Here is a 72,089-nt window from a genome sequence, read left to right as displayed (position 1 = left end):
CTTCCTCATATAAGAAAATAATATTTAATTCATGGAAAGTTGAAAGTCATCATTTAAATGAATGCAATTTAATTACAGTCAAACATTTAAATAATGGACTGAAACAAAAGGTGTATCTACCTCTCACAGCTAATAAAGCACAAAAATATCCTCTCTGTGGAACAGGTGGGGGAAAAAATTACTTACTTTTTTCTTGCATTTCTAAAATATTTCTTGTCTCCCTTGAGTCCTACAGCAAACCAGTGAATCACCATTTTACATACCTATTTTATATACATTAAAAAAGAGAGAGAGAGATTTAATTTACTGTATCTCCAAATCACTTTACAGTAGTTATACAGTAGTTATGGGGCTGTTTAGTCTGGAGAAGAGAGGACTGAGAGGGGATCTGATCAATGTCTATCAATATCTGAGGGGTGGGTGTCAAGTGGAGGGGGCCAGGCTCTTTTCGGTGGTTCACAGTGATAAGACAAGGAACAATGGATTCAACCTTGAACATAGAAGATTTCACCTCAATATGAGGAGAAACTTCTTTACAGTGAGGGTGACAGAGCACTGGAACAGGCTGTCCAGGGGGATTGTGGAGTCTCCTTCTCCGGAGACGTTCCAAACCCACCTGGATGCATTCCTGTGTGGACCACCCTAAGTGCTCCTGCTCTGGCAGGGGGGTTGGACCTGATGATCTCTTGAGGTCCCTTCTAACCTCTGATATACTGTGATACTGTGATGTAGTACAGAAAGTATAATTAATGAAGCACATGCTGAGGTGAGGTCAGCAAAATCAGCAGAACTGCCTCTGCACTATGCTAAGGATTTGACAAATATCAGCAGATGAAAACATGCTAATTAATCTGAAATTTGAATACCATTATCTCACCTTTTTCCACACTATCAGGAGAAATGAGGAGAAATGAAACACAGTTATTAAAAGGAAATCATAAAAACTACACCTTTTATTCAACAAACTCACATTTTGAAGCTCTTATTTTCAAATTTATAGCTGTAGTTACCAATGAGACTAAAATACTAGCAGCCCTATTGCAGTTTTTATACAATAAAAGATATATATGTCATTTTTTCCATGTCCAAAGCTACCTAGTCAACATGCAAGAATATCTCTAGCATCCATTACAATTTCAATGAAGTACTTAACATCAGTTACTACTGAAATGACAACAGTGTCCAACTATATGCACTGTGTGCAGTATATATAAGACAGTCTATATGCAATACATATAATAACTATAACACTTTCTTCTCCTGCTCTACTTATCCATGAGATAGTTTCTCTACACAAAGTTATGAAGTTTGTCCATTTTTCTCCTACCCCCAAACAAAAACAGATCTGTATGAGATAAGAAATGCCAAATTAAGTGCTTCTATAAACTGATTTAGGGGAAGAGAGAATGTAACCCATCAGAATCTGTGTTCCCTGCTCCACATGAAGTAGATAATAAGCTACCCTAATGAGGCAAGTAAGTCTTGGTGGACATATCCTACCAAAAACAATACGTTTTTAATTAGATTTCTAGAGCCCTATCAGAACTTCATTATGAAGGCAGAAGTGCCTCATTGTCAAAAATATGCATTCCACTAGGAATAAGTTAATATGGGGTTCATAATGCTTGGAGGATTGTGGGGGTTTTTTAACAGAATTAGCAAGAAATCTGTCTCTTGTACCTTACTATATGTCCAGGTTGTGCTCTTGTGCTCTGCCACACCACCCTGTGATTGTAGAACAGGCATCTGCCCCACAAGCACTGATGATCATCACCAAAACCTATGCAAGAATCACATAACTGGCCAGATGTTGAAACTTGCACAGGTTTATACAGCTGAACCAATCTGGCTGTTGGCTTTCCTTCTCCAACAAAAACAAAAAAAAAGAAAAAGAAAAAAAACCTCCACATTTTTTTGTCTCTCTTGATAAGCACCAGCATGAAATACATCATTAAATATTTGCTTTGCTGCTTGTAGTTTGGCCACAACAATATGTCATCATATGTGTCCCTTCTGTATGATGAGTTATTTGTATGCTCCACAGGTCACTATTAGAGACCTGTGGAACAGGTGGCAGCATTTTGAATAAATGTACACAGCTCTTGAAAATTTGGTTTCAAATACATTCAATCCCATTCAGATGGGAAGCTTAGAGGTTCCTTTACAAAAATTCAGCATAAAAAGCCCATGATTTTAAATTACAGTACTACATAAAATGTGTCTAATACCCTGTAACCAGCAGAAAAAACAGTACCATGTGGTATTTAAGCTGAGAATGTAAATAAAAGAATTTGTTCCATACACTTCCTATTGGGGAAGCTCCATTAAAACATCCTTCTATGAATCAAAGCAGCTTATTTGAAACATTTGTTTAAGTAGTATAAATGTATTAGCAAACTACATTAGCCTAATAACAAAGTATAATAAGCAGTTTGACCCCTCTTAAGAGGAATTCTTTTCACAAAGTAGGTTTCCATCTTCAGCATGTTGGCACAATGTCAGCATATAAACAAAAACATTCTCGTTTATCTCATATTTTGAAACATTTCATTACAATGAATGCAGAGACACTCAGAGGGATCAAATTACTATTTGGAGTGTTGAGAGCCAGTTAAACATTGACAAATTCCCTAAACAAGGCAAGAAGAACAAAATGTTCTTGAAACTGCAGAGATATATTTCAAGAATCATCTGCTGGCTACTGAATAGCTGTGTCACTGAAAGCAATGGCTCAACATTTTGGATGCATGCTTTACCTTGCAGAGAAGGGATATAATCCAAAAGCTGGAGATTCATCAAATCCTGTGCCAAGAAAAGAACACATACTGTGCCACTGGGGGGGGGGGGGGGAGGGGGGAAGGGGAAGGGAAGAAAAAAAAAAGAAAGAAAAGAAAAAGATGGCCAGGCTTTTGTATAATGGTCAATTAACCTTTTCTACAGTCAGAGCAGGAAGGGAAAAACTATGGATCTTGTCATAATTAGTAACTTCTGTGTGACACAGGCAGCATGAATTTCAGACTCACTTTTGTTATTCTCCTATTGAGTCAAAATGTTAAAGTGTTTTCACACAACTAAGTGGTCATTTCACAGTTTAGCAAGAGTGGAAATATTTTGATAGCATGTGAGTGTTTCAGTGGTTCATAAACAGTCACTCACTCTTAAAAGGTAAAATGTTTGAAAACCAGAAAGTGTGACTGACTGAATTCACAAGGTCATTGAGGAAGATGATGGGGTAGAGATTGTCAGTATTTTTATTTATACATGAGCTGTATGTTAAAACCAGGGCTCTAGTTTCCTGATGATATGTTAAGAATTCCGATGTATTGCTGGCCATTTCGTTGGGTTTTTTGTTTTTGGTTTTGGTTTTTTTTTGTTTGTTTGTTTTTTTCGCTTATGGCTCTCATTTTCAGGGTTTAGCTCTAAATGAGAGCACTACCAACAAGTGTTACAAAATGTTTATGAAGATTTGAAGAGATCTTTATGAGCAGCTAAATACCCTGTGTGCGTGAGACTACTAACAGCCCCCACTCTTTCTACAGACATAATAAAATTTCCAACCAGAGCAAGAAGCAGTTGAAAAAAAATTTTGTTGAATATATTATCTAATAAAAAAAGAAAAAAAGAAAATAGTTTTCTGTTCTTGAAGTGTTTTCAAGCTGATTCTGATTTAAAATGTTCACTGCTTTCTGTACAGATGCCTGGAATACATTGCCTAAAATGATTTCAATTAGGTATTGATTGCTTACTTCCGTCAGTAAGGATTAAATATTTAATGTTCTGTTAAGTCTTTGACATGTCAGATATTGTTTCCTTTTCCTCCCTGGGTCATTGTAGCTATTAAGTATAATCATTGTCTTCATTTAGTTTTCCTGTCTTCATAGAGATAGTGTGATTTCTGATGCACATAAGTATAAAATCAGCTATATCAAACAGCTATTAACAATGCAATTAAGGTTTGTGACAACTAATTGTCATTTCACTAATCATTTCAAAAAGCAAGTACAGTTTTTTGATTGTATGAAGAAGAATGTGTGGGCGTGGGTTGTTTTTTAGGAGTTCAATCCTTTTGGTTAAAGAGAATAGAAAAAAGTAAAGTAGATCTGGTCTTAATCTTTTTTTTTTTTTTTTTGTATGTTCAAAATGTTTTGTGTGAAGACAGAACTGAAACTGAGAATGACAAAAATCTATGTGTTCCAGCTATGAGGAAAGCCAGTCTGGGAGAACAAAGTATAATCTCTTGTCTTTTTGTTAACATGCAGCTAAAATCACGCTGTCCAGCCAGGACTCAGAGCATTGCATGTCCACAGAGCACAGTGAAATGTCAAGATGAAATAGTGAGTTAAGTGCCCAGAAGGAAGATAAGGCTATCAGTGCAATAATGGTGCAGCTGCACAGGGCTGGCTGCATTGCCTCCAGCCCTCCAACTATCTCATTTGAAGCTTTATCTGGATGTGATATGTCAGTATGTTAAACTGTCCACCTGGCTTCTGGTGACAGATCAAAAATAGCGTGCCTAAAGGATGCAAAGTGCCAGTCAAGACTGATTCTATTCTGCCATTTTAAATATGTTCAAGCACTCTAACGACTTAAGCTTTTGTTTGCAGCTTCATAACAGATCAAGCTTTGTCTGTTCACCTACATGGAGCATAGAACCCACAAAAGCTGGCATAAATTTGATGTTATATATATTGACCCAATAAAAATATTTGCCCGAACCCATCTAGATGAAATTGATTCTTCATTTCTTCCAGGTCTGATGGAGGACATGTGACCTAAGGATGTCTGAACAGATGTTTAATATGTAATATAGACGTAGAAAAAACACAACAGAAAAACACAACAATACCACAGAGACTTGCAGAACATTTCCTTTTTCATTCAGAATCCAGTCGATTTCTTACAACTGCCCTCTATTTTTTCACATGTATTTGGAAAGAGAAACTGTGAGTGCACTAAGCTGATCGATGACTAATATGAATGATAAGTGAATAATAAACATAAGTGTTTATGACAGCCTCTAAATTGCCAACATCTGGATTTTTTCCCCCAATATCTAGTATTTAACATTTTAAGGTCCCTGCCTTGAAAACAAGACTAAACAGTCTCATGTTTCATGACATCTTTTACCCTAATATATTTACATATATTTATATAAAATAACATATATCTCATATCTATACTTATATAAGTGGAAGCATATCAAAAACAATAAATCTTTTTAAATCTAATCTTTACAGTTTTGGAGAAAGTTTACAAAAATCATTTTGATTACCCCTGAAAAATCCAAACCAGAAGGAAATACAGAGCAAAACCATTTTGTTCTTCCGTCTCATCACTTTCAAATCTCATGATTTAACCATTTAGCCTTGGTGGCTGTTATAATCCACAGTTTTTCATTTATTCTTAAAAAAAGCTCCATCAGTTATGGAAAATTAATAAACCATTAAAAAATACGTAGTTTTCCCAGAAATGATACACAAGAGCTGGATTTGTCAGATAAACTCTTCCTAAAACATTTAGCTTGGCTTTAAGCAAGCAACAGATATAATGAAAAGTACACAGTAGTTTTGCTTTTGTCTTTCTTGTCCTGAAAAATTATTGGAAATATAGTTAAAGATATTTAAAGAGGTATTTTGGGCAAGAATCCCTTGAGATGTTAAGGATTTTATTTAACATGTGTGGAGTTAGTAGGCTGGAAAGGAGAGATAAGTAGAAGTAGTCAGACCAAGACAGTTACAATCCTTAATGTGGAGTTTTGCCCTGTTTGCTGCCTGCATTAAACAAAAATAAATACATTAGTATATAAATAAATATCAGGGGTTTCTTGTTTATTGTCTCTCAGTGATCCCCATATTACATTTGCTCAGTTCTCTGTGCAAATGTGAAAAAGCTGTGGCATTTCCCTTTAACGGTTCCATTCTCAAACTCATCCTAGTCTCTGAAAGTGAAGCTGGATTTTCTCTGGCTCACACATCTCCTACAAAGACCCTGCAATCTGACTGTCGTTAGGAATTTGGTTGATGATGTGCCAGCTGGAGGCAAGCCAGTTTCATTCCCTAAAAGCTGCTCTGGTTCTTCAGTGCAACAAAAGACAAAAAAAGTAAGAGCAATTTGCTCTAGCAAAGAGTCTGAGCACATCAGCAGATAGAGTAGCACATGTCTTAGAAGACCTCTGTTACTATCCTGATTCTCCTTCTCTAGATTGTTTTGTCACCTTGGACAAATCACTCCACTTGCCCAGGATGTCATTCCTACATCCATAAAAAGAAAGAGTCTGTCAAACAGATGACATTAAATAGGGCAGAGACTGCACAATTTTTACTAGATCGAAAGGTCATGAGGAAAGGGCTAACTAATATGCAGCCTAGTCTTTTAAGTTAAAAAACACAACAACAAACATTTGAGGGTAGTTTAAAGCTGAATGTATTTTCTTATGAGTTGCACACTAGCAGTCACTGAAAGAAAAGGAATATCTAAACAGCTAATCATCCTGACATTAAATCAGTTAGCATAAATAACAAAGTTGAGCCCATGCAATGCATAAAAACATTAAAATGACGTCCTCTCTTTTACAGCCCTTCATTTTTCCCCTCAGCTCCTGGCTGCTCTGAAGTGCTAGTTTTCTGTTTAGATTTGTTTCCACCATTCTGCTGAGCTTCTGTAAATTTCTCTCAGGGATTACACTTAAACCCTACTGGCCAATTTGTCATGCTGTTGAAAGCTTCTTTGAAGATCTTCTTTATGAAGATCTGTCTTCTTTAAAAGAAGAAGATACTGAAAATGACTGGATAGAGAATGAAGCCAAATCCTCTATTACTTTATGAGAAGAACTTAAAGTATACAAAACTTTAAAAACAGATAATTTTTGCCAGTAATAACTTAACTATTTCCTTCCTATCCTATTTATACTATTTCATTTACAATTTCTTACCAGCTCATCAGAAGTGTTTTCTTCGGAGACATTTGTAAATACATTGCAAGGATAAAAGTTTATTCACACTCTCTGCTAATAACTCAATTTTTTTTTTAAAGGTAAAAAAGGATATCTATCAATTCTTTAGTCACTCTTCTGTAACACTGTGCTTGTAAAGTCATTACATAATAGCAAATGCCCTATATTACTGGAAAAGCAACAGAAAAGTTGTTACAAGGATTACTTTATACCATTCTTGCTCTTCTCTCCCTGTCATGATGATGATGTCAGTACCTCTCATGTATGACACATGGAGAAAACTTAAATTAGGGTGATGAAGTAAGAAAAGAAGTGTCTGCTAGTGTTCAAAAATGAATCAACCATGTCTTTACTCTGAGTAGGAAGAAGTTGAAGTCTCTATGTGCACATCAGTACATTAAGAAGTTCAGCATTTCTAAAGAAACAAGTAAAAAGATCAGCAGTTCAATGAGCTAGAAGAGATGTGTCTGACAAGCCTATAGAGCACAGAGCAAATCCTTGTGGGACCAAACTCAGATCTGGAAATAATACACCTTGTTTTGAAGAAAATGCATCCAAGGTAAAACACCCTACCTTATCAGAGCAGCTGTACTACTCACCTAGCTAACTCATTCAGCCACAGCTGACTCATTCCAGCCACAGGAGAGCTACCCACACACTCATTTCTGCATTTCCTTGAGAAGTCCAAGCACAACCATTTCAGATAATCTGCTGGTGTAGGTGTAACCTTAGGTAAAAATTTTCAGGTCCTTTGAAGTCCATGGACGTGTGTGAAAATGTTGGAAGCTTGCACTGAAATGATTACACTCTCCAAGCCTTTTTTTTCTATTATATTACTGAGGCATACCATGGAGAAGGAACATCTCCACTGCAGTAGTGAAACAGGGTATAGCAGAATCCCAAATTGTCCTCTCAGGCCAAGAGCAGGAGCAACAACCGGAAACAGCTTCGGGCCTTTTACATCAATTCCACAGGACTCAGCTCTACAAGTGAAAATTAGCAAACACAAAAAATGCTTGTAATTGTGAAACATAAGGAAAATAATCTATTAAGAAACCTTTCTGAATACTTAGAATGAAATATTTCAATAGGCCCCAGCTATAAGTTTTAAAGAGTAATTAAATTGCATTTGTTCAGTCAGGCTGAATTCACTGGATGAGTAACAGCAAATACTCACTATTAGCATAAGATTTTAAATACCTGAAACTGTAATACATTTTCTATTGCCCCTTTTTAATTAAGCAGCATGGTTTACAAAAGATTTACACTGAGAATTTAGTTCTGTTATTGCAAAACTAAACATTGCAATATTACCTATTTTAAACAAAGTGGGTTCCTTATAACGGCTTTCAGCCTTTTATAATTATTTCCAGTGTGTCAAAGGCTCAGAAACAGACTTACTCTCTTGGGGCAATCAAGCACAAACACAGCATTTGTTCTTTAGCTAAATACAATCTCTGTTTGGCTGCTTCCTTGTAACCTTTGAGATATAAATCCTCATGAGGCCTCAGTCAGATGCAGTAATGTTCCAATAAGTTGATCCAGTGGGATGCCTGTTTTGATTATTCTGGTTCATCTTCAGTGCAAGCTGCTGGTATATGCATGTCATAATATACCAGTGGGGAGTACTGAAGAAAAAAAAATATAGCTTTTTCATAATTAGACATTTGCTGTAAAGAACTGCAGAGTTACATAATCATCCTAGTAGATACAGACCAAGCTTTCCTTTGTGTATTACCAAAGCACAGTTTGCTAACCATTGTGTCTGACTGATTTATTCCTTTGTTTTGCTTTGCTGATTATATATGAAGATATCAGTAATCGAAGTCATAGAATTCAAATGACTATGACAAGATTTGAGGATAATGGAGCACTCCTTTCTAATGTAAGTGTAATTTATACTGTGAGAAGATCAGATTTGCTGGTGTTACAGATTCTAGCTCCTTAGGTGAAGAAAGCTATAGTAGCAGAAGGCATTGATGTGATATAAATATTCTAATGAATATGCAGTTGCTTCCAGAAAAACAGTTTGTAAGATTTGAGTCCCTAACCAGTATTGCCACACTGCCAAGTGTTTCTAATTTAAACATGGTCACAGTCTTAGTCACTGCATTTATTCCAGACAGTTTACAGGGCAAAAACGAGTGCCCACCCTGTGGATTCCCAATAGGAAGAGTACCAAAACCCCTGAATAATTAAGGGAAATGACCGGAAAAAAACCCTGTATGGGTAGAAGAGGTCAGCTCCCCTGCTAAAAAAGTCTGAGAAACTGAAAACCTTCATTAAATAAAGGATAAAATATGCTTCCCTGTAAATGAGAGATGTTTTTTTCAAGAGATGTTCATCCCTGTAGATATTGAAGGGTAGGTGCCAAACATTATTGCTCTCTAAGATAAAATCTCTGTTTAAAGCTTGTATATCTTCAGAGAGATGCATTTGGACAGCTGCCAGTTTTGAATCATAAAAGAGATTTTATTTAATAGGACAAATTTTACATACCTACCTCCCATTGATTTCAATATCATGAAACACAGAAGACTGTGCTACCTGGAAAGGCTGGGGAGCTGGGCAAAGAGTAACTATGAAATTCAGTAAGGACAAGTGTACGGTACTGCAACTCAACAGGAATAACCCCTTGAATCAGTACAGGATAGGGGCTGACCTGCTGGAAAACAGGAAAATCTGCTGTGGAAAAATACCTGGTAGACCATGAACCAGCAATATGCCCTTGTGGTCAAGAAATCCACTGGCATCCTGGGGTGTGTCAAGAAGAGTAAGGCAAGCAGGTCAAGGGAGTTTCTCTTCTCCTTCTTCTCTGTCCTGGTGAGGTCTCATCTGGAGTATTGTGTCTAGGTCTGGGATCCCTGGTTCAAGAAGGACAGAAAACTACTTGAGAGGGTACAGCAAAGATGGTTAGGGGAAGAGAACATCTCTCTTATGAAGAAAGGCTGAGGGACTTAAGGCTTTTTAGCCTAGAGAATAGCAGACAGAGGAGGGATCTTATCAATGCTTATAAATACTTCAGGGTTGTGTGTCAGGAGGATGGGGTCAGTCTTTTTTTCAGTGATGACCAGTGACAGGACAAGAGATACCAGGACAAATTTGAACATAAGAAGGAACATGAGGAGGAATGTCTTTTTGTTGAGGGTGATGGAGCACTGCAACAGGCAGCCCAGAGAGGTTGTAGAGTCTCCATTTCTGGAGCCATTCAAAATTTGCCTGAATGCCATCCTATGCAACCTGCTCTAGAAAAACCTGATGAGGGGGTTGGACTAGATGATCCCTGGATATCCCTTCCAAATCTCATCATTCTGTGATTCTGTGATTGTATATCCAATAAATATTTTCATAGCTGTAAAGTTCAACACAACACTCTTATTCTGATTTATGCTACTTATCAGCTGGTTCTGCTGTATGCTGACACCTAATGGAGTGCAAATGTAAGCAGGATTTAAAGGTATAATAAATAACCAAAGCTAGGAGAGTAGTTCTCCCCAGAGCTTACCTGCAGTGTCCAGTCTAGACAGTGTGTCTCTTCTGCATTTACTAAGAGGGTAAGAGTCAATCACTATTAGTTCTTTACACACTGAATAAAAGAAAGCAATTGCCTTTTTCCATTTTTTATGGTCTATGTGGGTTTCATTGGCAGCAATCTGCCTTGATATGTTCTTTGGTACCATATTTCAGAACATTTTCCAACTGATGTGTTACCTTCTAACTAGAGGCTGCAAAGAGGTTACTAGTGATCATTTAGGGTAATAAGAAAATCCATATACAATCAGATCTGGCCACTGAGAATGTCTTGAGGTATAAAAATAGAACTATTTTTAAATATTGATTTTTTTTTTCCTACCAGACCCATTAGATTTGGTATTCCAGAGTTAAAATACTTCCACTGAAGTGCATCAAATGAGTTTTCCTTTGTACTTGGGTACCTGATCCTCTTTTGGCTCTTAAGCACCTACAATCTCATTTCATTCTTTTCCTCCACTTAATGAAAAGACAATAACCACTTAGATGTCTTGATGACAGAACACTGCAAAATGACAGCAGGTAATGAAAGAATATTTGATTTCACAGGGATGATTGATCAATACTGATTTTTAATTGGCTCTAGTAGCTATTTATCATCAGAGAAGATCTAAGATGAATGGAGATTTTTATGAAATGTACGGTTTTATCGTATGAATACAAGCATGCAGTATAATAACAGCTACGACAAGAATAATAAGTCTCTTGGAAAAGGTTGTGCAGCAAGTTCTCTTTTAATATCAGATACATCATGAGACCCGATAGAAGATCCACAGGGCAATAGTTTGTTTTGCTAATTCATTTTTAATTCTTTTTCTTTGTTGATACTGTGTCAATGTCCAATTGCCAGACATTTTAAATAGCAAAACGGGGGGGGGGGGGAGGGGGGGGGAGGGGGAGGGGAAATCTACCTTGCAGTATCCTTCAACTTTCAAGTAAGCAAAGATGAAGAGCTGGAGAGCAGTCTAGCTGAGAGCCACCTGGGAGTACTAGGTGACAACTGGCTGGACATGAGTCAGCAGTGTGCCCAGCTGGCACAGAAGGCCGAAGGCATCTTGGCTTGTATCAGGAATAGTGTGGCCAGCAGGACTAGGGATGTAAATCTGCCCCTGTGCTCAGCACTGGTGAGGCCTCACCTCAAGCCCAGGGAGGTGGTGGAGTCACCATTACTGAAGGTCTTTAAGAAAAGATTGAATATGGTACTTGGTGGCATGGTTTAGCTGATGTCGTGGTATTAGTCTAGACTTGATGATCTCAGAGGTCTTTTCAAGCTTCAATAATTCTGTGATTCTGTGAATATTTTTTTTCTTTATTCTTAATAAAAATAATTGCATTTAAAATTCTGGGCAGAGTTCTCAAAAATATATTCATCGGTTTTACAATGAAACATAAAATGGCAAGTAGAATTGGGATATTAATTTTCATATAGTATATTTGCTTTATGAAATAACTTTTTTATGCAAATAACGTCTTTTACATGCAATGAGTAGGGAAGGAGAGCCTCCAGAAGGGGAGAGGATCTGAGTAGGACAGCAAAGCCTCCCCAAAAAGGGACACAATCCCAGTATACCTTACAAATACCAGGGCTGGCCACAGCCCAACTGGCCAGGCAGGTCTGTACTGAAGATGTGGGTCCCAGGAGAAGACAGGAACTCGGTTCATCAAAGACAGGTCAGGGCCAGGAAGGTGCAAGGAGCAGGCACAGCTGAGACATAGCATAGATAGGGATCAAGGGAGTAAATTATTATGCAAGAAAAGGGAGGCTCATCTCACCTCCTCTCACAACATTTTTGTTTTCCCAGTAGTCTGATCCAAGGTTACATAGCTGCACCACATCAGAGCAAACTTTGAACAGGGTCAGCTAAATCCCTGACAGGGCTGTTATGAGGTTGCAGAGAATGAGTAGAAAGAAAAATAGTTCAGGGCAGTTAGATCTTGCTGCACTCAGGGCTCTGCAAAAAAGCATGGTGTAGAGAGAAAAGGCGAGAAAATTGTTTCAGGTTTCCTTGAGATATCCTAGCAACAGTCCAAACTGACAACTGTAAGCAATTGTTTGAATGAAGGACATTTATTAAAAACAGTGTGTGAACTTCTCTTTGAGACCAGAATATTTTAAATCATAACATTTGACTTCTGGGGAAAAAAGATTTCTGGCTGAATGTTCCCCATGGGCAGTTTCCATGATGTGCTACTGCTGTGTTTTATAAGAATTATGCCTCTGTCACCTTTTACCACTTCTCTCTATAGATTATGTTTCCTAACTGGACTATATCTCCCATCACACAGTCACTGTCTTTGCTGAACTGCTGCAGACTGCTACAGACATCTGTAGCCATCATGCTTTGGCAGAAATGTTAGTTATCTTTAAAAGCCAGCATGAAGAGGAGACTATATATATATATATGGTCAACTGTAGCTTTCATGAGAAACAGAAATAAAACTTCCTGATCAAGTTGCTTGAGAAGCAGTCTTTTGTTGTTATAGTTTTGAATAAATAAGAGGCATTTCTATCAAAAAAAATTTTGTTAAACTAATCTTAATTTCCCTCAAAAATCTTTCTTCCTCCTCGGCTACATGTACGTGACATTCACATGCCTCACCTAGTTAAAAGACCACTTTTAATTTTGTCCTGGTTTGAGCCACGAGGTGCCCAGGGTGAAAGGACAGAAAGTATTTTACCCTGAAGGAGTAAAATAAAAACACCTGAACAGAATCGGAGGTAAAATGGAAAATACTATTTACAAAAGTAAATCAAACACAAAAGGTGTGTTAAGGAATTGCACTTAACTGATAAATGATATGGCAAATGGGTATCGATATAAATACTAGTAACCCTTTATTAATCTGAAAAAAATTACCAAAACTCATTAAATAGGATCGTTGTACAGTAGGAATGTGCAGTCTTTGGGCAAAATACAACAATTCTATGCAAACTGGAAAGAAACAACATGGAAAGAGAAGATCCCCAGGAGCAGGTAGCGCTCAATCACAGCAGGAGGGGATACTCAATAAGAACCCTTAAACTCTAGAGGCAATGAATTAATTACTCACAGCTGATTCTACCCACATGGGGCAGGGGGGGATGCTGTGGATGCTATGTTAGCTGTGAGGTTTTGGGGCACTCTCGTATGGCATTGTGTGGCAGTTTAGTCTGGGTGCCTCCTGTTACTGCCACATAAGCTACACCTCCAGTGTCCCGAGCATCCAACCCCATAAGGTGGACACAGGAAACGGCGTATCTCTACTCATAAATTCTGCACCCTATAAATCCATCTGTAAAGCCATTCTCTTCCTCTTTCTTCCCTCTCTGCTCCTGTGGGAGAAGCTTCCCTGTCAGGTAATGGTGGGGGAGTATCTCAAGGTCTCTTAGGCCAGGAGGAGAAAGGAGGGGGAGGCATTCTCAAACCTGGCCAGCCTGAGACTAGCCTAGAAGTTGGGGGGGGGGGGGGGGGGGGGGAAGAAAGAGCCCTGGGGGTTTGGGTAGACCCTCAGGGGGGGAGAAGGGAAGGATTGGGAGGCTTTTGGGTGTTATGTAAGGGATTCTGTACGCTTTGGGATGTTCTTGGCACTATGCTTTGTAGTTTTCTGTAGCTTCACCAATTGCTTTTCCATTTAAACTTTCTATCACTCTTCAATCTGTTTGTGTGACTGTCATTCTTTTGTCCCTCTCAGGGCAAGAGAGGATCTGTCTGGCCTCAAACCAGCACACCCTGGCACGGCAGGCTGTTGTCAAGAAGGGTGCCACATTGTCCCAGGGCTGATCTGGCTTCCGTGGATGTCAAGCTGTTTATGACGCTTCTTGTGACGGGCACTTGCTTAGTTCCTGGGTAAACTGAGGCACGGCACCATTCTAGTGGCAGGGGGAAGCAGGGTAGTCTTGACTCCGGCTTCTAGCAGGCTCGTGGCTTCTAGCAGGCTTGTGGCTTCTAGCAGGCTCGTGGCTTCTAGCAGGCTTGTGGCTTCTAGCAGGCTCATGGCTTCTAGCAGGCTCGTGGCTTCTAGCAGGCTCGTGGCTTCCAGCAGTCTCGTGGCTTCTAGCAGGCTTGTGGCTTCTAGCAGGCTTGTGGCTTCTAGCAGGCTTGTGGCTTCCAGCAGTCTCGTGGCTTCTAGCAGGCTTGTGGCTTCTAGCAGGCTTGTGGCTTCTAGCAGGCTCGTGGCTTCTAGCAGGCTCATGGCTTCTAGCAGGCTCGTGGCTTATAGCAGGCTTGTAGCTTATAGCAGGCTCGTGGCTTCTAGCAGGCTTGTAGCTTCTAGCAGGCTTGTGGCTTCTCTGGCTTGCAGTGTATGGCTCATGGCTTTATCCCAGGCTCTGGACGAGGTGCTCGAGGCAGGGCAGGGCAACTTGAGGCAGCTTCTACAAGACAGGTCCAAGCAGGCTTCAAAGCAAGGCTTAAGAGCAAGACTTGAAAGCAAGGCAAGGTGACTAGAAGTCAGTCTGTGTATATATATAACTTGCCTGAGATCTATTGGGCCAGTGGGGCAATTGAAGCTAAGCCCAATGGAAAGGCGTTCTGCCAGGCTGCAACCATCAAAGGCCTTGTTTCTGGGGGAGCAGTGCTCAGCACACCTGCTCTCACCCCAGGTAAACCACTTGTTTACCAGACATGCAGGGGTCCTGTGCCCTTGGTTCCTCTTCTGGTGTTGCCCTCTCTGTCTGCAGGAAGGAGGGCAGAGAGGGGAACCATCTCTTGACATCTTAAAACCTGTCTGGGTTTGTGCTGGGCCTGTTTTGGCCTACCATGACAACGTATAAGGGCACAAAGGAAGTATATACACAGACTGACCCCTCCCCAACAAGACAGGACTATCAGGCCTCAAGGCCCCTTCCCAAAACTGGGCCAACTGGGCCCAGTGGTGTAGCTAGAAATTGGCTTGCCATGAAGGTCACAGAGGGCCTGCACTCCTCCACAAACCACAGAGATAACAGCAGCCACACATCAAGAGAGGAGGGAGAAAGAACTGGCCATGCACCCTCCTTAGATAGGGATCGCAGGATTATGGGATGGAATAACAAAAATTGTTTGGGATGGAATAAAAAACCTGGCTTTCCAGTATCTGAAGGAGGCCTACAAGAAAGCTGGGGAGGGACTTTTTAGGATCTCAGGTAGTGATAGGACTAGGGGGAATGGAATAAAGCTGAAAGTGGGGAGATTCAGACTGGACGTAAGGAAGAAGTTCTTCCCCATGAGAGTGGTGAGAGCCTGGAATGGGTTGTCCAGGGAGGTGGTTGAGGCCCCATCCCTGGAGGTGTTTAAGGCCAGGCTGGATGAGGCTCTGGCCAGCCTGATGTAGTGTCAGGTGTCCCTGCCCATGGCAGGGGGGTTGGAACTAGATGATCCTTGTGGTCCCTTCCAACCCTGACTGATTCTGTGATTCTATGAACTTATGATACCCTGTGCCTCCCCTGGGCTGTCTAGCCCCCAGAGCACTTTTTATCTCTATGCTAAGACACTTAGTCCTCAACCTATAACAAATCTGATGACATTTTATGAGCCAATTTATTGAGTGCCTCTTAAAACAATAAACTCATTGAATTTCTATGAATTATTGTAGCCAACATTTTTACTTCTGTCCACAACATGACAGAACAGGGTTGGCATCAGAATAGCACCATAGAATCATAGAATCAGTCAGGGTTGGAAGGGACCACAAGGATCATCTAGTTCCAACCCCCCTGCCATCGCCAGGAACACCTCACACTACATCAGGCTGGCCAGAGCCTCATCCAGCCTGGCCTTAAACACCTCCAGGGATGGGGCCTCAGCCACCTCCCTGCACAACCCATTCCAGGCTCTCACCACTCTCATGGGGAAGAACTTCTTCCTCACATCCAGCCTGAATCTCCCCGCTTCCAGCTTTATTCCATTCCCCCTAGTCCTATCACTACCTGAGATCCTAAAAAGTCCTTCCCCAGCTTTCTTATAGGCCCCCTTCAGATACTGGAAAGCCACCATAAGGTCATCTCAGAGCCTTCTCTTCTCCAGAATGAACAGCCCTAACTCTTTCAGTCTGTCCTCATAGGAGAGGTGCTCCAGCCCTCTGATCATCCTCGTGGCCCTACATGGGGCTGGGCAGTATTCTGGTGCTTCCTGTGCCAGGGTAGAATATTAGAGTAGATGAGCATAGTGTGAAGAGATACAGCTTCCACATCCAACCTTCTAAATATTTAAGGGAGGACATGTCAAACTTTGATCTTGCAACAGCATGACCTGCTCTTTAAACTTTTTAAGAATAGAAAGAAGAAGGTATCAAGCAGCAGTTTGCAAAGCATGGAAGACAGGAAAAGATCATAGCTGTGCTGCATCATTCAGTGTAGCCTGTGTGGGTATGTAAATGCAATCAGATCCACATCATATATGATGGGTGAAACCAAGCCTCTGACTTATTAAGTATTCCCATCTCTCTCCAGAATTATATTCTAAATACATTTTTCATTATAGAACACCCAAATCCTAGATTTAACTTTGATTGAGTATCATGTGGAGGTTAAATAGCTAGAAGTTAAAGCTCCTTGTGACATTGTTTCCATCCTTTTTGTTGCTTGAATTCTGTGTTGAAAGTCTTCAGAATTCAGATAATAAAGAAGAATAAATCAAGCTGTCACCTTGCTGAATGAGGCTGATAAGGCTCATCAAGATAATGACTGAGTATGGTAGGCAATATACAGCTTTCTGTTTTCTTTAGGTCTATGTGACGTTAATATTAATCAGTTAGCTATTGTGGAAATTCAGGGTTAAGTGTAAGAGGAAGAGAACTTTAACTTGGCAATGCATATACACAATTAGGTAAGTTGGATTCAGTTTGAAGAGAACTCTAAACTATTCCTTGGAAGAGCAGATACATATTGTAATTAAAATATTAATATTATGTACCTTTTGTTTTTCACATGGAGTCAGAGTCATGACTGGCATCATCTATGGTTAATATCAGCTAACCCTTTCCCTAAATCACTGTTTCATCTTGCTTTGCTGAACTTGAACTACTCTAGTTGATCATTCCAGGAGGACTGTGGCTCAGGCTGAAATATCTTTGAAAATGTCTCTTAAACCAGTTCAGATCTTTCTAACAGCAAGATAAGAGGGGGGGGAAAGAAAATTGTTTTGCCCTCACTGAAAGTCTATACAATTGCTTTGTGAAGATAGTGTACCATCTCTGTTTCAAAGAATGAACTACAACTCTAGTCATAATAAGCCTTTTCCAAGTGAAAATGAACTAAAATTTTGATTAATTGCATGTCTCTGAAAACTGCATTTTTTTTTCTCTCATTTTTCAGTGGTTAGACTTTGGTAGTTGAATTCCCAAAGAAAATATTTATATTTTCCAAAAGATCCAGATTCCAGGACAGAAGGTACCAAACAGGACTATATATAACCTTCTTCCCCTTAATGTCAAGAGGCCATTATGGCTTCAGAAACAGCTCTGAACATAAGTAAAAATTCACACTGATTTCTATTTCTATTTGCAAAGAAATATGACTTAACTAAGAGATTCAAGTTAAAGCTGCATAGGTAAATGTAACACTGGAGTTAATTTCCATAAGGATTAATGAAAATTGAATGACTCTTTTGCTTTTTTAGTGTCTTTGGTTACTTGGTTATGATCATTTTAATATGGGAATATATCACTAGCATGCTGTACATGCACACACATATGAATGGGGAAATTATTGGTGGGAAAATATGAAAGAAGAATACCTTAAATCTTTGTGTCAGTGAGAAAAACAACACTGCCTAATCTGTAGAAACAAAAGATTGAGATGAAAAAAAGTTGAAGAAAGAAAAATGGATTTGATTCTGCAATGTTTTCTCTTGGAAGTTTCTCTTGGAAATGAAAAGTAGTTTTCATTATTTGCATGCAAATTATATCAGTCATATAACTTTAACCATAGTTCTATTGTTCTGCCAGCAACAGTAAGAGAACATAGCACTGAATTGAATTTTGGTCCCTTATCTAGAAAGAGAGGTTCCAATAGCCTAAAAACTATAGCCATCAATAGAAAAAGTAGCAGATTCCTTTTAATTCTTACTGTTTCACTAAGTCTTTGTTTAGATTTAGAAGTACATCTTTTTTTTCATCTGGTTACTTTTACTAGCCTCTATTTTCTTCTATTTTCCCTCCATCCAACCTTTCAGACAGTGGTAATTTTATAAAATGTTTTGAGTAGTTTTTTTTTTTTTTCACCATATGAAGCCTTTAATTGGTTTGGCATTTTGCTAACTTGCTTTGTATCCAATTTCTTCTATTCTTTTTCACTTGGGATTTTTCTACGATCTATTAATCACTTTTTTCTTTTATTCTATAGTTACTGCACTGGATATAATAATCAATCCTTCTTTAAAATCTTTTCTTGTTACTTCATTTTTTAAAGGGCCACAACAGAATCAGTGTATGAGGGATATTTGAAGTTCCATTAAAAATAGCAATATTCCACAGCCCATTTACCATGAAAAATAGTGACAAATGCTGTATCATTTCTTTTGTATTTTCTTCTTTCTTTTGTTTGATGCACAATTAATAGGACATATGACTTTTGCTATTTAAGATTTGAACAGATATCTAAACAGTGAAATACTTAATTGGTAAAGCTTTTTTTGTGTGCTCTAATTTTCCATACGCAAGTTTGACATTAAAGTGTGTGATTACTGATCAAATGATCTTGCCTTCATTGGAAGGTTTTCTAAGAATAGGAAATTAAAGGAGCAATTATCCAGCACTATTTAGTATTTCTTCTGTCTTTTTTTCCCAGTAAATGTGAAAGAATGTGAGAACTGCGAGCAGAATGATTGGGCAATTTGAACCTAAGGTATACTGAAACTTTTTGTCTTGTATTTTCAGATATGCAACACACAGAAGTTATGACCAAAGTTATGTGGCAATGTGTTTTGAGGAATAAAACCACCTGCCAACACTACATCAATGATATCAATTATATATGGTATGGATTCAGTTACATCAGCAGGAAAGAAGTGTTGTGAGATTAATTGGTGCTGTTGAGGGTGACAATGAAAAGAAGATCGAAGAAAAATAAAATCGGTGCTGAAATTTTGGTTCTTGGTGGTAGACTCCATTTTAGAAGTCATTTTTGCAGTACAGATAATCCCCAGAGGTGCTAGGCCTAGTTAGGCAACTCAAAGTGCCTTTATCAGTTCATTGACCGTAGTGCAAGTCTTGGGTATTCAGCCTTGAAATCGATCATATACATCACAAACAAGCAGTAGGATTTATCTGACTTATTGTGGGTTTCTTACACAAATATTTCTACATCTGAAATTGTCCTCTTAGAAATTTTTTACAGTCTATGGTGATGTGGTCAGTGTACTCAACTGAATCTAACTCTGTCATGAATCTTATCCTGAAGTACATGCCTACATTTAATCCAATATCCTTATACTAAAAACTAGATTTCTAAAACCCATCAGGGCTCAAGTGCTTTTCAAACCACATGAAACATTACATCAGGACATAGGACAGGCAGTCTCCTTAAGATGGGCAAGAAATGTTTCATCATTTCAGCGACTAGCATTTGTTCTCTGGGAGTAAGCATGTCCAGTTAACAGAAAAATCTTTCAAAACTTTTCAGATTGTATCAGAATTTGATTTTGTATTTAACTGATAAACATTCAGAATCCTGACTTCGAATTCATTAAAATTCTCTGATGAGCTAATTTTACATGTGCTGCGAAGAAGAGTCAAAGACTAGAGAATAGGTATTTTTTCCTAATCTAGGAAAAAAAAAATCTTAGGATTGTAACAAAAAAAAATCAAAACCCACCAAAAAACTACAGTTAGAGGGCTGACATACCTGAGTTGTTGAAGTACTCAGCTGTAAATTAAAAAAAAAAGGAAAAAAACCAACAAAAATTCTCTGTATCACTTGCAGTTTCATTGATCAATTAAAGTCTGTTCTCATGTATAACTCGTGATTTTTTTTAAATTTCAGAAAGTTTTGTCGGGAAGGAAAACTACTTCCCAGCCCACTCTAGTCAAAACTTTAATGTTTTAATTTGTTGGAAAGAACACTAGACAAAACCACAGGAGAGTTAAGCAAGTAAGATCCCTAGGCTATATTCATTCTGTTTATGTGAATGCCTAGAAAATGAGGTGTTCTAATAACTTCACTGCTTTTTATTTCAGTTTCTGAACCTCACAGTGTTATCACTTGCAAATACAGTGACAATGCTCCCATGAGAAAGACCAGAAATATCTTGTCAGAATCCAGAACCCTTGGAGCAAAAATGATGCTTGCATTGAAATCAACTCATGGAAAATTGCATGGGTTTGCATGTTTTGAAGAGAGAATGTCTTACAGAAAGAGAAAATCCCAGTTACCCAAAGTAACTCTGGAATGTGTCCATTTACACCTCACTCCATTTATATATTTCAATAGAAAAGCTAACAAATAGCTTTTCTACAGCTAGCTCTTTCTACAAATAGCTCTCTACAGAGAGAACAGACCTGTTCTTATGGAAATACACCAACGAAACCACTAACCTTAAAAAGAAATACATTGAGTGAAGCTTTCATATTTTCAGACTTTGTTATTCAACCAGGCATTTCTTGCAGTTGCAACAATGGCCCAGTTCAGCCCTGTGGATGGGAATGCAAAATCCACTTAGATTTGGAAACTGGACAATAGAAAATAGGAAACTGGTACACACTGCTGAGCTTTAACAACCAGCCCTGAAGGAGGCAGGATCCTAGTGCCATCATAAACATCAGTGACTAATTTTGTCATTTCAGTGACCTTTCACCATATGCAGCAAGCACATAATGTTGGTCACTTCTCATTTTGGCATATTACCATCACTGAGCCCTTTATACCCCTTGGCAAGGCTTGTTAGTTACAACCTTTTGAAAATAGTTAGAGTGCAATGTGTGTGTCCCCATGGATTTAGGCAGAGCTGTCTGTCTTCTATTTATGCAACTTGCAGAGTGTACAGGGAAACTCATTATTTCTCTTCTTTTCCCTTTCTTCCCAAAGGGAAGAATTTAAATGGAGAAATAGAGAAACAGAGTTTAGCTTTTACCAGACAACACTTAAATATTTTGCCAGTGTAATTACACTGGGATTATATTCAACTATATTGATTGCAATGGTTTGGAAAGCACTAGAAGCTATACCGTCCAAAGCATAAAGCAATGTCATAATTATATGTTTCATGGCTTTCTCAGGAAAAGAAGGCCTATAAAGATACATTCCCTTTCTTATGCTGATGTATCAGAAAAATCTTCTAGCTTAGTTCTACATAAGAAACAGTGAGGAATATAAGCTTCTCTTTTAAGGAAAAAATGCAGTGTTTCAAAGCAGGCACTGTTCCTTTCAGTGAGTTAGATTTCAGAGTCTATCATGCAATACACTGTATCTCCATGAGGCAACTGTAGAATGAGTAGGACATCTGCTTAAAAACATCATTTTTCATTTTTCATATACATCAGAGAACCAAAGGTACCTTAAACTATTTTCCCCCTCTATCTTTCCCATGTTGTTTTTCAAGAGAAAAGTCCTACTATCCATCTTAACATTTAGAGATGGTTACACTCCCTCAGTGACCCCCTTTAACCAGCTTTTTAACTCATATCAGCTCTAAAAAAACCAAAAAAAAGCAGCTGTCAGGTTCATTTGCACAGTAGTAAATGCTGTCTCCAAGCCTGGAAGAGACATTGAAAGAAATCACCTTCCAACAGTGCTTGTTATCTATGATTGACCTATCAATATGATACATATATTTTCAACCCTGTCCACTCCCAATTCCATATAGAAAAGGATTTCAGAGGCACCAAAATTTGCTAATATAAATTGTTTATCTAAGCACTTCTATGAGTCTCTATCTCAGCATTACAATTTTCCTCTCATCTACCTTTCACCTTTTTTTTCTAGAAATCAGTGTATTATGAAGACATATGTCCTATTATTTCCCATCTTCCTTCATGTTTAAGGATATTTTACCTGCCCTTTGAAAGTGAACAAAGCTACATTTTGTTATGAGAATGAGCAAAGATAGGTTTACTTACCAGTTTTGTTTAAAATCCATCCAAATGTTGATCAGTCAATAAATGAAATATGTGAGACAAGATGGTTACATGATTTACTTTAGTATTGAGAGATTACACTGATAAATAAGTCAAACAGAACAAAGGTCCAGGTAACAGAATCACAGAACATTAGAGGTTGGAAGGGACCTCAAGAGATCACCGGTTCCAAACCTCCTGCCAAAGCAGGATCACCTTGGGTAGTCTGCACAGGAATGCATCCAGGTGGGTTTGGAAAGTCTCCAGAGAAGGAGACTCCACAACCTCTCTGGGCAGCCTGTGCCAGTGCTCTGTCACCCTCACTGTAAAGTTTCCCCTCATGTTGAGGCAAAATCTTCTATGTTCAAGCTTCTACCTTTTGTTCCTTGTCTTACCTCTGTGAACCACCCAAAAGAGCCTGGCCCCCACCACTTGACACCCACCCCTCAGATATTCATAGACATTGATCAGATCCCCTCTCAGTCTTCTCTTCTCAAGACCAAACAGCCCCAGGGCTCTCAGTCTTTCTTCATAGGGGAGATGCTCAATTCCCCTAATCATCCTCTTGGCTCTCTGCTGGACTCTCTCCAGCAGATCCCTGTTTCTCTTGAACTGGGGAGCCCAAAACTGTTCATTCCCAAGCATATGTATTATGATAATAATTTTTTATTCGATGACCATTTTTATTTGAGAAATTTATCTTACAATGAAAGGTAATCTTTGAGATTGCTCTTAAAACAGCACAGCTTGTTTACCAGCTGGCAAAGATGCATTTTATTTGGGAAGCAGGATTAGTGATCTTAATGACAAATCTGTATTACATAACATGCCATTCCCACAGGCAGCAGCCTGCACTTTCAGCTGAAATTTATATGCAATTTCATCTTAAAAGTTGAAGTTGAAAAGGTTGAAAAGGCTTCACTTCTGACATGTGCTTCTGCAAAGAGAACTCTTTGCCTATTACTTCTGATCCTGAAAACCCATTAACTCCTAGAGGTAGGGGGAAAGAAGAAAAAAAAAAAAAACAGAAAGAAAGTGCCTTGTAAAATATTACAGGTGTAGTTGCGTGAGTCAGAGTTAATATTTAAAACAGCAAGAGTTGGAGAATTCCCATTATGTTCCTCTTACACTTATGTACAAAGGGGAAGATCCAAATTTCTCATTCAGCTGCCACCCAACCATAAAGACACTCCAGGTACTTCATTTTTTTTTCCTTCTATATAATCTCTCTCAGCATCTGAAAGACAGGCTGCCCAAGATGATTGTCACTGTCAAAGCAATTAGTCCTTTCAATAAGACCTTTGAAGGAGAAACTACTAGTCCCACTGGTGCTTTGCTTTACCCAGTGATACAGAGCATACCAAATGCTTACCCCAGGTGAAAGGAGTGTCAGTTCACATCTCTTTTCCAGGAGGTTTTGCTCAGCTCTGTGATAGAGACTGTACAGGGCAGGAAACAGAGCAAAGTTTGAGTCCTGTACTAGAACTATTCCTTTCTGCTTAGAACAACTGAAGATCTGATAGATTTTTTCTTCAGGACAATCACCTCCTTTACTACAAGCCCTGATTCCAAGGGAATATTTATGTGTCTTTTTCCAATCACAGTTTAATGGATAATGCACAGTCCCTGACTAATGTCCTGGAAAGCTCTATCAGGAAGGCAAATCATTATAAGCTCTTACTTATTTTTGTCCTTTCTCTATGGTGTAGTGAAGTATTTTTGACACATAGTGGAAGAGATTCAACAAAAAGAGAAGTGGTCCACTTTTACCCACAGTCTAGTGGCTATGTGATTCTCCCAGGGGGTGGGAGTCTGAGTGCCCTCAGGCAAAAAAGGCACTGATAGTGAGAAAATATTCAATTCAGTATCCAAAATGCTGCATTAAAGAAAACAAGAGAACTTCTTTTCCTAGCTATACTTTGGGGGAATGAGGGAAAATTAAGGAATATTTTAAAAAATCATGTTAAAAGTGTGTTTTTTCTTTCTATTTGCTTTGGCTTAGGTGATAAGTTTCAGAATCTGATTTGTGGTTATAGAATGGAAGAAGGTGGGTAGATTATCCCAAGAGAGGACAGCCCCCTATCTTCCCCCCCCTCATATAAGTATATTCACCAATAATTTTCCTTAATTAATTTAAAACATAACCACAGAAACATATTTGCCAAGCAATTTCATAGCATAATAATCTTGCCCACGTGTAAACTCTGAAACTCTGCTTATACTAATGATGGCTGGGTTAGAAAAACGTACGCCACTAAGTACAAACACCCATGAATATTCCTTCAACACTTTAAACTACAGATGATGACTAAATATTTTCCTTTTCCAATATATAGATGTTATTTTAAACATATTTTAATTATAGTCTGAAGAGTCTGTCAATTCTTTCATGTTACACATCTAATAAAACATACTTGTTGACATGAGAATATGGTAAATCAATATTTCTTGTCCTTTTCAGAAAGAATGCTCCAAGCATTTAAAGTAATCATTAGTAGCTTTTTGAGAGTGAGAAAACCTACAATTATCCTCTGTACTCATACTCTACATAATGTAGAATTCCTCCCAAGAATAATTATTACTGCTTTTATTGCATATTATTTAATGCAGCCTAATAACATAAAATTGAGTTTAGTTGAAGTTAAAACAACTTAATAAATCTGTCTGAAAACACCAAGCATTTTAGAGACTATTTTGACTGTTTTTGTCACACCTGTTTCTGAAATGAGAAGAAGCTTATGCTTTCACCTGGCATGCTTCATCCAGGTCTGGAGTCCTCAATATAGGAAGGACATGGACCTGATGGATCAGGCCCAGAGGAGGGCCGCGAAAATAATCAGGAGGTTGGAGCACATCTGCTACAAAGACATGCCTTTGTTCAGCCTGGAGAAGAGGAGGTTCCAGGGAGACCTAATAGCAGCCTTCCAGTACCTGAAAGGGGCTTACAGGAAGGATGGAAAGAAACTGCTTACGAAGGCCTGTAGTGATAGGACAAGGGCCAATGGCTTCAAAGTAGAGAAGAGCAGATTTAGATTGGATGTTAAGAACAAGTTCTTCACCATGAGGGTGTAGAACACTGGAACAGTTTGCCCAGGTGCTCAGGGAGATGGTTGGGGTCCCATCCCTGGAGATATTCAAAGCAAGGCTTGGCAGGGCTCTGGGTGACCTGATCTAGTTGAGGATGTCCCTGCTTACTGCAGAGGGGGCTGGACTAGCTGACCTTTGGAGGTCCCTTCCAATCCAGACCATTCTATGATTCTACAATTCTATGATTCTGTGATTCTATGATGTGGTCTTCTAACAAAAGAGGGTATATGAAAAGACTTTTCTGGGAATACTAGCTGTAACCTAATAAACAGGGCAGCAAAATGAGCAGCAGAAACAGAGATTTGTACAAGCCATTGAAAAGGCCTAAAATGGGTTATGCTGCTGATCAACTGATCCCAGAATCACAGAATATTAGGGGGTTGGAAAGGACCTCCAGAGATCATTGGGTCCAACCCACCTGGCCAAAGCAGGATCATATAAGACAGGCTACACAGGAACACATACATGTTGACTTTGAAAGTCTCCAGTGAAGGAGACTCCACAATCTCTCTGGGCAGCCAGTTTCAGTGGTCCATCACCCTCACAGTAAAGAAGATGAGGAGGAACTTCCTGTGTTCTAGCTTACATCCATCATTCCTTGTCTTATTACTGGGTGCTACTGAAAAAAAAAAGCCTGTCCCCTTCCTCTTGACATCCACTCTTCAGATATTTGTAGACATTAACAAAATCTCCTCTCAGGCTTCTCCAACCTTAACAGTTCTCTATGTCTTTCTTCATAGGAGAGATGTTCAAGTTCCTTAATCATCCTTGCAGCTTTTCATTGGACTCTCTCCAGTGGATCCCTGTGTTTCTTGAATTGGGAAGCCCAAAATTTTATACAGGCAAGAAGAAAGCACATGGCAGATTAACAAATGTAAAATAACTAGTTTTCATTATGTTTTCTTTAGCTGAAAGAAGGGTTTATTCAACTAAGGGAATAAAATTTAACATTGTAACAAAAATCTATCAATTTTCTCTGTTTGTTTAGATCACTGAAATCTTTCAGATTTTTTTTCTAGTAATAGAATTATGGAGCCTCAGGTCTGCAATGGCTCTGCATGGCTGTCTGCTGTAGTTAGTCTTGCATGCTCAGGACTTCTCACATCAGAACCATGAAATGTATATGTATATATATGTATACATACAGAAGAGGCAAAAGAGATCAGAGTGAGGTAAATGCCACAGATCCTATATTCTTACATGAGGAAATGAAGAGAAGTCTGTTAATTCTGTGAGATCTGAATGTTTAAAAGCCAAATTGTTTTCATTTGATTATGGCAAAATTAAGTATTCTGTGTCAACTATTTCCTTATTGGTTTTCCCTTCCAATTTTCAACACACTTCCTTCTTAATCAATGAAAAACTTCAGTCCACCAAGGAAGAAATTGAAGGATTGTAGAAAACTATTCTTACAATTAATGTTTGATATATACGAAAGAGAAAAAAATAAAACACCGGTGTACTGTAACACATTTATAGTGCTTTACCTGATGAAAGTATAGAGTGGGAAGAAGGTTTTTATTAATTTTCTGTTTAAGATTTAAAATGCTTGCTATGAAGCATAAAAATATCTCACCTTCTCCTTTTCTTTCTCTTTTCTTTCTTTCTTTCTTTTTCTTTCTTTCTTTCTTTCTTTTTTCATTCCTTTCTTTCCTTTCTTTCTTTCTTTCTTTCTTTCTTGTTCTTTCCCTTTCTTTCCCTTTCTTTCTTTCCCTTTCTTTCCCTTTCTTCCTTTCCCTTTCTTCTTTTCATTTCTCTCTTTCACTTTCTTTCTTTCCCTTTCTTTCTTTATTCTTTCTTTCTCTCTCTCCTTCTCTCTTTTCAGCACACATCAAATTGAGAGAACCTATTCTATTGTCTCAAATTGAGCTACATTTGTCTAGAAACCTTATAACATCCATGAAAACTGGAAAAAGTCTGACTTGACTGACATTTGAATCTAGAATAGTAAATTCCACACCAATAAGTAGTGGACAATTTCTTTTCTTGATCCCCCTTGTGCAAATATCTGATATGCCTCACTTCAGCAAAATTGCATGAACTTGGATGTCTGCCTCTCCCAGTACATCCAATGCAAATGAAGTGAGAAGAGGAGCTGAGGGAATTCTCTGGTGTGATATATATATTTAACAGAAGTACTGAATCTTTTTCCTTGCATTTCAAAACTGCTTTGCTTAGCTTGAATATCTTCTTCTTGGGTGAAGAGAGAGAGAGAAAGGGATTGGGATACACTGTACACTAAAACACTGATCCTTTTAGATGAAGAAATCTTAGTACCATATAGACCATCATTTTATTATTTGCACTGTAGTAGAGCCCAGAGGTCCAGTCAGAGATCAGGGGCCCATTTTTGTAATGAATGAAATGACAGGCAAGATTGCTTCCAAAGGCAAGATTTTTTCCAGTTGTTACTGGCAAAAACCAACCTGTGTGTTTCCAGAATAATAAAATTAAAAGTTACATCAGTGCATGTTACCCAGATCTAAGAGGTCAATAAGATTCAGGTTACTAGGAAAAGCTTTCTTTTGGCTGACATCTAAATAGTTTTCTAGTATCTAAATTCCCATTAAAGCTGCCTTGAACTTAACTACCTTTTTATGATTTTTGCTGTTTGTATTTGTGACAACAGATAGCAAGACAAACTCTATTTAAGTTCAGCATTTGGGAGTGGAACCTTCTCTTGCCTGAATTGTTCCAGCAACTCATCATTATTAGAAAGTACCTCAGTGAAAATATTCCAAGCATTAAATGATCATATTGCAGTTTATATCCACTTGTCGCTGGAATTACTATGTATGCAGTGCCTCAATCCCATTGAAATTGATAGCAGGCTCTTTTCTGACAGAAATGGCAACATGCTATTTTAAAGAGCTAATTCTCAAAGCTGACCATAAATGACTTCATAGTGCATATTAAGAACTTGGATAACTTCATCCATGATTGATTATTCTATGCCTTCTTTGGTCTTATATTAAGGGGATTTTTTTTTTTTTTTTTGCATGCAAATCCCATCATAACTGAGAAAAGACATCATGGAATGCTTCTAGCCATGGTCTGGCTTTCCACTAATTCATTTTGCCTCAGGCAATGTCTGCCTGGATGAATTTCTTTTCTCAGTCCTGAATTTGACACTGACATCCTCTAATTTGAATTAGAGGTAGTTTCTGCTGAAAAAATCCAGCTCCTACTATTCTTAACTTGCAGAAAGCTGCTTCTGCAGAAAATAGTTTTGAGAGTACATTGCTCCCCAGGAGAAAGAAAAAAGAAATTCACATATACCATAGATATACCCTAAAGTTTACCTACTCTAAAGCATTTCTTCATAAAATACATTAATTTAGCAGTATTTTGCTTTGAAGTACTGTCTTTCAGATTGGACCTCATTGCTGACTTCTATTGTACTTGTACGCAGAAGAGGGAAATGCTTCAGAATAATCTCAAAGACCAAATAAATTTTTAAATATATAATCAAGCATCCTTATTTCTTTGGCAATTTAAACCATGTCTCTATACTGTACCTATGATTTAATTGCTTGGATGCTCATTGCATGCTAATAGAGTATCATTCTAATTACAGAATCCTCCAAACTATCATTGATGAACTGGTTGGAAGTCCTCATGGTTTTGCCTAGAAAATCTATTTAATTTCAATAATAAACCTACATTACAATACTTTGCAGATGACAGCCCATAAAAAAGGGCCACAAGGATGATCAGAGAGCTGGAGCACCTCTCATATAAGGAAAGACTGAGACAGTTGGGGCTGTTGATTCTGGAGAAGAGAAGGCTCTGAGATGACCTTATGATGGCCTTCCAGTATCTGAAGGGGGCCTATAAGAAAGCTGGGGAGGGACTTTTTAGGATATCAGGTAGTGAAGGACTAGGGGGAATGGAATAAAGCTGTAAGTGGGGAGATTCAGACTGGACGTAAGGAAGAAGTTCTTCACAATGAGAGCGGTGAGAGCCTGGAATGGGTTGTGCAGGGAGGTGGTTGAGGCCCCATCCCTGGAGGTGTTTAAGGCCAGGCTGGATGAGGCTCTGGCCAGCCTGATGTAGTGTGAGGTGTCCCTGGCCATGGCAGGGGAGTTGGAACTAGATGATCCTTGTGGTCCTTTCCAACCCTAACTGATTCTAGGAGTCTATGATTCTAAAAAATTTACTTTGAAAGCAATTCATGCATATTTGCTAGAATTTCATAAAAACCAGAGAAGACACATAACTTGCACTCTTGGTTTTAGAGGTTGCTGTATGCCAAATTGATTTCCACAGGGTTGAAAATAGAGGAACAAATAAGCTCCCATGGTCTTAAATTCTTAAACTAATATAATACAGTAGAGTTGACAATGAAATGAAAACTAAAATTGAGGAGCTAAAAACTATAATTCTGATGCGGTTCTTCATGGGGTTGTACATTATTCATGGCAGAGCAGGCAATAGTAAAGTATTTGTGAAATTGTTCATGAACTTTCAAATGTTCTCCAGGACTTACTCTGCCATAAATGTATGCCATCATCTTTCCATTTGTGCATTATTTTGAGTTACTGGTGATGTAATTCAGGCAGGCAGCAAAATTACTACCACATGACTTGGAAAACCAGTACTGTGCAATATATTCATCAACAACCTGCATGAGGGCACTGTCAGCAAGTTTACTGATGACACAAAACTGTGTGGAGTGGCTGACACACCAGAGGGTTGTGCTGCCAACCAGCAAGACTTAGACAGGCTGGAGAGTTGGGCAGGGAGAACTTGAATGAAATTCAACAAGGGCAAGGGTAGAGTCTTGCACCCAGGAAAGAACAATCCCATGGATCAGTATAGGTTGGGGACTGACCTGTTGAAGAGCAGTGAAGGGGAAAAGGCCCTGGGAGTCCTGGTGGATGGAAGGTTGACCATGAGCCAGCAATGTGCTCTTGTGGCCAAGAAGGTCAATGCCATTCTTGGGTGGATTAGAAAGGCTGTGGTTAGTAGGTGCAGAGAGGTTCTTCTGCCCCTCTACTCTGCCCTGGATATCAGGAATATTGTGTCCAGTTCTGGGCTCTTCAGTTCAAGAAGGACCTCAGGGAACTTCTTCAAAGAGTCTAGTGCAGAGCCACAAGAATGATTAGGGGAGTGGAACATCTTCCTTATGAGGAGAGACTGAGGGAGCTGAGGGCTCTTTAGTTTGGAGAAGAGGAGACTAAGGGATGACCTCATTCATGTTTATAAGTACGTAAAGGGTGAGTGCCAAGAGGATGGACTCAGACTCTGCTCAGTGATGCCCAATGACAGGACAAGGGGCAAAGGGTGGAAGTGGAGGCATAGGAAGTTCCATGGAAACGTGAAGAAAGATTTTTTCCCTGTGAGGATGACAGAACACTGGAACAGGCTGCCCAGGGGGGTTGTGAAGTATCTTTCTCTGGAAATATTTAAAACCCACCTGGCTGCATTCCTGTGTGATCTGGTATAGGTGATCCTGCTCTGGCAGTGGGGTGGGACTGGATGATGTTTTGAGGTCCCTTCCAACCCCTAACATTCTATGATTCTGTGAAAAACTGCCCTACCAGAAAGCCCAATAAAAACAAGTGAAGAAGAACTAAAATAAGAATTTAATAAGCAGTTTGCATCCATTTTGCACCTTGAAAATTATGAGTTTATATTATTCTATGAATAGAAAATACAAGAAACTGAACTTGAGTTTCAAGCATCTTACAAATATTTATATATATATATATATGGTGCATGTAATACTTCCAGTAAATGATTCAGAAAGATTTTTCCCTAATAATTTTCTATGTCTTTTCAACACAGCAGTCACCCAAGACTCTATTGGATACAGCATCTCTGTGAAATTGATATTAGCATGCATATAACAGAATTGAAACTGATACAAGGAAATCAATCCATTTCATTTTCACTAGAAAGATCACGCTAACTTTATGAAGCTCACATATAAGTCTTGGAAATCCACAAAACAATATTTGAAGCCTATTTTGATAGTTATTTGCATCTGCCAGTTTTGTTGTTTGTTTTTCTGCAGTGGTCAATGATCTAAGAAGTTACACTAGGATCCTGTGAAGAAAAAATTATAGAGTTCCAATCCTTTATATTTTAATAGAAAAACAGACATAAGGGACAATAGGTTAGAAAATAAAGTCAGAGTAACAATGGGTTTGGTGTTTTGAACAGGGTTGTTTACTTCTGCAATTTGGAAAAGACAGATGTGGATGTTTAAAAACTATTAGTCAAAGTGTGTCAGGGAAAAGTGCACTAAATGGAGAGATGAAGGAACAAGAGAAGAAAAGATGGAAGGAAATACAGAACATAAAGAATATGCTGAAATGAAGATTATTGAAAGCAAGCAGGTAAACGTGATGGAAGAGAGAGCACACAGAGCAAACCATGCAGAAACTACTCAGATATATACGACCCTTAGTTCCCCTTTGAAAGATTTTCTGCAGATTCAGTCTGTCAATGAGGTTTAGCCTGGCTAAATCATCCTTCACATTTTCTTTTTTTTTTCTTCCAATCAGACATTGAAGACATTTCCAAAGACATAAAGCCTACAGAGTGCTCTGTCATGCACTAAGGAAATCTAATTCAGAATACAGTGACAGTGGTGATCAGAAGGATGCAGACACTAAGCACCATTACAGAAAGATCTATTTAGGATCTTAGCAATTTGACATCACCCAGAAGGGGGTCACCTTGCACAATTGTATTCTGACAAAGTGACAAAGCAGTCAACATAAAGTTGATATTCTTGAAGAAAGGAGTAAATATGTAACACATATATTCTACATACGTTCTTCAGAGTGCATTTCAAGGTCAGCAAAGCTTCACAGAGAGCCAATAGTAAGCTCTTCAAAAGTCAAACAGACCCCAGAAAGTGAACATACTTCTGACACACTCCCAATAGATTATAATACAATTACTATTTGATTTGTTTTCAATTTATTCTTTAATCCTTTATACAAGCAATTAGACTTTACACTCACCTGATTTCAATTTAGTGTTACAATAACCACCCAAGCAACACCTCTTTTTTTCTTTTTTAATTCAAACTTTGAATGCATTTAGAAACATTCCTTGGAAGCATCCCTTGGAAAATTATGAAAGAAATTACGTTTTCACAACACATCCTATTATTCTGAGATTTTAAAAGCCATTTTCCAACCCAAGAATTATAAACAAGTTATTATTTAAATTATAAACATAATTTCTGTTCTGTGAGTCACAGGGAACACAACACATATGTGATGACTTCCTCCCTTTTGCTTTGCTTCCTCACTTACAGACGATATCACCAAGATTAGATTTGAGAATTGCATTTATCTCAGCTAAAGAGAATAAAGTTTTATTACAGACAGCAAAACTCTGATGAATACTTGAAACCTGAGAGGCTTTGTGGAAGAACTAGACACCAAACATAAATCTTGGCACATATAAGTCCACTTTTCAAAAGACATTTTTATTGACGTTTTTCAGGCTATCAGAAAAATGAAAGAAATCAGTTTTCCAAACAGCAGATCAGTGGCAATAGTGGCTAAAAGAATCACAGAATCACAGAATATTAGGGGTTAGAAGGGACCTCAAGAGATCATCTAGTCCAACTGCCCTGCCAGAGCATGATCAGCTAGAGTAGGTCACACAGGAACACGGCCAAGTTGGTTTTGAAAGTCTCTGGAGAAGAAGACTCCACAGCCTCTCTGGGCAGCCTCTTCTAGTGCTCTGTAACCCTCACAGTAAAGAAGTTGAGGTTCAATTTCCTGTGTTCTAGATTATATCCATTTTTCCTTGTCCTACTACCAGACGTCACTGAAAAGAGCTTGTCCCTTTCCTCTTGACACCCACCCCCCAGATATTTATAAACATTAATAAGATCCCCTCACAGACATGCAGCTAGTCTTATTTACATTTTAGCACAATGTTTCAGTCCAATGCTTTTATATATTGTCAAAGTTCCCTGCTCTTGAACCTTGAATGGTAACTTTAAATTATAATTCTCTATTGATTTTGTTTTACAACAGCAAATAACCATTATAGATTTCAGCAAATTCAAGACTTCTAAAGCATCTGGAATAGGAGCTAGTTATGTACCTGTAATAGGCAGCATTTGCTAAACCTTATTGAATTAGAATCCAAACAGAAAACAAAAAGAAGAAAAAGAAATAAGAAAGTAAAAAGGAGAGGGAATGATTTTAAACTGGACTGTCAGCACGTCTTGTTTGTATGCCATTATCAAGAAACTGCAACACGAGGAACACAGTTGATTTGGTTAACAATTAGCCTTGAACAAGCTTATCAACTTTCTGTCCTCATAACATGAATCTCTAAGCTCATTAAAGAGACTTTCAATTAACTGTTATTCACACTGACAGCTTATGGTGTTAAAGTGTGGCAAGCAAGACTGAACAATTAGCCCATTTTAAAGGGAAAACGGAGAGTGAATTCTTAGTCTGTGCACATGTATTATTCATAGCAAAGCAAGTGACAGAAAAAGAAACTGAACCAAATGAATTCCCAAGATAAGGCAGCTCAGCATACAGGTCCACAGTACTAATTGGCACAGAGTAACTTTTCAGACAGAAGGAAGAAAAAGGATAATTTACGTGTACAGGCCTTGAAGTTTTACAGGTGGATTCAGTTCTTAAATCTGTGTGTTAATGATCCAATTCATGAGATCCAGTGGGATTTTGCAACCAAAATTACAGTTCCTTGGATCTGTGTAATATTTTCTGTATTTTCTGTAGTCTGAAAGGGGCTTCCCCTTGGTGTTCCTAGCATCAGTGCTACTGCTTGCTTATCTCACTCAGTCTTTTTACCTGTCAATTTTGAAATGCTTGGTAATAAATGTTTCTTGTTTTAACCATTAAATTTTGACTCTATGAAAAATTCATTCCTCTTTCTCTTTGTCATCAATAATAAGTTGTCTGCTGAAGGTTCACCTTAGCCAGCTATTAGTCATTCAAACTTTACCTCATTTTCTTAATAAGGATGGAAGAGATAAGAGTCATGAATCATTCAGCAAATGTCAGGCATATGCAGTGTCTGTAGTGCTTCCGTGTATATTTTTTGAGCTCTGCTGTTTGATTTTGTGACTGGCAATATCACTTTCAAAGTAAGTGAATTTATTTCCTGCAGTTCACAAGATTGAATGGTACTCACAGGTTCATTGATATTTTCTATTGCTTTCCTTGAGGAAAGTGAGAATGAAAACATAGATGGCAACTATTTGAGCTACTCTGAGGGAAGAATCCAATTATTTGCAGGCTGCCAATTCAAAATAAATTCTGAGGTATCCTCTTAATAATGTGATTGAGGCGTTTTAGAATCTTCCAGTCCCCCATATCAGGAAAACAGAGAATTTTAAAAATGTTTTATTTTTTCCCCTTACAAAACGCAGGGGTGGGGTGGGGTGGGGTGGAAAAGGTCTTTAAAATGTTCTTTGGAAAATATATGATTTAAAACATCTGTGTTACTGAAATCGTGTTGTACAAAACATAGTTGAATCAGATTAATTTTCACAGTCTCACAGTATATTAGAGGTTGGAAGGGACCTCAAGAGATCATCAGGTCCAACCCTCCTGCCAAACCAGGATCACTTAGGGTAGTCTGCACAGGAATGCATCCAGGTGGGGTTTGAAAGTCTCTAGAGAAGAAGACTCCACAATCCCCCTGGGCAGCCTGTTCCAGTGCTCTGTCACCCTCACTGGAAAGAAGTTTCTCTTCATGTTGAGGTGAAACCTTCTACATTCTAGTTTGAACCCATTGTTCCTTGTCTTATCACTGTGAACCACCCAAAAGAGCCTGGCCCCCTCCACTTGAAATCCACCCCTCAGATGTGGATAGACATTGATCAGATCCCCTCTCAGTCTTCTCTTCTCAAGGCTAAAGAGCCCCAGGGCTCTCAGTCTCTCTTCATAGGGGAGATGCTCAAGTCCCCTAATCATCCTCGTGGCTATTTTCTGCTGCTGGAAATAAATTTACCAATGCATAATTTTATTATGCATAATTATTCTGAGGGATAACTTTCAGCAGTACAAAACCAGTGAATTCCATATGTTAGTACTGTCACAATGAACTGTTGCAGCATCTTGCAGGATTTTAAGTTACAAATGAGAAAACTGTTTTCCATCAAGCTTTGCTAAACACTCTTTCATTAGTCCCATATTTGAAATCTAAATACAGAAGTAAATTTTATGGTTGAGTAAAAGACGATCATGTAGGATACTTATCAAAGGGTTCAGTGGTTGCTTTTACACGAAGATGATTTTTTTGAAATTATAAAAATATGTGAGTCTTAAACATTCATAAGGTAATCCAGAGTCAGCCTTTTCATATTGTTTTTGGTTTTTCTTGATATCTCATGGTTCCACACTAGCAGATGGCTTCAGTCCTTAAAGTTGTGGGGGTTTTCTATTGTCTTCCTTAATGTATGTGTACTTCTCCTCATGGCTCCTACATGCTGTGATGATTACCAGCAAAGTGTTGATCTTTCCAGACACAGCAAAGAAAATGGGCTAAATTATACCAGCAGCTTTTTTTCAAAGTTCTTGATGAGTACACACCCCTTACATAGGAATCTTACACACACACCCCCCACTCAAACACAAGTTCTGCTATTCTGGATTTGCCTTTACTTCCAAGTTTATCAAAACCATTAATTATCTAGTCTCTGACATATCACTTCAAAATTCTTTTCTTCTGAGGTCTTGAAACAACACTTGTTATCAGGGCACTATTAACCCTTTCAAACAACATAAACTAATTTAATCATGGAGGTAATTTTTCATTGAAAGGATTCAGTGAAAAGGGGCAGATAGATCTTTACTGCAACCATTTTCTATCAAATAACCTGAACAGAGAAACCTGGTTTCTTGGACACAGCATGTCAGCATTCAAGAGTTCTAGAGGACTAAAATCCTGGTCTATCACTGTTTGAGAGATGTTATGTGCAGTAATAAAATATTGGTGAAGGTGCTAGGAAATCTATCTGTAAAGAGGTGAAAAAAATATTAAAGTTCTAAAGATCTGCTGTTCTGGAACATCTGGGAGGCTATATCTGAATCAGGACAATGCAAATGAGCACTTATTTCTTCACTGTCACTATGGAATCTAACAAAGCTACTCCATGCACCACTGGTGAAGATAACTTTTCATTCAAATGTCATTCTGCATCTGACAGTAATAGAAAAATGAAGTCCCAATTAGTTCAGCATGTTTTCTAATAAACACGATATCTGAGTATTTCTAGTGGAGCAGTACCATTCCATTCCCCTCTATGGCTCATCTCTTCATGAAGCAATATTTCTCCTAATAAGAGGAGCTATTGTTCATAATTTACTATGTGTCTGACATCAGGACTGAAATAATTTAAATTGGTAAATTGGCAGAGAAGTTTTAAAACCCAGAGACAACACGAAAGGCAGTAAACAGTGCATAATAAAAAATTTATCTCAGCAGCCTTTGAAAGCAGGTTATTTTCAGAGAACAGCACCAATAAGAATGACAAACTGTGACTGCTACAGCATTGAAACCATTTGCACGTATGCCTTAAATAAAAATCATGTAATTATTTAATAACTCACATTAAAGATTAATGGAAAGATGGCAGTGTCACAAGAAAAGCATTCACAAAGTTTAACTCTTAAAAGCCAGAGCACTGCCGTTTCTTTTTCAGTCACAGTAAACGAATTCATCATGCTGCCTTAGTCAAAATCCTAATCTTTATTACACAGATACAGACATTAAGTATCCTACTAACAGATTTTGTGTAACAGATAGTTGGAATAGTGCAACTTAGAGAGCTGCAAAGAATCTAAATGTATCCTATAAATGGTAAAATTATCCAGGCTAGACTTTATGAGCTAATATTTCAAAGCTATTGCACTGAATACTGTCTCAATAGCTTAGCATAGCTGCTGGAAGAATAAGATTTTAAAACTGAGCCTTAAGTATAAATATAATATAAATATCTGTCTTGTTAAAGATACCTAATAAGTGAATAGGACCTGCTAGATACCCTGCACTACACTGCTACACTGCCACAAGCTCTAACAGAACTTTGATGAGGACTGTTGGCGTGTGTTGTCCTAGACTGATGAGACTCAGCAACATCAAAGCTGCTGGCAGGTTTGTAATCCTGCTCCAGGGCTGTAAAGCTACTGCTGCCCTGCTTCTTCTGCACAAGATCCTGAACTTCACCATCTCGCTGTCAATGAAGCCAAGGCTTCCCACAGCCTTCACATCTTCAACCTTTCAAATATTCTGAATTAAACAAAGGTTCAAAGGTTGTGATTAGGCTTAATATTGTCACAAACGTCATTGCCTTGAGCACTGTGTTCAGTTTTGGGGGTCACACTACATTGAAGCACTGGAGCAGGTCCAGAGAAGATCAATGAAGCTGATGAAGGGCTTGGAGAACAGGTGTTAAGAGGAGAAGCTGAGGGAACTGCAGTTGTTCAGTCTGGAGAAAGGGACATTGAGTGAAGACTTCATTGCTCTATGCAGCCACCTGAAAGGAGGTTGTAGCAAGGTGGGTGTCAGTTTCCTCTCCCTAGCAACAAGTGATAGGAAGAGAGGAAATAACTCAAGTTGCACCAGGGGACGTTTAGACTGGATTTTAGAAGAAACTTCTTCACTTAAAGGGCTATTAAACACTGGAATAGGCTCCCTAGAGAAGTGGTTGAATCACCATCCCTGGAGGTGTTTTAAAGACTAAAAGATCTAGTAGCTGCAAGGCACAAGTGAAATTTGTTCCACTAGAGAAACTCATATAGGCTCCTAGAGAAACTTTGAACATCCTTACTGTGCCACATCCCAGCAATAATGGATACAGGGAGTATCTGTTAACGAACTACCCCAGAGATTTCATTAAAATTAGTGAATTCAGCAAGCTTGCCAGGTATGCAGTCAGATGCTTATTCTACAAAAGGGAGAATGCTAGAGAATCTGTTTTAGCAGCAAGCAGAGAGAGTGAGACAAGGAAGGAGGAGGAAGAAGGAGAAGCACACTGCAAGTGCAAAACCACATCACCTTCACTGGCACCCTCATGAATTTTATTCATTGGCTTGGGTTTTTGTTTTGCTTTGTTTCTTATCTTTTAAAATTAATTATGTTAGCCTGATAAGTGCAAGAGGCAAATTTCACATATTTTTACAGTCACCTTCCTCACAGCTAAGAAAAAATATGCAAACTGCAGAACTAAAATAAACAAACCAAGACTGGACCAAATCACAGAATCTGCAATTATCTGCAATAATGAGAAATGTCTGCCCATCTAAACTAGTGACCTTAGGTCAAGGCTACAGGAATAAAATTACTGGTGGCACAAAGTACTAAAAACTACACAAAACAAATGAAAGCAAGTTAAAAAACAAATAGATTCTCACTTATTTCAATCAAAAGAGAAAATACAGAAAAACTAGAGCAGACTTATGCTTGCTTTCAAACTCTTTTCCTAGCACTCACTGAGAATGACAGGAAAGAAAGTATTTTATTCATCATATAGATGAAGAGAAGACTGCAAGGGGATCTGATCAATGTCTACAAATATCTGAGGGGTGGGTGTCAAGTGGAGGAGGCCAGGCTCTTTTCGGTGGTTCACAGTGATAAGACAAGGAACAATGGGTTCAAACTAGAACATAGAAGATTTTACCTCAACATGAAGAGAAACTTCTTTACAGTGAGGGTGACAGAGCACTGGAACAGGCTGCCCAGAGAGGTTGTGGAGTCTCCTTCTCTGGAGACTTTCCAAACCCACCTGGATGCATTCCTGTGCAGACTTACCCTAAGTGACCCTGCTCTGGCAGGGGAGTTGGACCTGATGATCTCTTGAGGTCCCTTCTAACCTCTGATATACTGTGAGATTGTGATATAATCATATGTACAACATTCAGTGTTGAAAAAAGAAAGATAATAGAGAGGTAAGACTTCTACATTATGGGAAATATAGGGGGGAAATTAAAAAAAAAAATCCAAGTAATGTTACAGTTTTCATAGGACAGTCATCACTGAGAAGTTTGTCCAAAACATCCATAATAAAGTAGAAGGTCTCAATAACCTGCAGGTAGCATACAGCTAATCGTATCACTTTTTCTTCAGCCTCTCCATCCTGTAAGTTTAAAGGATAAAGGAGTTAATTTAGTAATGGTTGAAAAGAGTGATTTGTAAAGGCTTCATTTCACACTCTAGAGATACAGCTGCAAAAACTAATCCCAAGAGAAAAGTTTGATGAAAATTGTGCCAAAATCTCAGGAGGAAAAAATTTACAACTGATAAGTCTGATTTAGACAAAGGATTCTCTATCATAGATGAAAATTAGTTAATGTCAGGTAGCATATACTGTTAATATAACTGGCTGGGAAAGAGAGAAAATTGCATACTTAAGCAAACATCTCCTGGTTAGTCAGGCTCAAATTATCTAACACCCAGAAAGCAGCTCTGAAAACTGCTTGGAAGCTTTAGTTAAGGTTCTCATTAATCTTTAAACATGAGTCATTCTGAAGCAATGAAAATAATGAAGAAAACATTGATCCAGGCCAAAAGCTTCTACTGTTGTAAATAGATAGCCAAGGTCAAGAGCTTTCTTTTATCCACAGTAAAAAAATCCCACAATCAGAGTACTAGTAGTAAAACCACCACAGATGAAACACAAGTTATCAGAAACAGAGCAGTGAAGGGTACAATATACTTGATCAATGAATTGTGAAGCCTCTATAATTCTTCAATTCATTTGATAAGTCCCCAGCCAGACTCTGGTAATCAGAACAGAAAATAAAATTGAATTTGGTCCCACAAGCCACAAAAGTCTCCTTTTGTGAGAAGTGAGGTACTGTCCTCTGGCAGTCAAGAAACAATTACCCCTCTCACACACTTACTAGTATTAAATGAGAAGGATGAAAGAAATCCCATGATTGCTTGCACATTAGAAGAGTGGTAATCAATTTAAAGACTTCTACAAAGATTGCTGCTGAGTCACCAGAGTGTGCCCCTATAGAAAAGAGATTTTTGTGCAGTTTACCCAGTGAAACAGAATTTTTAATGCATCTCTCTTTGCAAGACTGTCACAAATTCAGCAAAAGCACTACAAAGCTGTGCTACAATTTTACTGCTCTGTCAGTGTACAGGCAGCATGAAATAAGACCAAAAAGCTGTAGTTAGTCTAGGATGTGCATAATTTTTCATTACAACCTGGAGACATATCACATGGGAATGTTACCTTAGTGCAAGCAGGGTCCATTCACCTTCCTATCAAGGTAATGCTCATGAGACAGTTTTTCACACCACCACAGATTTTACTGACTTGAATATCACAAAATTCTCAAATTGTCTGGGTTTTTTGGAGAGATATTCTGATTATTTATTTTATTTTAATTCAAACAGGGCAATAGGTAAAGTCTACATGACTCTCCAGTTGTACTGCTGGCCAAACAGGTGAAGTAAGGAAAGCTAACTTTCAGATGGTTCACAGATCACTTATGACCCACTCAACAATTTATTGAGCTGTAGCTCTTTCATGATAGCATTCAGAAACCCAGTAGACACAGATAAGTCCTTTGTTTTTATTCTGTGATAATAATATTATCTGGTCTACTACAGTTTTGATACTCTCAAATTTGTGTAGCATTCTTAAAACTTAGATGGTGAACCCTTTCCCCCTGCATCCCATATAAAAATCTGCCTACCTGTGGAGGCCATATTCAGATGACAGATCTCAAGATAAGGTGATATAGCTGGCCTTTGGATGCCTGGAGTGTAAAAAGCATTTACACCAGCTGTTCTTCACAGATGGTTGACTGCACAGATACCCAAGTTAAATTTTTCAAAACCCAGTTGATACAGAAGATTTCTCATTCAGTTGCTTTAGCCAGAAACTGTTCACTTCACTTATCCTGCTTCTCCATCATGGTTCTTAGTAAACACAGAGATGCTTAGAGTCCGCTCTTCCTTCACATCAACAATTCCTGCTCATAGAGGAAAAAATTCTTCAATATTTTAGAAGTTAACCCATTAACATCAGTAAATCACATTCTGTCCTTTAAACATTTTTGTCTACCATTCTTAGATCAATATCATTAGCCTTCTAGCACGGCAAAAATTAAATCCTTATCTTCAGATTCATCAGTGTTCAGAGACAAAATTCAGTTCAGCTTTGGAGAGGCTCAAAGTGGAACTTGATGTATTCACCATGTTCCTAATCTTTGCTGTGCTATCCTTGTGAGCAAAGGGATATCAGGTAGTGATAGGACTAGGGGGAATGGAATAAAGCTGGAAGTGGGGAGATTCAGACTGGACGTGAGGAAGAAGTTCTTCCCCATGAGAGTGGTGAGAGCCTGGAATGGGTTGTGCAGGGAGGTGGTTGAGGCCCCATCCCTGGAGGTGTTTAAGGCCAGGCTGGATGAGGCTCTGGCCAGCCTGATGTAGTGTGAGGTGTCCCTGGCCATGGCAGGGGAGTTGGAACTAGATGATCCTTGTGGTCCCTTCCAACCCTGACTGATTCTATGATTCTAAATCCATAGTTTAAAAGTTCTACAAGAGCAATCATGCTATAAATCAGTGTAATTATAGTTCCTGCCATTGATCGTCACTTACTGTACTTTCCATAGAGCTCTTTGGAATTTGCTTGATTTGAATTGATGGAAAACAAATGAATAAGCCACAAATTGATAGGCTTGCAGGCCCCATGCCTGCCATAAGAAACATTCATTAGGAATATTTTTTTAAACAACTGTTGTTGTTCTTGAGGATTTATGTATGTCCCTGTGAAATCAGTTAAACTCAGAAGGAAGGATTCTCTGCATTAGACTTCCACTCTCCAGAGCATTCTGTTCAAGCCAAAGTTAATCTCTTTAATTGCTTTACATATCATGAGAAAGCACCAACAGCAAAATGAGCTATTGCTTAAGTCAACTGCTCTTTCCCTTGAGGTGTTTCATCTTGATAGGACAAGTGGCAACAGTTTGAGAGTAGATTTAGATTGGATGATAGGCAAAAATTCTTTAGTGTGAGGGTGGTTGAGCACTGGAATAGGTTGTCCAGAGAGGTGGTTGAGGCCCCTATCCCTGAAGATACTCAAGATGAGGCTCCACAGGGCGCTGGGTGACTTGATCTGGTTGATCATGCCCCTGCTCACTGCAACAGGGTTGGACTAGGTGACCTTTACATGTCCTTTCCAATCCAGGTGATTCTATGATTCTGTGATCTTGGTTAGCAGCTGGACAGTCAAAAGATGTTATCTTTTGACTTGAGAAGAAGCATGCCAGGTGGAAAATTACTCATACATTGCAGAGTTTCTTTTCAAAACATGCACTTTATAGCTCTGTATTTTTATATACATGCTAAAGCATTACCAACCAGCAGCCTGACAGAAGGTTTTTCCAAATGATATTGCAGTATATACAGATGTCATAAAATTGTCTCTCCTTCCATGAGAAAACTATCACTATGTGATTCATTGCAGATTCTGAAGGGAAGTACAAACATATGGGAGTACAGGAAGGGAGCAACCCACAGCCTTTCCTGAATCACATAATGAAATTTACTTCTGAAGGATGTCATACATCAGAAAATATACATATTTTATGTGTGTGTGTGTATATATATATACATATAGTGACACTTGAGAGCAGAAATTAGCTGTCAAACCATAAAATAGGCCCAAAAATATTTTTGTCTATGGATCATCATTTTATAAAGGAAAGGGATATCCGGAGACCTTTATAAATCATATTAAATTCTTTGCTTGGAACCAGATTCTTAAGGAAGCAATGAGCTCTATGCATCTTTCCAATTTCAGACACCTAAAAGAGGTACAGCTGAGATGAGCACCTCTTGTAACCTACAATGGAGGGAGAGGCTTTTAGGATTAAACATCTCCTTCTAGTTTTTTGTTTAATTACCTGTGTCTTTTCACTAATAGGAATCACAAAAAGGATGACACAGGTTTATACTTTCAGATAATAAATTTACTGTCTATGTACCCCCACATTGAAAACTTAGTGCTCTGCTTTGCCAAGATGCCAATCAGCTAATCAGTGGCACTTATCAAGATTAAGTTTAAAATGTCTTGCTTTCTTAACTGCTAATTTTGCTAACATTCCCATCTGTATTACCATTAAATTAACAGCAAGTGACTGCTACCCTAGTATTGAAAATGATAGTATTTTTAAACTACTAAGTTTTTGCCACAATTATGTGAGAGTGTGGTTTTATTCCCTACCTGCATGCATCAGAATATTGAAATTCTTTCACTTTTCTGAAGAAATATTATTTATTAAACTAATCTGAAGATATACCTGAATAGTTTTATTGTTAATTATACAGACATATGCATATATTCAGTTTTGTAGCAGTATAGGATATAGAATGTCATGTCAGAGTTTTTCCTATTTATTAACTATTTTGATTCTCTTCCCTTAGAAACAGGCATTTGTTGCTGAAATCCCTGAATTGTGTTTGCTTAGAATAATTTTTTTTTCTCAAACTTCTATGTCTGCATTTGAGAATACAGCTGAATAAAGATTCAGTAAAATGTTTCAAAGAATTTCCTATGCACTTTTAAGTAATTTTGGTTTATAATATGTTACCCTACAAAGGAATACTGACACGATCTCTTGTTGCACTTTTGCAAGCAGTCTTTTCATTCTTTTTTTATATCAAAAATTATCCTTTGTTGGCTTATTTTTTTTCTTATGACAGGTAACTGCTCTGACTTAAACAGAGAAGTACAAAGACTTACTGACTAGTTATGCCATACTAAGCTTAAATCTCTTTTCTCAGTAGAGTCCTAAATATTCACAATAGGATCTTTTCTGTGCATCAAATGAAATCTGTGGATTATAAAATCAAAACAATTATCACTCAGTTTGACTTTCCTCATCTTTTTTTTTTCATTTCCACCAAAAAAAAAAAAAAAGTTTTAATTAAATATTGCCCTTTTCATAATTAAAATTGGTCACGTCCACTTTTGGATGTATTATGCAAACATATTTCTTTCTCTGAGACTGTTGGGGTGTATGTCAGCTACTTCCCTCAAGACTGCTCTGAAACACAACCCTCAACTCTTTTGCAAAGTTCTGGGCCATCCTTCTCATTTATAACCATAAGTTCCAGCAATCCCAGTAGGATCTTTCGTAATAAGCGAGGAATTTTGCAAGAGTGTATGCTTCCCAAACCATAACACACAACAACATTATAAAGAAGTAAATGTAAGAATAGAATAACAAGTAACTTCAAACTCAGTCTTGATGAATTGGTGGTTTCCCATATTCTTCATTCTCAATTCAAAGATGACATTTCCAGATACTGCATATTTACATACTTACCTGAAATGAATCAAGCTAACAAACTAATTGGTGGCTCAATCAATTTTTTTAAAAGTCTGTAACCCTTGAAATATGAGAACTAAAACTGTTTAATAGTCTTGGAAAAAAAAAAAAAAAAGTGGCACAGAATGACCTTTTTTTGTTTATGAGACCCATCAGTAGATTGCTTTGCCACATCAGGCCTCTGTGCATTTTATGAAAGTAATTTCATGCCATAAAGTTCATAAGCAGGAGTCGAAGCTTCTGCTAAAATTTTTCACAAGAAACATTTTTAAACTGATAAAGAAATATAATGGGCAATCACTTTACTCAATGATGTGCTTCTGTCTAGTTCAATTACTTAGACTTTGCATGCAGTAACCAATGAATATATATATGAGAATAATTTGGCAGTAAGTAGAATTCATTATACCAGTTTAACCTTTTAATTCTTGAAGTGGAATTTTCTTCTGCCTTCTGAGCAAATGTCTAGCTTGGCAGGGTACATAATAGCTCAAAAAAAAAGGGGGGGGGAACATTTATCATTTTTAAAAGTTAATCTTTCTAGATATTCTCACATAAATGAATCTACAGTAGGGTTGTAAATTTAGATAATACTTCTAATAAATCAGGGATTAGTTAATCCTGTGACAGTTGGCTTCTTCAGTGCCTGAACACACTAAGTACTCATTTTCTAAAAGAAATTTACTTAAAGCCACCTCATATGGCAGGGCAAAGGTAACAATAATGGCTCATTTTCACGAACTGAGTCATCTTGATGGAAGAGGTGCCTTCAATTATTATGTAATTGCCATATGATCATTAAACTTCCATGATTTATCTGTCAGATATACAGAAATATTATGCTGCTAAAATACACACACTCTGCTTATCTTTCTATTTATGTATATATTAGCCATCAAGAACTCAGGCAACACTGAATTACACCCACGGAAAATCAGTGAAAATAAATTATCAAAGCAGGGTCTGCTGAGATGCATTTAACAGCATGTAGCCTTCAGCCTCAAGAGGGGACAAAGAAGCGTCAAATGACTGGGAAAAATAAGGAGATCAAGTGACTAATGAACTATGTTCCAATAATATACTCTGTGGAGAAGCAAGATATCTTTTGTATCTTCTAGCCAAACACAGAAGAAATTATGAAGAATGAGTGAGAAGAGGCAATGGGAGTAAGTTTTCTATAATAATCAATGACTTTTGCAACAAAAATTAAAAACACAAGGAAAGCCTGGAAAAATCTTCCCCCAAAGCCCTGGGTGTGTGCATGCTTTTTGAAAGGAAATTCAAGAGGCCATAAATGCTATTATTTCTGGACACAGAGCTGAAAAATGTCCCAAAGAACTAATTATATGAGGTTTCTTGAGAATCCTCTCCCAAGTATCATTCTTAAATAATAATGCCTTTTAAAATTAAATTCTTCTCAGTTCTTCCCCTACTCTAAACACTTGACAACCAGAGCAGGCTCTCTAAGCAGAAATGGGAAGAAAAGGAACATCTTAAAATTCTTCTGGTCTTTTCTCACAGGCTAGCTGTATTCAGGAAACTTCCTTAGCCTTTATTCTCTTTTTGAGTGATTCTGCTCTTTTTGAGTGATTCTGCCCCTTAGACTCTTCTGAAAGCTACCAACTCTAAAGGACAACTGTGAACCTATCTCCGATCATCATGACAATCTTATCTCATTAGTGACTGGTTGGTGCTCAGCTGCAGTAGCTCTAAGCACCCAGTCTTTAACGCAATTGTCCTCAGAAGACAGGACAAGGCAAGGGACAGGGAAACAGAGCTTCAGTGGAACACTAAAAGACTGCCGTTTTCTTCTGAATGGATTTAGTGTAGACATTCACAATTCTAGCAAGAAATCAATGTTTTTAATGTGTGGGAGCTTTGGAATACATCTGAAAGACCACCAATGAACCACTGAAGAAAGTGCATCTGAAATTATGTTGATGTTCTTTTCTATTTAGATCTCAAATACCTGAATAACTGTTGTGCTTTCTGGAAGTCCTTCAGCATGTGTACACAGCATGAGTTGTCTTATCAGTATCTATGAGTTGTCTTACCAGTATCTATGAGTTGTCTTACCAGTATCTTCTGGTTGGCAGCAGCTGTGTTATGAACAAAGACTGGGATCTCTTCTGATACAGACCAATAACAGTAATGTATTTATTTAATTTAATTGGAATTAAAATGATTTCTTTAATAAAATTAATTTTCCAGTCTAATTAATTTTATTTAATAGATTTTATTTAATTACTTTTTAATTAACTTTAATTAATTCCTTTTTTTTTTTTTTCAGAATAGGGCATTGTACTTGCAAAATGAGCAAGTTTTAAAACTTGGGGGTTTTGTAGCAGTAGTTAAACATGCTATAAAATGTTGTCAGCCTTTTGCACCGAGGGGAAAAGCCACCAGAAACTGCTGTAAAGTCTGAACATAAAATGTCATTCCATGCACCCAGATGCCTGATTGTATTATAAATACTCAAGAAGAGATAGGACTGAGTGCTAGAGATTTTTTCTTATGCATATTAACCCTTTAAAACATCCAATATATTAAGTAGTCTGGATCTGGGGATGAATTCATTATGTTATAAGGCTGCTCTGAGCTTTTGAACTGTATAAATGTACAAATGTAATTTGCATGGGAATCGTGGTGTAGTGGAACATACATGCAGTATGATGTGTCCAGCAAGTCTCATTCACAAAGACAGTATTTCAAAGGAAAAATCATGGGAGAAACTCCTCTCATCTGGACTTGACAGAAAATTGCTACTTTGCCTAAAGTAACAGCCACAGTAGAGCTGTCCCTAATTAGCACGTCTTGAATATGGTAGCTTTGTAACAGGAAAACTGTGAAAGAGTTCTTATCCTTGCTGCTAATAATGAGACAAAACCAGAAAAAGCTACAGAGTTGAAAACTGTGTGATATTTCCTAACAAATAGAAGTAATCCGGTATGGAACCCAAGAGTTCTTTATTCTTGCTGCTAATAATGAAGAAGAGAACCAGAAAAAGCTACAGTTGAAAACTGTGTGATATCTCCTAGCAAAGGGAAGTTATCTGGTATGGCACTCAAGGAGCAGAGCTGATTACTCTGCTTCTATCAGTAAATCAGTTCTGAACAGGAAACCTTTGTATGTGTAGCACTGATTTCTTTCTAGAAGTAGGACAAAGGAAAACTTCAGTAACATGTATGTTACTCTGCTGAATGCAGAGATACCTAGGCAAGGTAGCAGCAAGTTTCAGTTTTCCATGTGACAAACAGTGACAGGAACACTGCTTCAATTTAAGAGGGATGGGTACAGGGGTTTGGTGGATAACTAGATTAAAATTGTAGATTAAAACAGGTCCTTCATGATTCAAGAGACAAACCAGCCAAAATCTGCTGGGAATTTGAAGGCATTTTCCCTATTCAGTTGTGAGTTATTTCCAGGTTCCTCAACATCAGATATCTGTCACTTGTGGATACACTGGGTTGAACTGGATTTGCCAGGAAGGTGGTGGAACATTGGAACAGGTTGCCCAGAGAGGTAGTGGAGTCCCTGTCCCTGGAGATATTCAAGGTCAGGATCAATAAGGCTCTGAGCAACCTGTTCTAGTGGAGGATGTCTCTGCTCATTGCAGGGCGTTGGACTAGCTGACCCCTTCCAACCCAAAAGAGTTTTATGATTCCATGATTCTACAATTGATTTGATCTCAGTAAAAGTTACTATGAACTTTCTGTTCACAGTGATTTATTTGTTTCCCAAAACACTAAATCATGCTTAAAATATTAAGAGTTGGTACTTATTGTATAGAGCTACAGGATCGTTGTACTTATTTTATCATGTTTATTACCACACAAGTCCTTTCTATATATACTTTAACTCGGGGGTTTTTTTCTCATTTCTACTTAAAAATGCTCACAGAGATGAATAAGATCAGTAACTCTCCCTCCATTTTCCGATGTGACAATAATACACATTAAATGTTCACAAAAACTACACTAAACCTTCACCAAGAAGTCCAAGAGAAAAGTTATCCTACAAACATCTACTGCAAAGAATGGCAGTGACTATTGCAAAAACTCAAATTTGATTTTCAACAGAATTAATACTTTACCTACTACTTTAACTAGTAACTTCCTGTGGAAATAGTGATTTTTTTTCTTAGAAGTTAAATATGCCAAGTTTTAAAATTCAATGTACGGCTTCTGCTGAAATTTCATAACTCAAACATGGAAAATTCAATCTGACTTTTGACCTGTGTTTTAACTTCAAACTCAGGACTCAATTTATATATATATATATATATATATATATATATACACACACACACACACACATATGTATATCTATATAAATATATACATATATGATATATATGTATGTGTATTTATGATATATGATGATATATATGTGATATATGTGATATATATGATATATATACATATATCTATGTATATATATATTTATATATATATATATTTTATATATATATATACACATATGATCAACACCCCCCCAGCATTTGTGGTAAAGAATCTGATCAGCTTATATATAAAACCTAATTTTTTTTTAATCTAAGAATTAAAAGTCAGAATGAATTCAAAATTAATCTCAATCTGTACTCCACACTGATGACTTTTTTTTTCCCCTCTTTATATTCCCTTGATTTTCTATCTTTAGCTTACTGGGAAAGAAAACTTATTTCACATAATGACACAGCCAGCCCCTGCTGGAAGTTGACCTTGTACTGCACTGTTCCCCAGATACTCATTTACAATGTTAAGTTTTTTGCCAGCTTAAGTAAATGTATTCTAATTTATTTGGACTTGACAGAATGTTTCACACCGATAGACAGTAAGTCAAGGAGTGTAAAAGTGTTGTGAATTAAAACCTGAGAACTTTCCTTTCATTTCATTGCTCAGAGGGCTAAAAATTATACACCCATATATAAACAATAATTTTGCCTTTTAGTTCAGTAAGCTGACAGGGCTTCTAACTCATCTGACTTGAAATATAAGTTTCCAGTTTACAACAAAGAGCCTGGAAAAAAATCTCAAAAAGATTTCTGTGATTACAGAAAGGTTGCAAGAAGACAGAAGGAATATGTTTTTTTTTTTTTTAATTCTCCCTCTGGCAGATGGAGGGATGGAAAAACTTGAAACAAAACAACCAAATGTCAAGCTTGCAAGCTTTGACCTCTTACGTCACATTCCAGAGTGAAAAAGAAACAATCTGAAGCACTGTTAAAGGAAACCTTAAATCTCTTCTTAAAATTTCCTCTGTATAAAGTGCTTTGTCTGAAAGCTGATAAAGATCTTCCATAATTGTTCGAATATTTTCTCTAATTTATTTTCTTGAATCCAAGATGAAGTGTAGCTACGCTGTATTAAAAGTAAATAATTTGTTAAAAAATTGAATATAGGTTTTTATTGCAATTCAAACTATTTATTTAGTACACGGAAATATCTTCCATGTGGGTATCATCAATGTTCCTGTGTGTAGTGCTTGCATATTTATCACTGCTGACTTACAAAACACTTATTTTACTTAAACTTCAAGAATAGAATGCATCATAAATATCCTTTCCAACCCAAAAAAAAAAACAGTGTAACTTTATCTTGCAGAAGAAACTTTTTTGTCACTAGAGACATCACTTTTTATTATACTAGCAGAATGATTTTGAATTCATCATTGCTTGCTATATTGGGCAATCTCTAATTATCTCCTTGATTAGTTTTTCAAGTAATTAGATATTTTCCCTCTGCGCAACAGAAAACAAAATAAAGCAAATTTGAATTACTTATCTGTTCAGGGAACAGCTAGGACCTGTGTAAAGCAATCATTTTGCTTATTAACTCTCTTGGTGGAGTCTGTCATTTTAGAAGACATTTATCAGTTATTAATATTAGTTTAGGTGCTGATTCTTTAAACACTGACTCAGGCAAATGATTTTACACTCTGGGCAGTATGGGTAAGAATTTAAATAAGGCTTTGTTTCCTACAAACAAGAAAAATAGCAACCAGGGTGATTTAGAACCAGAAAGTTACTCTTGGTGGTGTGATGGGCTCTTTAGCTTTTAAAAGAGAAGGCTAAAGGGGGTTGTTATAATTATCTAAGGACTGGAAGTCATGTGGATGGGGCTGAGCTCTTTTCAGAGCTGGCCAGTGATAGGACAAGGAACAATGGATACAAACTAGCACACAGGAAATTTCACTTCCACTGAAAGGGAAACTTCTTTACTTTGAGGGTGAAGGAACACTGGAACAGCCTGCCCAGAGAGGTTGTGGAGTCTCCTCCAGAGGCTTTCAAAACCACCCTGGATGCATTCCTGCGCAACCTGATCTAGGTGTACCTGTGTTAGCAAGAGGGTTGGACCAGAGGATCTCCAGAGGTCCCTTCCAACCCTATCATTCTATGATTCTACGATTCTAACTTTTTTAATTATCTAAAATGGAAGTTAACATTAAAAAACATGGGGGGGACTGGTGAAGGACTCACTAAAGAGAAGTGGAAGTGCTGCCTCTCAGTATAGCACTCAGTATAACACAAATAAATTCAAGACAGACTGAAAATGTGCAGCTGAGGAAGGTCAGCAGCTGCAAAAAAAAAAAAATATAAAAGCTGTATGCCATTTCCTTAGTCAAATGTAGGAGGCAGCAATGGAAAATATGGTAAATGAAGGACAAAAATGTAAAACTTTGGCTGTGATAGACAGACAGCAGTGTCAGATCTCACACATTCCTGCAAAGCAATCAGATCAAATGAGAGGGTCAGCTCTTAGACAAAGTCTTTCTCCTATCGAAAAAGAAGGTATCTCAGGATGAATCCAAAATAACCACAAAATTCAAAAACTGCTTTGCTGTAAGCAGCACATATTTAAGTAACATGGAGAAGATGGAGACAATGGTGAACCCATAAATCAAGACTTTTGGGACAGTATCTTACTTCATAAAGATCCTAGAATTTCTCCTGGACTTTCTTAATTAGCAGAAGGTGGTGATGAATTTGAGTGTTTTTCTAAGAAATAGTTTGGTCCTTAAGGACTCATCTGAAAAATGAGGACTGGGGCCCCTCCTCTTATAAGGTAGCATGTTTCAGTGTCTAACTCAACCTAGCAGCTGGGCTAGAAGAGGCTCACCACCTGGATCCATCTCTAAAACAGCTGAACCGCAGAGGCAGAAACCCAAACGAGCACTTCCCTTCACTTCTCAAATACATGGTCAATATGAAAGCAGAAGATAGTGTCACCTTGGTGCTAAGGCCATCTCACCTTTTCTTCAGCAAAGCCTTCCCCCGTCTTGTCACTCTTCAAGGCCATGAGACTTTAAATGAAATTCTAAATGAGGCCAGAGCAGAAGGGCAACAAAGCTGGTGAAGGGTCTGCAGAACTGCTCTTATGATGAGCAGCTGAGGCAACTGGGATTGTTTAGTTTAGAGAAGAGGAGACTGAGGGGAGACCTCACTGCTCTCTATATCTACCTAAAAGGAGGCTGTAGTGAGGTGGGGATCAGTCTCTTCTCCCTAGTGTCAAGTGGTAGGACAAGAAGAATTAGTCTCAAGCTGTGCCAGGGAAGTTTAGACTCGATATTAGGAAACATTTCTTTATGGAGTGGTCAGGCATTGGAACAGGCTGCCCAGGGAGGTGGTGGAGTCACCATCCCTGGATTTGTTCAAAAACCATGTAGACATGGTGCTTTGGGACATGGTTTAATGGCCACAGTGGTGTCAGGTCAATGGATGGACTTGATGATCTTAGAGATCTTTTCCAGTTGAAACAATTCTATGATTCCATAAGGATAAACAGGTCTCTGTTCTCCTGCTTGTTAAGCGTTTGTGGTGATGTCATGTCTAGCAAAGGCAAGAAAAGTTTGTGAACAGAGATAACTAATTACCATTTCAAGATGTTCACTGATAATACCTCAGCTAGTATTAAGATAGATGCTCATTACCTGTGAGAGTTTGAGACCTATTTCAGAAAACTCATGAAGCACTAGGAGTGTTCCAGGAAAACTTTAACTCGAGATACCATTACCTAACCTGGACCTGTACTAAGGCTATGATTGCCAATGAGCTGAGCTATGATGTGAAACTCCAAAGCCTCTCGCCGTGCAGCTTTGGCAGTTAAATCTTGCTTTCAACAAAATAGGGCTCTTTTGTTGGACCAAAATTGTGAGAAATACTTTTAAAATTCCTGCTCTCTTGGGAGTAGGTTAGTAATTTAAACTGCAGCCCACCATAACAGGGATGATTTACTCATTCACTAAACAGCTCTGTAGGGTACAGAGACTCTGAGTATTTCCTTCTCCTTTCCTAACCCATCCTGAGTCTTAATATTTATGGAAGGTTTTACATCACCATGATATAAAACCTCAAAACAGATAACTTGACATGTTTTGGGAGGGGAAAAATATTTATTTATGTATTTCATTATTATTACAAATTGAAAGAAGTGTGAGGCAGAAAATCTTAACTCTTGTCACTGACAATCCTCTTTGTATTGTCAATAATGTGTAGTCTATGTGAGTTTCTATCAATTTAAAATTGTATCCCTATGTTTTAAGACAAGGATAAACTAATCTCCTTTCAGCCTAAACCAAACTTCTTTGGGCTGTTGTTTGCATCTCACTCTGGTAAGCAGAAGATTTCAAACCAGCAATCCAGTCTCTAGAGATGGATAGCACATCTGAGCTGAGTTTTCAACCCAGCTGCAGACAGGGGCATGCAGAACTGAAGCAGGGACTTTCAGAGAAAGGCAGGGTTATGGGACATGGTCAAAGCATACAAGCTGTCCTAATCATTACTACAGGAGTTTATCTTTTGTTTAGTCAGTTTTACACCAAGAAGAGTTTAAGAGAATGCTTTGAGAGAGGTGTGAACATTGGTAAAATATTTTTTTGTTTGTTTCCTGTTTTATATAAGCTACTGTCATGGTGAATCTGCAAATAACCTTCTACTCTGCTTCAGGACTAAAAAATACAGCAGATGGTTGACTACTTCAGCCATCCCTTAGTAGTTTAGCTCCTCTTTAATTACACCAGACAGTTCATTTACTTTAAAAAAACTGGGGTCAGGCTCAAACTAAATCATCAAGTACAAAAAAATCAAAGGCTGAAAAGTATGACTGGAACAGATGGCACTGAATACATCATGGTTTGAGTACAGCCAAAGAGTTATTGATTTAATATAAATGAACACTGCAAAACACCTAGAAGCATGAATGAACAGAGTCAAAGACATTTTTGTGAGACGCCTAGAAGTCAGAAAGCACCTGTAAGGGAATAGAACTAAAGGTAGACCTTACTTTTTAAAATAAAACAAAAGCCTTGCTTTGGTGCTTTTCTGTTTTTCAGATTGTAGGGCACCTTATAAAAATGCTAAATTAAACTCATACTGCAGTTTGCATGATGGTTCATTTTGCCAACAATGTTGTGATTCCATATGTGTTGGCAGCTGTGAATTTCTCCTTGCCTATTTCAGGAACATTACCACATATTTTTTGATTTCTCCTGCCCAGCCATCTCCCCTCCTCCTTCCTCCATCCTGAAAAGTAACCCGAGTAATTCAGTATTGAAGGTTGTTTGCTACAGGGGGGAATGTAATACAATACAACAACCACATTTTCTTCATCCCTGAGGAATCTTCCCATCACGTGCCATAATCTTAGTCCTGTAATCTCTTCCCTGGGACTTCTGCATGTAGAAACTTGCACCATCATAGAAGAAAGACTTGAGGCTTAAACAGCCTCCAAGTAGAGTATGGAGTCATCATTCGTAGTATTGTTCCAAGCAAAACTGCCTCACAGCAATCTTCTGTTAACGTTCGACAGAGTTTTCTGAGGGCTGAAATTTGGCACCCACTACCCCGATTTAAGAACACATTTTAGAAGTGTGAGTATTGACAGAACCATTTGGATAGCCAAGAGTAAAACAGATTAACAAATTGGTTGTACAGATGATACTTGTGCAATATTCAACAGATGGGGGGTGGGGGGGAGAAAAAATGTGTAGCAAAGAAAGCATTTCCAAAACCAAAAATCAGAAATAATGAAGGAAATAAACAGTGGGCTTTTGCTCTTCAAAATCCCATCTTGGATCCAAAAATCTTTGTTTCTACTGCCAGGGAAAATGAAAGAAAGGGTTAAATATCCTCTGATGCTCTTTGTGGTGTGATTTTATTTGCTTTGTCACATGTGTCACCTACTAGCTCTTTACTGTGTGAATGGGTAGGTGTTTGAAAGGCTTTGCTGAAGGACCGAATTACTGTCCATCACAGCAAAGTCAGTGAGGGAGCAAAGGATGCTTCAAAAGGTGTTACTCATTTTGTCCTAAAGAAGGTAGATTTTTTACTTGCTGCAAATTCTATTTTACTCTCAGAATAAGACCTGAAAGTTGCTGTTATGCCTTCAGTGTTTATACTCATAGGGAAAGATACTCTTGCTATCACAGAATCACACAGAAACATTCAGGTTGGAAAAGACCCTCAGGATCACCAAGTCCAACCAATAACCCTACTCTACAAAGTTCACCCCTAAACCATATCCCCAAGCACCACATGAACCTCTATGAAGGATGCCTAACTGGCATAACACCAAAATTTGTGTTGCAAACAGGCCACACTGCTCCAATTATTTTCAAACTTCTCTAAAGTCATGTAGTCATTTTTGCAAATCATACTAATCATATTTAAGCCAAAGCAAGAAATGACTACTTGTTTTTGTGACAGGTTTGGTCAGTCATGCTTGACCACTTCTGTGCTGCAGATTATTCAGATCCGAGGATCTGTTGAAACAGGGCACAACTGAGTTTTAGCCTCCACAGCTTCGTTTTACTCCCATGGAAACTCACATACAATTAGGAAGGTCAGGACCGTGTACCTCAATCTGGACATGCAGTCAGATCACAAACAAGCCATACACCCATCTCAGGAACCAGGAGGCACACCCAGGTTCTCACAGTGCATAGGATTATTAAAGCCTAGATAAGCTGGTTGGCACAACAATCAGATATATCTCTTCACTGATATTTTTATTTATTTCAGCTTTTGTCAGAAGCATACTTCAAGGTTGTAGGCATTTCTGGCTGGCAGAAAGGGACCTGGGGGTTCTGATCAATGGGCAACTGAATGTGAGCAAGCAGTGTGCCCAGGGGACCAAGAAAGCCAATGGCATCCTGGCTTGTATCAGAAATACTGTGTCCAGCAGGAGCAGGGAGGTGATTGTGCCCTTGTACTCAGCTCTGGTGAGGCTACACCTTGAGTATTGTGTCCAGTTTTGGGGCACCTCAATACAAGAGAGATGTGGAGGTGCTGGAGCCAGTGCAGAGGAGGGAAATGAAGCTGGGGAAGGGCCTGGGGAATAAGTTTGATGAAGAGTGACTGAAGGAGCTGGGGTTGGATAGTTTGCAAAAGAGGAGGCTGAGGGGAGACCTCATTGCTCTCTACAACTACCTGAAAGGACATTGTGGAGAGGCTGGTGCTGGTCTCTTCTCACAGGTAATTACTGATAGAATAAGAGGGAATGGCCTCAAGCTGCAATTGGATAGGTTTAGACTTGATATTAGGAAAAAAACCTTTCACAGAGAAAGTGGTCAGGCATTGGAATGGGCTGCCCTGGGAGGTGGTTGAGTCACCGAGCCTGGATGTGTTTAAAGGTAGTTTGGATGTGGTGCTTGGGGATATGGTTTAGGGGTGAACCTTGTAGGGTAGGGTTAATGGTTGGACTTGGTTACCCTGAGGGTCTTTTCCAACCTGTGCGATTCTGATGTTACACTTTGTAAGACAGCTAAAAAGGCATTTAAAAAGAAAAAAAAAAAAGAAAATAAAAAGAAACAGCAGAAACTGAAATATTATTGCTCTTCCTACCATTTAATTTCTAAATTTATGTAGTTAAACCACAAACTCATTTTTTTCTATTAATCTTGGCCATTTGTTCATTTGAAAAACATGACATATGGTTTGACACATATGGTTACTTCTACATTAGTGAAAGCAGATACCCTTGCAAGAGAGACATGGCAGGGAGAAGAAATCTGTGTAACACCAGAGGTGTTTAAAGGAAGTCTTGTGTTTGCTCTAGTAGTATCAATTGTCACTTCTACTTACATCTACTCAAGGAAAGATGCATTGATTCATTATCAAAGCCATGTACAGACATATTCCACCTCTACATTCAAATTATTTTCATGTTTGATACAATCCAGGTGGGAAAAATACTGTCTTTGTATGCAGAATTACAAAATAATAGACTAAAGAGCTCATCAGTTCTACTTGACACATGTAGCAGTTTATAATATATCAGGATCAGAATATTCAGAAATATTTTGGGTTTTTTCTTGAATAAACAGTATGATTTTCAGCATTTCATATTTTAAACATGTGATATTTGTGAATTTTTCACAGTGATATAACTTATCAAGATTAAATTACCTATCTGTAATCCTAAAATTGGATTTAAAATCATAAAACTGTAATTAAAAGCTTCAGTATGTCAAAAATGTGTTGATTTGATAAATCTGGACCTTCTTGGGTTTTAACTTGCTTTGAAGGGCTTGTAAAATGTTTCTGGTTTGATTTGGAACAAGAGAAGACATTAAAATCATGGAAATTTTTGTGAAATGGAAAATCTGGTTCTTACCCAGACTACTCCAATTTCTCCTCATCTAGAATCTGTTATTTTTCAAAATGCAAGTTCATTAAATTTCTTTGTCCCATAAGTGTCTTCAACGATCTCATATTTTTCTTCAACATATTCTTGATCTCTGCTACAGTCATCCAGGCCTGGCTTTGCATTTTATTGAGGCTGTCAGCCTCTTCAAAAGTCATAGAAGCAGAGCTGTCTCTGTTTGCCAGATGAGGTTGCAGAGCTAGGAAAAGAAAAAGCAGACTAAGAGGCAATCTGACTTTCACCTACACTTTGTACAATCTTAACTACTGCAATCATTACATCTCTCACTGGCAAGGTGAAGGAGAAAATACCTTCCTCCTTTTGTTCCCTTACTTGCCTCAGACTTGCAGTGATGCTTTACAAGAAAGTAAAGAAACAGTATTTAATGGGAGAAAGGAGGAACAAAAGGAAAGGAGGAAAGGAAGGGAAATGGAGGCAGAAGACACTGCTGGAAAGTAAAGGTTTATGTTCATGTGGCTACACCAAAAAAAAACTCATTTCAAGGTCATAATAGGGCTAATTGTATCCCAGCAGACTGGAAGATGTTATTTGTGTCACTTATGAGGAAGCCTGTTTACTTTAATAATCAGATTATTGTAAGGACCTTTAAAGTCTAACTTGAAACTCTATTCATAATTTGTCACTCTGTACTCAGGTAAATATAAAATCATTCACTAATTTGTTGTTCCCTAGCAAAAATATCATAGAATCATAGAATTAAGAAGGTTGGAAAAGACCTCAAGGATCATCGAGTCCAACCTGTCACCCTACACCTCATGACTATCTAAACCATGGCACCAAGTGCCAGGGATGGTGACTCCACCACCTCCCTGGGCAGCACATATCGTGTCATGCTATTGACCACAGAGATTTACTGAACAGTGGAAATACTGACAGATCATTCATTAGCTGAAGGAATGTGAAAGGTTTAACAGATGTTATGAGATGTTGTGTTTCTGCAAAGGTATCTTATGTAAAACAGAACATAGCCTCAGACGATTTTGCAGTTGAAAGCATTCTGTGGGACTGTATTAATTGTTGTGTGTGTGTACACTTTGTCCAGTTTTGAAATAAATCCCCAAATACAATTTACTATCATTTGCTTATTTTTAGAACCGACTGAAATGCACTGACCCTAATAAACTTGCTAACAAACATGTAGGAAATACAAGACTTGAGTTAATTGTTTTCTCTGAGTGTTTCTCTTCACATGTGTTAGATGCTTTTGCAGAATAATAGCAAGCCCCAAAGCTTGCAGCACAGCACATTGTGGTTTTGCTTGCCTAGTTTATATTAGGTAGGGTTTTTCTGTCTGCTGAATGAGAACTGGATGAAATAATCCTCAGTGTTTAGCATGGCAAGAAAGAGAAGAAGTTAAACCTGCTGGATTTTTAAGTGTGTGCCTGTCGATCCAGTGGCGCCGTTCCTAACCAGCTGTCATTAGCCAAGGAAAGGTTTCATAATGTTCATGTCTACAGTTTGTACCCTGAGGTTTACCACATACTGTAGTGTCATCCTTTACATCCTGAACTGTTTATCTTCAAGAAGGCTTTCATGACTGTGCATATACAGAAGTGGTATGTAAATTGCAACGAGTAACTTGTTCAGCTATTTTTTTCCCCTGTTTTTCAGTTGTCCAAGAACAAGTCATTTTTTTAATTTTTCCTAAAGCTTTCTAAACACAAATGTCTTCATAACTCATTGAATTCTCATTTTCTCCAGAAGTTGATCGAGCAAGAAGAGTACTTTGAAGGTAGAGGAAATCCTTTACAAGAATGTCTACATCAAATTACAGAGATGCTTCCAAGACAACCCAAAAATGAATACTTAGAAGAGGTCAGTAAAAAATGTTAATTTAATTAACATTGTGAGACAGTCAGACCAACTGAACTTTGAATAAATAAATGCAGGAGGGATTCTGCATTGTCCCTTTCACACCAAAAAAAAAAAAAAAAAAAAAAAAAAAGTAGAGTTTTTCCTTACAAACACCTGCAGGGACAGGCAATATGAATCACACTTAACTTGCTTTACATTTTTGAGGAATACAGAGTCTGTGAAGGCATGCAGCCATCCTTTGGGTTTGCTCAGAATTAGTTATTTGTTTTATCTGGCTCACTACTGCATTTACAATTCATTAAAGAAAACAACATTTTATCATAATTCATTTATGTGGACATTACTATTAATATCATCCCAGCCAGAGGTTATCATGGCTTTCTAGTCTTCTTTAGCCCTTGCCTTTTTTCCCAAATCTCCATATTCTTTTTAATATGGTCACAAAATGGAGAAGTTCCACATGTGAAAAGCAAAGATAGTTCTTCATACGTTCTTCATTGCTAAAATTGCACAATATACTGAGTATGTTCAGGATTTTGAAGCCTTTTTGGTTAGATACTAGATACTTCATAGATAGTACAAGTGTAACACCCCCTGACACCTTCATCAATCTTTGTTTTGATCAACAGACCATACCAGACCTTCTAGACCTTCTACACGTAATTGAAATCTTACCTTCCCACAGCTCCTCTTTGAGTGATGCAAGCTTCTTGAAGCAAATACAGATGTTTTCTCACGGGAAAAGAGAAAAACACATACATCAGTCAGAAGGTGTTAAAGGGCAAGCCACCTGTTCCAGAGACAGGAACTCACAGAGCAGAGTATAAAGAACTTGCAAAGTAAAAGACATCCAAGAGTCAGAAACTAACTCTTTATGAGGCTGGAAAAATGCAAGGAGCTGTTTATCTCTAAAAGTGTCAGCACACTGTGCTCTGCAGCATCCATGGTGGCTGTAAAGACTTTAGAACACTCAGCAGATTCAGAAAAAGGAAAAATATATAAATAAATAAGCAAACAAACTAGTCAACATTTCAACTAAGGAATTGGTTTGGGTGGCTTCAGGATATTCTAGAGGATAATTATGAATTATCTGTTCCATAGGATTGATAGACACCTAATTCCCTTTAACTTAAAGATGTGATTTTCTTTATTGTTTATTATGCTAGCTTGTTATATAACTTCTGTGTATAACATAACTTCTGTGTTCCACTCAGTCTCTCAGAGTTTATGTTTTTACATGCCAGATCCATAACCAAATCAATGATACAAAAATGGATTTTCAAAACAACAAAAAAAAATTATGCAAATCAGCTTTTCAATGTTCTTTGCTTATTATTTGATTATTCTTATCAATGTTTCCTTCCCAGTTTGTTCACATCAGTTGCTACTCACCTTCATGTTATGCTGAATTCCGGACTTGCCTGTTCACCTCTTTTTTTGTTGTTGTTTTTAAATTCCTCATCCTTTCTCTAATTAGTGCTGCCTCAACTGAGTTAATAAATAGCCTTCATATGACTGCCTCACATTCTGCTGTTCTTTTAAAACACAGGCAATTAACTTTCACAAAGTCTGCAGACTTTCTTCTTCCTGAATGATCTGTGCTTTTCCTTCACTGCTCATGTCTCATCTCTACTGACAGCGTGGGATGTTTGGGGAATATTATAATCCAGTGTTACTTCATGTAATTTAGAGAGTGTGGAGCAGAACAAAGGCTTATTCTTGGCTGAATTATGGAAAACCTGTGATATAAAAGTTTATAACAAAAAGAGGAAAAAAAAGGGGGAAAATGGAAGTTTTTCTCAGATGCTTTCATATTGGGTAGCACATCACATAATGAAGCAATCAGGAACAAATGAGCAGTATTAGCTGCAAGTATTAAAATATTGCAAAGGAGTTGATCAAATCCAACTGCAAGAGGTAGAGTAACAACTATTTCAGGTGTTGCATGAAAATAAGAAACTACATTAACAAGGTTCCTTTGGTATGTTGTTCTATGATTTTTTTTTCAGGTCTTCATAAAAATACAAAGGATTGTGTGAAGTAGTTATTACTCCAAAAGTAAGAAATTTCAGTGATTTTCTTTTTAAACATTTTCTGGCAGAAAAAAAAAGTGTTCGTCAGCAAAAAAAGGCTAAAGAAATACCAGCTTGTCATAATATTTAGTATAGAATATTACACAGTAGATTAAAATCACTTTCTAATGAAAAATGTGTTACCCTGCAAAGTATTTTTGGAAGTATTGTGTTTCACAATGCATAAACCCCAAATGTTTTTACAAATCTTTAATGAGCTAAACAGTAAAGAAAAGAGATATCTAGGGAAATTCATTTAAATTTTAATCTTTGGCTAAGAATGTGCTTTTTTTTTTAATGCAGTCTTCATTAATAGTGAAAAATTCTGCTCTAGCAAAAATAGTCAATGACTAGACAGATCAATTTCTGCTTTTTAATATTTACTGTTAAGAGACTCCTGACATAGAGACAGCACTTTTAATATTTGACACTTTAGAAATTTTTCAGCAGCTAGAAATTACTCACTGCACAGTAACTGGAGGGCTCCTTCCACGGCATTTCATGGTAAAACTGTTCAGTGACTGAAAAGCAACCTAGAAAATATATTTAAAGAGCAAGAACAAAATGACAACCTGTGAATAAAATCCTGAACAATAGTTTTATCAAGATACAGGTTATGTAAGATATTATATATCCCCTATCTGTTCATACCTCCTGCTTCACTTAAAAGAGTGTACTTCTGATGGCAATCACCACAGTGTCACAGAGTATCACAGCATATCAGAGGTTGGAAGGGACCTCAAGAGATCATCAGGTCCAACCCCCCCTGCCAGAGCAGGATCACTGAGGGTAGTCTGCACAGGAATGCATCCAGGTGGGTTTGGAAAGTCTCCAGAGAAGGAGACTCCACAACCTCTCTGGGCAGCCTGTTCCAGTGCTCTGTCACCCTCACTGGAAAGTTTCTCCTCACGTTGAGCTGAAATCTTCTATGTTCTAGTTTGAACTCATTGTTCCTTGTCTCATCACTGTGAACCACTGAAAAGATCCTGGCCCCCTCCACTTGACACCCACCCCTCAGACATTGATCAGATCCCCTCTCAGTCTTCTCTTCTCCAGACTAAACAGCCCCAGGGTTCTCAGTCTCTCTTCATGGAGGAGATGCTCAAGTCCCCTAATCATCCCTGTGGCTCTCCATTGGATTCTCTCCAGCAGGCCTCTGTCTCTCTTGAACTTGGGAGCCCAAAACTGGACACAGGATTGCAGGTGTGGTCTCAGCAGGGCAGAGTAGAGAGGTAGAAGAACTTCCCTAGCCCTGCTGGACACACCTTTCTTGATACATCCCAGGATCCCATTGGCTCTCTTGGCCACAAGAGCACATTGTTGTTCCATGGAGAACTTGCTGTCCACCAGCACTCCAAGGTCTTTCTCTGTGGAGCTGCTTTCCAGCAGGACAGCCCCTAACCTGTCCTGATGCCTGTTGTTGTTCCTCCCCAGATGCAGGACCTTGCACTTGTCCTTATTAACCTTCAGGAGGTTTGCCTGCACCCAGCTCTCCAGGCTATCTAGGTCAGATTGGATGGCTGCACTGCCTGACAGGGTGTCAGCCAACCCCTCCAGATTTGTATCATCAGCAAACTAGCCTTCCACAGTCTTCCTTTGTTCTTTCTCACATTCCAGAATAATTTTTCAGTGTCCCTTTCTCATTGTTTACCCTTCATCCTCCCCTGCCTACCACCAGTCATTTTTTCAAGGAGACAGCAGCCTTCAGGCAGTATTGTCTTGAGAGAAGGGCTCCTTTAATGAGATTTTCTTTGAACTCAGGGGAGATACTAATGGAGCAGCTCACAGGTGCTGCATATGAAAGCTTGGATGTCAGGTCTTTGTGACCAACAGTCAGTGCACTCAGCATAGAGGAATAAGAGTATAATTGTTTAAGTGCTTTTGCATGTAGCATTTTGGACATTCATCCTTCACTATTTCATAAATTGATATCTCATTTTTCCCAGAATTTAATTATCTCTTAACATCTGATTCTTCAGCTCTTATACAAAACAGTAAGTGTCACATTTTATCTGTCCAAGATAACCTGAAGTGCAGTTTCTGGAAACAGTGTTAATAACAGTTTGAACTTATCACAACAGACCAAACACTTTTCATATAACAGATTCACAGAATCAATAAGGTTGGAAAAGACCTCAAGGATCATCAAAGTCCAATCTGTCACCCAAGACATCATGACTACTAAACCATGTCACCAACCTATTGTGATTTCTATTTTTTTTCCTGATTGCACCACGATAAAGTTTTCTGAACAATTGACAAAGGCTCCTGCAACTCAGTGGACTCTTTTTCAAGATTTAATGTGGAGGTCTTTCTCCCAGACTGCAAAAGACAGTTAGAAATGTTCTCATATGCAACAATTTTCCATCTTACCATCCATTTAGACAATAATTAATTGCAGCAGAAGCTCATTTCTGGCTGCTCTGAAAGTTGTGCAATCTAAGCTAAGTTGACTCTGCTTTGACCAAGTGGTAGGACCAGACAACTTTCAGAGGTCCCTACTAATCTCTATGAATTTATGTCTATAAATAATGTTAGACACATACATGTCATGTCTATACTCAATGTATCACTCCCCAGCCAAGGAAGATAAATAGTTAAGATACTAGTGGGAAGTTCCATGAAAATAGTTTCTTCTTGGGGTGAATTTGTCTGAGAAGTCACCACAGCAGGGGGTGTGAGAACAGTCAAAAAAGAAAGGTATAAGGGAGAAAAACTTTATCCCAGTCACTCAGCAGCTGCTTTAAACTGTGGTAAATTTCACAGCTATCTGTGAAGAGATGTCCTTTAAAAATAATTTTATGAGGAAATATATTTTTTTCAGCCACAAGTTTTGGAGAAATGAACTGATATTCAATAGTTTTGAGATACAGTCCAGGATAAAAACCTATCACTTCTCACATTCAAATCAATCAGGTTGTGCTGAAGGCTAGTAACATGAAAGAAAGAAAGAGTACAGCAATAAGGTGTATGGAATGGATGTCTTCTGTTAGATTGTATCTGGCTCAGGGTAAATACTCCGTGAAAAATATGACCCAGAAGGTGTTTCAAAAGCCAGGGGTTAGGTTTAAAGACTGCCTTTTATACAGAGGCATCCAAGACACTTTTTTTTACCCTCCTTTTTCTTTTTCTCCTAAAGGTGGCAAGGACATGTAGCAAAACCAGCTATAAGCTTTTGCTAGCATGCACTTGGCTGTACATACTTTGCTAGCACATTTATTTTTTCAACAGTTTTCATGCACACCCACTTAAACTGGAGCCCAGTTCCAGTTTTCTTAATATGAACTCACAGAAACACAGGATCACAGGATCACAGGATGTTAGGGGTTGGAAGGGATCTCTGGAGATCTTCAAGTCCAACCCCCCTGCCAGAGCAGGACCATAGAATCTAGCACCAGTCACACAGGAACACATCCAGACAGGTTTGGAAGTCTCCAGAGGAGATTCCATAACCCCTCTGGGGAGCCTCTTCCAGTGCTCCATGATCCCAACAGTAAAGAAGTTCCTCCTCGTGTTGAGGTGGAACCTCCTGTGCTGGAGTTTATATCCATTGCTCCTTGTCCTATCACAGGGTGCAACTGAGCAGAGCCTGTCCCCTCCCTCCTGGCACTCAGCCCTCAGATATTTATAAACATTTATTAAATCCCCTCTCAGTCTTCTCTTCTCCAGACTAAAAAGCCCCAGGTCTCTCAGCCTCACTTCATAAGGCAGTGCTCCAGTCCCTTAATCATCCTCTTGACTCTCTCAAGTACATCCTTGTCCCTCTTGAACTGGGGAGCCCAAAACTGGACCTCCACATGAGGTTTCAACAGGGCAGAGTAGAGGGGGAGGAGAACCTCCCTGGATCTGCTGGACACACTCCTCTTAATGCACCCCAGGATCCCATTGGCCTTCTTGGCCACAGGGGCACATTGCTGTCCTATGGATAACTTCTTGTCCACCAGGACTCCCAGGTCCTTCTCCACAGGGCTGCTCTCTAGCAGATCGACTCCTAACCTTACTGGTGCAGTTTATTATTCCTTTCCAGATGCAGGACTCTGCACTTATCCTTATTGAACCTCATTAGGTTCCTCTTTGCCTATTTTTAATTTTCCATGATATAATGTTTTAACTGCACAGCTCCTCTGGTGACAACAGTTCTGTAACTCCTGGTCTGTAGCTGATGCAGGGTTAAGACACTGAACAAGAATTTGAATGTTTGAAAACTCTGGCAGCCTGTTGAGCTTGGCTGAGTCTGCTGGAAAATTTCAAAAGGCCACCAGCAGCAGAGAATATGTCTTGCCAGGACAAGATTTCAAATCCTGTGATAATTATGTCTAATGATTCCACATGTAATGCTTGTGGGGAAACAAAATAAAAGCTACATTACAATGGGGTGTAGGATTGCCCTTCCTTACAGGAACCCAAAACACAGAGCTCAGAAGGAACACCTGCCTAGCAGCACTGCTTGTTTACTTGCTTGGGTTTTAGTTTAAAGTTGGCATAGTCAGCATCTTTATTTTAAGCACTCACAACCAGGCATTTGGTTTGCTTCTTGTGGGCTTAAATCCATACTTTCCTTGGGCTGATATTGCTCTAGGTACTAGTTAGAAAATCTTTGAGCAGACAGTTTTGGCTGCTTATTCATGAAAAGCATTTTTTCTTCTGGGAAAAGAAAAAAAAAAGCATTGGTTTTGCTTTCAGTCTGATGAGTGCATAATTGTTTTCTGAAATCTACGGGATTTTCCTGTCACTGTTCATAAGCTACTTTTGGAGTATCACCCCCATCTCTTTTAATATCCTACTACAGCGGGGAAAGAAATATGCTCACCTTACTGGTGTCTGTTCAGCTCTATGCTGCTACCTGCTATAACCTCTCAGTCAAGAACAAAAAGCCTCTAAATTTCTGCTACTAAGACAGGCTGAGAGCGCTGTGGTTGTTCAGCATGGAGAAGAGGAGGCTTCTGGGAGACCTAATAATGACCTTCCAATACCTGAAGAGGGGCTACAAGAAGGATGGAGAGAGACTGTTTACAAAGGCCTGCAGTGATAGGATGAGGAGAAATGGCTTCAAACTAGTGAAAAGTAGATTTAGATTGGATGTTAGAAACAAGTTCTTTACCATGAGGGTGCTGGAACACTGGAACAAGTTGCCCAGGGAGGTGGTCAAGGCCCCATCCCTGGAGATATTCAAGGTGAGGCTGGACAGGGCTCTGGGCAACCTGATCTAGTTGAGGATGTCCCTGCTGACTGCAGAGGGGGCTGGACTAGATGACCTTTGGAGGTTCCTTTGTGATTGTGGGGCCAAACAGGCCCCACACAAACCCAGAAGAAGTCCTGGCATGTCCAGGCGTGATCCTCCTCTCCCCCTCCCTCCTGCAGGGGTCTGGGGAATGCAGGAAAAAGACAAAGAACCCAGGTGTCAGAAAGTCTGGTAAACAGGGACATGTCCTCCCTTGGTGGTAAGCAGGCACCGGTACACTGCCCATGCTTCACCTAGACTAGGCTTATGTCTTTACCTTATATGCTCACATCCTGGTGAAATCCCTTTCTGTTAGTTGCTAATTGGCCAAATTAATCCTCAGGCAAATGACAAAAGCAAAGCCAAATTGCAAACAAGGTGCCTTGCCTTGCCTAAGATGCAGCCAGGAGCCTAGCAACTTAGAATCTTTGCCATGCCTCAAGACACAAGTCCCTTTGCATAAGCTGCATTGAAGCCATAGTCAGCCTCTTCTCATCATAAAAACCCAGGAGCAGAAAAGTGTCTTGCCAGGCAGAAGGGACAAAGCCCAGGTGAGCCAAGACCACGAGAACCATCCCCTTGCAGCAATAAGTCGCTCCCACCTGAAGCCCCCACTTCTGAAACCCAGACCTCACAGCAAAACACCAAGAGAAGCAGGCTATTGTCCAAGAGCCTGACAACTCGGGACAGCCTGCAAATCCTGGGAAGCTTCAAGAGCCCCCTGCTGCCGTGCCACAGCCAGCCCAGCCATTGGGACGGTGAGACAGCCCTGCCAGCAACCAGCACCTGAGAGCACCCCATAAGCCCTTACTGGCTAATGTGCAGCAGCAGCACCCCTCCACATGGATGGAGCTCCCATTGCTCAGTGTAACTTGGACTATATTCCAGCCCCAGAGAGAATTCCAGTGACATGATATTGTGAGTGTTTATCTCTATAAAGCCCCTTTGTAAAAGGTTCTCTCTGTCCTGACTGCTGCCATTTTGGCAAGTTCCTGAAGAATCTCCTCCCAGAGGACAAGAGGCAGATTCTCTTTCCCAATGTTGTCTTCCCAGTTTGCTTAATACTGTTTAAATTGTTAATATTGCCTATATGCTTTACATATCCATTGTAAATATACTACAGCTATACACCATACCTATTCATATTTTCCATATTAATAAATAATAATTAATATTTTAGTTAACATCCTATTTCCCTTATTAATAAATCCTACTTCATAGCTCCATGGAGAAAGACCTTGGAATCCTAGTTGACAGCAAGTTCTCCATGGGACAAGAATGTGCCCTTGTGGCCAAGAGAGCCAACGATGTCCTGGGGAGCATCAAGAAAAGTGTGTCCAGCAGGTCTAGGGAGGTTCTTCTCTTCCTCTACTCTGCCCTTGTGAGACCACATCTGGAATACTGTGTCCAGTTTGGGGCTCCCCAGTTCAAGAAAGACAGAGACCTGCTGGAGAGAATCCAATGGAGAACCATGAGGAAGATTAAGGGACTTGAACATCTCCCCTATGAAGAGAGACTGAGAGACCTGGGACAGTTTAGTCTTGAGAAGACTGAGAGGGGATCTCATCAATGTGTATAAATATCTGAGGGGTGGGTGTCAAGTGGAGGGAGCCAATCTCTTTTTAGTGGTGCGCACTAATAAGACAAGAAACAACATGTACAGGCTTGAACATAGAAGGTTTCACCTCAACACGAGGAGCAACTTCTTCACAGTGAGAGTGATGGAACACTGGAACAGGCTGCCCAGAGAGGTTATGGAGTCTCCTTCTCTGGAGATTTTCAAAACCCACTTGGATGCATTCCTGTGCAGACTACCTTAAGGGATCCTGCTTTGGCAGAGGGGTTGGACTCAATCATTTCTGGAGGTCCCTTCCAACCCCTAAAGTACTGTGATACCGTGATACCATGATACCATGATATTCATAACACCCTTCCAACCCAGACCACTCCGTGATGCTATGATTCTATAATTCTAAGATTTTATGTATTTAAAGATCAGCACTGTAATTTAGGAGGCACCCAGTGACCTCTGTGGAAATCTAGATGAGAATTTGTTTCTTCTTTTAACAACTTGTTCTTTTTCTAATACTTTCTGTTTGAGGTAATCTAGTTTCTTACTAAATGCTGTTTGAACCATTTTTACCAGAGAGCCCTCTCCTCCATTCTTATCCATCACCCAATGCTTTCAGCACAGTCTCAAGCAGCACCAGGGGAGGTTTAGGCTGGATGTTAGGAAGAAATTCTTCACAGAAAGAGTGATTGGCTATTGGAATGGGCTGCCCAGGAAGGTGACAGAGTCACTGTCCCTGGAAGTGTTTAAAATAAGACTGGATGAGGAACTTAGTGCCATGGTTTAGTTGATTAGAAGGTGCTGGCTGATAGGTTAGACTTGATGATCTTGAAGATCTTTTCCAACCCGGTTAATTCCGTGATTCTGCGATTTGACATTTACACAGAGGCTTCTTTGATAAGCTACACTCTCTCTGCAGTCACACAGAGTGGGGCTGTATCCATGTCCTAATATCATCTCAGATCATACAGTGCTCTAAGGTACAGAGCTCTAACTGTACACAAACACTTTTTTTACTGCCACTTGAGGAAGGAAAGCAACTGCTGCAGAATTTTGTATTTCTTCAGTGCTCTCCTTTTCCTGTAAAGTAGTCATAGTAAAGATCACGTTTCTGCTGCACTGCTCTAATAGGGACAGACACATAGGAATGGAGCTTTGCCATAAACTGCTTTAATGACAGACTTCTAAATCCCTGTGAAAATGTGTGGTGTGCTCTTCAAATAATTTGCATGCCTGACCACTCATGAGTAAATAACATTTTTCATGCATTCACATTCTGGCTGCTTCTTCTGCTGTGTGTTGTCAGATGGAAAAATTTGGAGCATTTAAAAATATTTCAGATTGTACATAAAATTACTTATGCTTTATATTAGAACTTAATGTTAATTACAAAAAAAAAATTCCTGAAAATCTACTAAGTGTTTACTTGTGGTAATATTTTCATTACTAAATGCACACTAAATTAGCTGTATGACAGTGTCTCATTAAAAAGTGAGGCTTCTTTACATATGATCTTACATCCAGTGGTTTTCTGCTGAAATGCTTTCAGAGAGAAGGCATGTCAGAATCTGCCCTAAAGTGTGATTTCACAATCTGAGTTCCCAGACTTTTAGGTGGAGACAATCACACAAAAGTCTGTGGGTGTTAGAAAGGAAGGAGGCTTTTCTGAAAGTCACAGGAATTTAATTCTGTCTTTAGTTTTACTCAGACTGAATACCAAGGAATTTCCAGTCACCACTTTGATAAGACTAAAACAACACCATAAAAATTACAAAACAACTTGTGGATACAGTCAGCATTTCAACTTCTGTTTTCTTCTCATCTAAGTTAATGCCATGAAAAGTGGATGTACATCAGCACTCATCAATATACATCAGAGTCAGGGTTCACTTCCTGTAAGCATGTGTAACTTTCTGTTGGTCTGAATAATTATTGACAATTAACCTGTTCAACAATATCCAGTGTTTAGTTGAATGAGCACCGTCTTGTGATCTGGTTAATTGGTTAATGGATGGTTAATTTCTTCCATTTTCCAGAACATTTTGACCACTATTTAACCTACTGAGTAAAGTGGGTTCTGCCTTTTCCTTGATACAGAGGGGGTTTGTAACAGTATGTGCTGGTTTTAGGCTATGCCTTTAAGATTTTCCACAGATCTTGAACAGAAAGTAGTAAAAATGTAAATAAATCACTATTGGGTGTAAAAAGAAAAAATAATGATTATTCTAAACGATTCCATTGGAGGGGTAGCTCCCTTAAGATTTAGTTCTCAAAACAATGTTCAGTTCTGTTTGGGCAGTGTGGTGCAGAATGTTTGCTCTCTTCTTGCTGCTTTCACTGGGAGGATTTCTAACACGCCTCTGCTGACCTTGACTGCTTGGTCTGGTATTAACCTTATCTGCTTCTCTATCTCTCTTTCCTTTTTGGCCAGAGGGGTCAGGAGAAGGCAGGGAGGGGGAGGCAGGAGCTTTCCTGGTCTCTTTTTGGCCAGGGTGGGCATTTGTGTTGTTTTGTAAATACTGTATATTTGTGTATATTCATTGCATTTCTTTGTAGAGTGTAGTTTTGTTTGTAAATATAGCTCCATTTGCTTCCAAACTGACCTAATCTGGTAAAGTTAATGTTGGGGTATTTCCAACCCACCACACAGTAATGTGCTGGAAGACAAACATATAATTGCTGAGAACATTTCCCAAGAGAAATGTGTCATTAGTCTGATGTGGCCATATAAGTCCCATTGGACGAAACAGCTGCTTCTATCATGAGGAAGAAATTGCTGGTGAATTTGAAATCTTAGAATCAGAATCATAGAATCAGTCAGGGTTGGAAGAGACCATGAGGATCATCTAGTTCCAACTCCCCTGCCATGGCCAAGGACAGCTCACACTAGATCAGGCTGGCCAGAGCCTCATCCAGCCTGGCCTTAAACACCTCCAGGGATGGGGCCCCAATCACCTCCCTGGACAACCCATTCCAGGCTCTCACCACTCTCATGGGGAAGAACTTCTTCCTCACATCCAGTCTGAATCTCCCCACTTCCAGCTTTATTCCATTTCCCCTAGTCCTGTCACTTCCTGATATCCTAAAAAGTCCCTCCCCAGCTTTCCTTCAGATAACTGGAAGGCCACAATAAGGTCACCTCAGAGCCTTCTCTTCTCCAGACTGAACAGCCCCATTTTAGGTCTACTTTGCTAGTGAATTTAGTTTCACAGGAAACAGATTTTTTCAGGTGTGTTTTCCCGGGAGCAAAAATGATTTTGAACCAATGTAATTGCAGTGATGAACTATGAAGTTAATCTTGTATTATTCCCTCAACCTCATTGTTACAGATGTTAAAACCAGTGGAATGATATTATCATCTGCACAACACAGAAAACACACTTTAACCTAGTGCTGTGCACAAACTTTCAATCTGAAAACAGCTGTAATGGCTCCACTCACAAATACAGTCAAGAATGAAGTATGAGGATGCAAGAATCAGAGAGGAAGTCAGGAGATCTTGCTACCACAAATATGAACTGCAAGTCCAAATTAGATATTAATGCATTCCATCCTTGAAAAGTTATGCTTTCTATTCTAAAATTATGTTTCCTGGGTTATTCTCAGGGAACCATTTACCCTAACCATCAAACAGTACAGAAAGAATGAGCACTGTTTTATAAAACTCTGGAAGGAGATGATTAACTCTGCCCATTTGGGATATTGTGATTTGGACCTTCAGCCAGCCTTACAGTGAGTCTCTTAAAGACTAATAATGGTGTGTAATTCATTGGAAACTTATTCCAATATAATGGGGAGGGGGGTGTTGGAGGCAACAAGTATATTTCTATGCTTTCAGTGTTATATATGACTTCTGAAGG

This window comes from Indicator indicator, chromosome 3, assembly GCF_027791375.1.
Source record: "Indicator indicator isolate 239-I01 chromosome 3, UM_Iind_1.1, whole genome shotgun sequence".
Classification (NCBI taxonomy): Eukaryota; Metazoa; Chordata; class Aves; order Piciformes; family Indicatoridae; genus Indicator; species Indicator indicator.
Note: the sequence above shows the minus strand (reverse complement) of the source record.